General features: G+C 37.5%; 5 protein-coding genes and 2 pseudogenes across 5 annotated transcripts; 1 reads left to right on the forward strand and 6 right to left on the reverse strand.

Annotated features, from left to right (window-relative positions):
* Window positions 1–9634: 9634 nt before the first annotated feature.
* LOC113176735 (olfactory receptor 7E178-like) lies at window positions 9635–14959 on the reverse strand. The gene is made up of 2 exons (XM_026381263.1): window positions 14931–14959; window positions 9635–10577 (listed from the first exon to the last, which is right to left on the reverse strand). The coding sequence occupies exons 1-2, from the start codon at window positions 14957–14959 to the stop codon at window positions 9635–9637; spliced, it is 972 nt and encodes a 323-aa protein (XP_026237048.1).
* Window positions 14960–28723: 13764 nt separating this feature from the next.
* LOC113176730 (dnaJ homolog subfamily B member 6 pseudogene) lies at window positions 28724–29514 on the forward strand (annotated as a pseudogene).
* An 897-nt stretch (window positions 29515–30411) lies between these two features.
* Window positions 30412–31344, reverse strand: LOC113176737 (olfactory receptor 7E24-like). Its single transcript, XM_026381265.2, has one exon. The coding sequence runs from the start codon at window positions 31339–31341 to the stop codon at window positions 30412–30414; it is 930 nt and encodes a 309-aa protein (XP_026237050.1). The 5' UTR covers window positions 31342–31344.
* Window positions 31345–42424: 11080 nt separating this feature from the next.
* LOC113176729 (olfactory receptor 7D4-like) lies at window positions 42425–43493 on the reverse strand (annotated as a pseudogene).
* Window positions 43494–47375: 3882 nt separating this feature from the next.
* Window positions 47376–48371, reverse strand: LOC144253579 (olfactory receptor 7D4-like). The gene has a single exon (XM_077795810.1). The coding sequence runs from the start codon at window positions 48369–48371 to the stop codon at window positions 47376–47378; it is 996 nt and encodes a 331-aa protein (XP_077651936.1).
* A 7654-nt stretch (window positions 48372–56025) lies between these two features.
* LOC113176734 (olfactory receptor 7D4-like) lies at window positions 56026–56964 on the reverse strand. Its single transcript, XM_026381262.2, has one exon. The coding sequence runs from the start codon at window positions 56962–56964 to the stop codon at window positions 56026–56028; it is 939 nt and encodes a 312-aa protein (XP_026237047.2).
* Window positions 56965–63001: 6037 nt separating this feature from the next.
* On the reverse strand, window positions 63002–63940 carry LOC113176740 (olfactory receptor 7D11-like). The gene has a single exon (XM_026381267.2). It carries the CDS (start codon window positions 63938–63940, stop codon window positions 63002–63004), a length of 939 nt encoding a protein of 312 aa, XP_026237052.2.
* Between the last annotated feature and the right edge of the window lie 8149 nt (window positions 63941–72089).

The raw sequence follows: 72089 nt of genomic DNA on the forward strand, positions 1-72089 counted from the left end.
CTTGTGAATGACTACACACAGGAAATTAAAAAAACTACATAGACTAGAGCTCAGCATCAGGCACATAGGAAGCCCTTCATAATGGCAAATGATATTAGGGTTACTGTTGTCGTCTTCCTCCTCATTATCATTATAAATGTCTTGGAGTGCTTATGGAACACTTTACATGGTCATACTTTCTGTTCTTATGAGGCAGATGCCACTGTGGGCTGGAAAGTCAAGTATTGAAAAAGTTTGGGTTTTTTTGGCGGCGGGAGGGGGAATCACACCACAAACAAGACCACAATCTGCACATTGCACATACCTGAAGTTTGCACATTTTCTGCCCATCGGCTGCTCCAGCTGACATATTATACCTGATGGTGAGAAAATAATGCTTCTGTTAGTTTTCTCCCATCCTTGTCTCTCTCAGCACTTACCTGGTTATCTTGCAATGTCTACTTGTTCAGGACCAATGACTGAAAATATGATGAACCTTCTCTTCCTGTGGCCTAAGGAAGCCACAAACTCCTCAGATTAACATGAGCACATTGAGAGGAGCTTCTCGTCACATAAAACCATGGGAGGTACAGACAGGTATGGTGCCAACTGGACTGGAGCCATCAACTGAAGGACTGAAGGCATAAGATGGGTAATTGCTCTAACTTGATCTTGGTGGCTTGGTGCACAGAGGTCAAATTTGTCATACTGGTTCACATTATCCCAATTTCAAAGAACCTCCTACTATTAATGGGAGAAGGAAAATAAAGATAATGACCTCAATCATTTGGGGCCACTCTTCTACTCAGTATGTAGCTTATGTACTATTCACTTCTCTCTTAGTTTTTAAATCTATTTGCTTTTTATTTCTCCATTTCATTGTGTGAAAATACAAAAAATAAAAACATTAAGCATTTTGACAATTTTAATAACATAGTTCAATCGCATTAATCATATTCACATTGTTAGTTATACATCACCACCATACATCTCCAGAAATTTTAAATTTTTACAACATAAATTGTATCTACTTTGAAAACTCTCCATTTCTACCTTGCTCCAAAGCAGCAACCACCAGTATTCTGTGAAAAATGATGAGAAGTTAAATCTATTAAAGTACAAAAATAATGTGCCCAAGGAAACAGAATTTGTGGTTCTAGTTGTTTCTTTTTTCTAGTTGTCTTCTCCAACTAACATTAGGATTAGATGATAAAGGTTCTAGTTTAGATTGTTTTCTGTGTAACTTCCTCAGGGCTCTTTTTATGTCCCTATTCCTCAGGCTGTAAATAAAGGGGTTCAGCATAGGTGTGACCCACAGTATATATCACTGAGGCCACTACACCCACTCTATGGGAATGTGAGACAGATGAACTGAAGTTCACTCCAATCACTGTTCCATAAAACACACACACACAGATGAGACCCACAGGTGGAGAAGGCCTTATACTTCCCACCTAATGATGGAACTCTCTGAATGGAGGAAACAATTTTATAACAAGAGAAAAGGATCCCTGATATGGTTAAAAAAACTAAATATTGCACCAAAAAAATACATCATATTATTGGTAAAGATATTCTAACAATTAAGATTAAGGACTTGAGAAGGGTCACAGAAGAAATTACCAATTTCTACATGCTCAAGTAAGGAAACTTTTAGGCAATAAAATTGTGCAGTTGTGAGTCCAAAAGGCTAAACAAAAAAGTACAAAACCAAGAAGCCACAGAGTCAGCGGTTCATAGTGATTGGATAATGTAATGGGTGACAGATGGCCACAGAGTGGTCATAGGCCATCACAGTCAAAAGTATAGCATCCATACTCCAAAAAGGATAAAAAGAGACATCTGAGTCAGGCAGCCCACATAGGAGATGACTCTGCTGTGAGTTTGGATGTTCACAGTCATCTTTGGGACTGTGGTGGAGATGAAGCCAATGTCAGCCAAGGACAGGTCGGAGAGGAAGAAGTGCATGGGAGTGTGGAGGTGGGGGTCAGAGCTGACAGCCAGGATGATGAGCAGGTTCCGAGCACTGTAACCAGGTACATGGACCAGAACAGCCCAAAGAGGATGGGCTGTAGGTCTGAATCATCTGAGAATCCATGAGACAGAATTCTGAGACATGTGTCAGATTTTATGGTTCTCTATTGCTTGGACACCTTTTGAAAAAGGAAAGAGGGTTTGGAATAAAGAAGCATGTTGCCAGCATGTAGCAGTGTGTCTATATTTTGATTCAAGCAGTTCAATAGAAAATTTCTTGCATTTAAAGACCATACACCTTCTACCATATTTCCTAGTTAGGAAAAAACAATTTTTAGAATGTTTTCATTATAAATATTTTAAATTTTAAAATCATTTATTATTATTATTATTATTATTATTATTATTATACACCTGTTTCTAATCTTACTTATATTAGACCACAGTTCTGATGTTGCATCATCCACAAAGATGCAAGTGTTAAAGGATGAATCCTATGGTGGAGCTCTTGGGAGTTGTTGGAACAAAAAGAGATGGGTAGTAGTGGGTGCTTTGTGTGGTTGAGAGCTTGCTCTGGAATGGGATAGAGGGATCCCATCTGACTCCTTTTTCTCTCCATTTTTTCCTGACTATACAGTAAGAATTTTTCTCTATTGCTTTCTCCCAACATGATATGTTGCCTGATCACAGGCTCAAAACAATAGGGTTCAATGAATCCTGGGTTGAACCCTCTAAAGCTGTGAGCTAAAATCATGCCTTTCTTATTATAACCTGTTATTTCAGGTATTTGCTATATTAACAGGAAGCTGGTTAACCCAGAGATACTCTACTGAAGATTAAGTCCAACATCATTAGAGATATCAAATTCATATCCATTGTAATATATAGATAAGACCCTAAATACAGTATATAAAATAAGAAATATCCCTACTCCTTTAATAAGATAAAGAATTCTAATTAAGACATTAAAAAGTGATCAAAAATCAATTTATTGTATTTTTACAAATTACCTTCACTTAGAATAGTTATAAACAAGAGCCACACCTGTGTTGTTATTGTTGTTGTTATTATTATTATTACTATTATTATTATTATAATCAAGAATTACCACAAAGTCCAAGCTTCACAATCACAAAGTATGCTCTTTTTCCTGTTAAATTTATAAGTTTTCATAATTCCTTCACTTTTAGGATTTTGCTTCTTCATGAAAATAAATGTTCACTCAAACATGTGGATTGTCTTTAGAAGTCACTTAATACATAATCCTCACCCTTTGTCTTCAGTGTACTTCAAATTTTGAGAAATATGTACATAACAATGTGTACAATTATCAAGCATCCCAGACCACATAGATGGCATTAGTGTACCACATATGTTAATATTTTTTTTTTATTGTTGGTCGTTCAAAACATTACATAGTTCCTCATACATCATATTTCACAGTTTGATTCAAATGAGTTATGAACTCCCAATTTTATCCCGTATACAGATTGCTGTATCACATCAGTTACCCTTCCATTGATTGACATATTGCCTTTCTAGTGTCTGATGTATTCTGCTGTCTGTCCTATTCTCTACTATCCCCCCTCCCCTCCCCTCCCCTCCCCTCCCCTTTTCTCTCTCTACCCCTTGTACTGTAAATCACTTCTTCCATTTGAATTATCTTGTCTTACCCCTCCTTTCCTCTTATATGTCATTTTGTATAACCCTGAGGATCGCCTTCCATTTCCATGCGATTCCCCTTCTCGTTTCCTTTCCCTCCCACCTCTCAACCCTGTTAATGAAAATCTTCGTCTCAAGCTCTTCGTCCCTACCCTGTCCTTGTTTCCTCCCCTTATATCAGAGGAGTCATTTGGTATTTGTTTTTTAAAGATTGACTAGCTTCACTTAGCATAATCTGCTCTAATGCCATCCATTTCCCTCCAAATTCTATGATTTTGTCATTTTTTAATGCAGAGTAATACTCCATTGTGTATAAATGCCACATTTTTTTAATCTATTCATCTATTGAAGGGCATCTAGGCTGATTCCACAATCTTGCTATCGTGAATTGTGCTGCTATGAACATCAATGTAGCAGTGTCCCTGTAGCATGCTCTTATTAGGTCTTTAGGGAATAGACCGAGAAGGGGAATAGCTGGGTCAAATGGTGGTTCCATTCCCAGCTTTCCAAGAAATCTCCATACTGCTTTCCAAATTGGCTGCACCAATTTGCAATCCCACCAGCAATGAACAAGAGTGCCCTTTTCCCCACATCCTCTCCAGCACTTATTGTTGTTTGACTTCCTAATGGCTGCCAATCTTACTGGAGTGAGATGGTATCTTAGGGTAGTTTTGATTTGCATTTCTCTGACTGCTAGCGATGGTGAGCATTTTTTCATGTACTTATTGATTGATTGTATGTCCTCTTCTGAGAAGTGTCTGTTCAGGTCCTTTGCCCATTTATTGATTGGGTTACTTGTTGTCTTATTGTCTAATTTTTTGAGTTCTTTATATATTCTGGTTATTAGGGCTCTATCTGAAGTGTGTGGAGTAAAGATTTGTTCCCAGGATGTAGGCTCCCTGTTTATCTCTCTTATTGTTTCTTTTGCTGAGAAAAAACTTTTTAGTTTGAGTAAGTCCCATTTGTTGATTCTAGTTGTTAACTCTAGCGCTATGGGTGTCCTATTGAGGAATTTGGAGCCTGCTCCCACAGTATGTAGATCATAACCAACTTTTTCTTCTATCAGATGCCGTGTCTCTGATTTAATATCAAGCTCCTTGATCCATTTTGAGTTAACTTTTGTGCAAGGCGAGAGATAGGGATTCAGATTCATCTTGATGCAAATGGATTTCCAGTTTTCCCAGCACCATTTGTTGAAGATGCTATCCTTCCTCCATTGCATGCTTTTAGCCCCTTTATCAAATATAAGATAGTTGTAGTTTTGTGGATTGGTTACTGTGTCCTCTATTCTGTACCATTGGTCCACCCGCCTGTTTTGGTACCAGTACCATGCTGTTTTCGTTACTATTGCTCTGTAGTATAGTTTGAAGTCTGGTATCGCTATACCGCCTGATTCACACTTCCTGCTTAGTATTGTTTTTGCTATTCTGGGTCTTTTATTATTCCATATGAATTTCATGATTCTTTTATCTATTTCTACAAGAAATGTAGCTGGGATTTTGATTGGCATTGCATTGAACTTATAGAGAACTTTTGGTAATATCGCCATTTTGATGATGTTGGATCTGCCTATCCTTGAGCAGGGTATATTTTTCCATCTTCTAAGGTCTTCTTCTATGTCTTTCTTTAGGGTTTGGCATTCCCTCTAAGATCTGGTACAAGACAGGGATGCCCTCTCTCACCACTTCTGTTCAACATAGTCCTCGAAACACTGGCCAGAGCAATTAGACAGACGAAAGAAATTAAAGGGATAAAAATTGGAAAAGAAGAACTTAAATTATCACTATTTGCAGATGATATGATTCTATACCTAGCAGACCCAAAAGGGTCTACAGAGAAGCTATTAGAGCTAATAAATGAATTCAGCAAAGTGGCAGGATATAAGATCAACACGCATAAATCAAAGGCATTCCTGTATATCAGTGACAAATCCTCTGAAACGGAAATGAGGACAACTACTCCATTCACAATATCCCCCCAAAAAATAAAATACTTGGGAATCAACCTAACAAAAGAGGTGAAAGATTTATACAATGAAAATTATGTTAATAATTTGTTAAAAACTTTAGAACAGATTTTTTCATTGCGTTACATTATACAGGTTTGTTTGAATTAACTCCTTGTAATCAGAGGAATGCATCTTGTTTGGTCACTATTTGCTATTCTGTTTTTGTATTTTTTTTTAAACTCTGTAATCCACAGTGGACTGTTAAAACTGCTTCATTTTACAATCATACTTAGCATACTGGGAGCCCCCAAAACCAGATTTGAAACAGCCTTTAAAACCTAGTTCAAAGGTTTCACATAATTGCTGTCACAGGGATTAGACATTCTCTTAACTTCATCTACCTGAAGGACACTCACTTTCATCATTTTGAATGGTTACATAATTATTTAACTGGAAAAATATATAAGATTCAAAGAATAAACATACCTGAACCAATTCCTCATGTGTTAAATTAGCATGATAATTAGACCTAAATAGTTATAAATGATTGAAAGAGTATTTTTTTAATATTTAAATTTCTTAAACCAAGTGATTCTCAAGAGCAATGGATCCATGTATTTACCAAAGATAATTCAAATATACTGATACTGTGTCTCTGAATAGAATGAATATCAGATACAGCTGATATTTAAGACTCTTGGTGGGCAGAAAAAACCTGCCATAGAAAATTGTCCAACACTTAAAAAATGATCACTTAATAATAACTATTATTGTTCTCATCAATATCCACCCTGTATATTAAACACATAAACATTAATAATATTTGCCTCACCTCATATTTTGTAGAAATTTGTACTAATACCAGTAAAGCTTGTTTCACAGGGGTCTTTGCATGATCATATTTCTTTTTTTTTAATTAGCTACACATGACATTACAATGATCTTGACAATTCATACATTTGAATCAAATGGGGTATAATTTCTCATTTTTCTGATTGTACAGATTGCAGAATCACATTGGTCATACAGTCACCTATATACATACAGCAATCATAATGTCTATTTTATTCTGCTGCCCTTCCTATGCCCCCTTCCCCTACCCTCCCCTCCCATCACTTCTCTCTATCCAATCTAATGTGACACACTTTTCCTTTTTTTTTCTCCTCACAACATCATAAATGTATTCTGTATAACAATGAGGGTCTCCTTCCATCTTTTGTGCAATTCCCCTCCTCCCTCCTTTTCCCTCCCACCTCTCCCTTATTTAGTGGTAATCTTCCTCTCATGCTCTTCCTCCCTACCCCATTTTGAGTCACACCCCCCCCCTTATATCGGAGAAGACATTAGGCATTTGTTTTTTAGGGGTTGGCTAACTTCACTTAGCATAATCTGCTCTAATGCCATCCATTTCCCTGAAAATGCCATGAGCATGATCATATTTCTATCTAGACATTTCCCTCAAAACAAAGTTTTTGTAAATGTGGTGGGTAGATTTTCCTTTCATAGTTTCCATAACATTACTATGGATTTGTATACCATGAACAGTCTCCTAAATCTTAGCTGAACAGTATCCCACACAAGTTTTCACTAAAGTGATCTTAGTACCATAGCATTGTGTTTGAATCTCTCTGTAAGGAACGTATATCTACTTCAAATATTTTTAGTACACAACATTATCTGCAGGAAATGCATACGTTTTCCAGTTAATCATTTTATATTTCTATAATTTAATATACATCTAATAAATTTAGAACACTTATTAAAAGTTTTCCTACAAAGTACCCAAAGATCTTTTAAATTGTACCAATTATACCTAAAACAAAATGATTTGCATGAATATTTTAAGTCTGAGGTACAAACATGCTTTAAACACTTTTGAGGATGCATCATCTGACAGAGCAACCTCACTTTTGCGTGTCAGTGTACTATTGTAGTGCTCCATGTAGTCAGCTCACAATAGCCAAGATAATCAGCCAAAGTGTCATTGGAGAACATGTAGTATATGTACACAATTAAATATTATTCAGATATGAAAAAGAGTAATTTGTGGCAATGTGGATTTAACTAGAGGACATCAAGTAAAAAAGTCAAGCATAGAAAGACAGACATTTCTCACTTGCATGTGCAAGACAGAAATGTAAGTTTCATTTAAATGGAGAGTAGAGTTCGGGCTCCCAAGGCTAGGGAGTGTAAGGGAGTATTGGAGGGAAATAGAAAGAGGTTTTTAAGGGTACAAAAATACCCTTATGAAAAAGAAATAAGCTCTTGCTTTCTATAGCACAGTAGGATGTCTACAGCTAACAATAATTAATTGTATATTTTAAAGCAGCTAAAAGAATGGATTTTAGATATTTCCAACACAAAGAAATGCTCAATCTTTGAAGTGATGGACATGCAAATTGTCCTGATTTGATCATTCCACATTGTATACATGTATTAAAATATCACACTGTATCCTGTAAAGACTGAACAGTGGATTTCATTTGGCATATTGGTGCATGTACACAGCAAAACTTGCTCAGTATTAATCTCCAATGCCTCCCCTTACCTTCCCTCCTCCCTCTCCCTGATCCCCTTCATCTACCCAAATCAGTTTCTTGATTACTTTCATGATATGATTTTTTTTCTTTTTTAAAAAATTTTTATTCCCTCTAGCTTCACATATGAGACAAAACATATGATACTTGTCTTTCTGTCTCTGGCTTATTTCCCTGAACATGATACTGTCCACTTTCATCCATTTTACTGCAAATGACATAACTTCATTCTTCTTTAAACCTGAAAAAAATGGCATTATGTATATGTGACATATTTTCTTTATAAATCTCTTGTCAACAGGAAACTATGCTGATTCCACAACTTGGCTATTATGAATTGAGCTGTACATATTAACTTCTTTCGTGTCTTCGATTTTTAGAGAACATTCTCATTTTATTTCCATTCTTTATAGTGGTAAAAATACATGAGAAAAAATCACCATTTTTATGTTCACAGTACTATGGCATTGATTATATTCACAATGTTGTTCAATTTCACCATCATGCATTTGTACAAAATTTTCCAATTCCCAAATTGAGCATTTGTGCATACTTTTAAAAGTCCCTATTCCTCTATCTCCAGTCAGCGTCCAACAACATTCTGCTGTGAAACAAGAAGGGGAATTAAGCACACAAACTGCAAATTAACATGCTGGGACGACAGTTCTATGACCTTAGTTTGGCTGCCTTTTCCAAACTAGATTCCTAATGGATGCCTCAGGACCTGAGTGAGGTTCGATTGTTCTGCTGTGGAGCCTCCTCATGTCCCTGTTCCTCAGGTTGTAGATGAAGGAATTCAGCATAAGAGTGATCACAGTGTACATCACTGAAGCTTCTGCACTGCTTCTGGGAGAATGTGATCCGATTGAACCAATGTACACCCCAAGATTATCTCATAAAGTAAGAAAAAAATGCCAAGTGAGACCCAAAGGTGAAGAAGGCCTTATACTTCTCACCTGATGATGGAGTTCTCTGAACAATGGAATGAGAATTTTATAATAAGAGAAAAAGGATCCTTGAGATAGGATCTTGCAATAATTGCAAGATATTGCACCAAGAAAATAAACATCTATGCTATTAGTGAAAGTGTCAGAACAGGCAATATTAATAAATGGAGAAGGTTGGCAGAAGAAGTTGGAACTTCCCACCTCCTTAAAATAATAAATTGTACAGCAAACCATTTTTGCAGCCAGGAGTCCAAAAGGCTGACCAAAAATAATACTACAACTTAGAAGACTAAGTAAAGGGTGCAAAATTCAGACATTAATTATATTTAAATTAATGTTCAGTCTTCAGTGATGTCCATCCCTAGTAATTTTTCATCCTCCAAAACTAAAATTTTGTATCCATTTTAAAATCCTCCCATTCTTCCTTCTCCAAAATATTACTACCTCCATACTATGAAACATGATGATAATTAAAGCATACAAAGTACAAAACTAATGTGACCCAGGAGATATGATTCATGTGTCTATATGTTTACTTTTGCTGTATTTCCAAACTATATTCCAAATGGAAACCACAGGTCCTTAGATTACACTATGCTGCTGTGGAGCTTCCTCAGGGTTCTTCTAATGTCCCTGTTCCTCAGACTGTAGATGAAGGGATTCAGCATAGGAGTAACCACTGTGTACATCACTGAGGCCACTGCACCCTTTCTGGGAGAATTTGATACAGCTGATCCAACGTACACTCCAAAGCCTGTTCCATAAAACAAGCAAACTACTGAGAGGTGAGACCCACAGGTGGAGAAGGCTTTGTACTTCCCACCTGAGGATGGGATTCTCATAATGGAGGAAATAATTTTATAGTAAGAGTAAAAGATTCCTGAGATGGGAAAGAAACCAGAGATGGTGACAACAAAACACATTACTATATTACTGATAAAAGTATCAGAACAGGAAAGATTAAGAAGTTGAGAAGGGTCACAGAAGAAGTTAGCAACTTCCATATCCTTGAAGTAAGGAAGTTGTAAAACAATCACATTGTGCAACAGTGAGTCCAAAAGGCTAACTAAGAAAGACATCAACACTAAAGAGACACAGCGATGAGGGTTCAAGATGACTGAGTAATGCAGAGGGTGACAGATGGCCACAAACCGGTCATAGGCCATCACAGTCAGAAGCATATCATCCATACATCCAAAAATGATAAAAAGAGACATCTGTGTCAGGCAGCCCATGTAGGAGATGACTCTGCTGTGAGTCTGGATGTTCACAATCATCTTTGGAACCATAATGGAGATGAAACAGATGTCAGTCAAAGATAGGTTGGCAAGGAAGAAGTACATGGGGGTATGGAGGTGGGAGTCAGAGCTGACAGCCAGGATGATGAGCAGGTTCCCAAGCACTGTGACCAGGTACATGGACAGGAACAGTCCAAAGAGAATGGGTTGAAGTTGTGGATCTTCCGAGAGTCCTAGGAGATGGAATTCTGAGAGATGTGTTACATTTTGTGGTCCTTTATTGTTTGGACACCTTTTGAGAAAGAAAAGCCAGTGGGAAAAAGAAGAGGCACCACGAATTCTGTATATATCTTAAATTCAATTATTCAACCTTCCACACTTGTGCTCCATGACTTTTAGAAACATTTCTGACTTTTGACATATCCAGTTTTCCTAGAACTCTTTCATTATTTGTATCGGTGTTATTTACCTCTTGTTCACAAATACTTTAGAGACACTCAACTATGCAATGTTAGAAGACCAAGCACATTACACACAACAAGTTTATGATCCCAGTTAAATAACAACCAGCTGGTTTAAGATAAAATAGAGAATAAGACATATTCTTCCCTGTGTAGAAAAAAAATAATTTATATTCAATGAACTTTAGCCTGTGGAATACATCTCATTTTAATCAACAACAATGGTGTAAGTTCAATTAACTTAGAATATTTGTAAACTAAGTTCTAGAAATGAAATATCTGCACATCAAATAAAAGTTGGCTGTTTATAATTTAAAAAAAAACTTGCCATCTATCTGCTAGCAAATAAATCCACTGTTCTTTGATTTTTCCAATTTCCCTCCTTCAAGGATATACTGGATCTGTCAAATATGGTTTATCTCCTAAAAATCATTTAATATATAAATTTTATCCTCTAGGGCCTTCCAATCTGCTTAATTGTTTTGCTGATCATAAACCTTCTTACATCTTAGCACTCAACATCAGGAAGAGTCTCTAACCCTAGGTTTGAGTCCCCACTTTCTTATGTTTAGATTTTCACATCAATCCTTCCTGACATATGGATTACAAGTGTCTCACTTCAACTACCCAAAGGCAAGTCAAGTTCGTTAATTTATCAACTCTGATTTAATTGGAGAAAACTGTAAAGAAAAGAATAGGACACCTCTGGCGAGTATTCTGATTTGCATAATGGAGGTGAAAATTACATACCATATAGGGTTGTTACAAGAAAGTGTTTAAAAAATCTTTTGTATTGTATAAACTAGTATTTCTCAGTTTCATTTATCAATACGTTTATTGGCTAACTTTTGAAAATATTCAGATACAGTGACCACAAGCCAAATTAATTTCATCATACTACCTGCATGTGAAGTTCCTCATGACCCTTTCTTACGCTAGAGTTGAGAATCACTGCCTTTGTGCACTTCAAAAAAGCTCCATAGTAATAATTTTTATTAATGTCAATAATATTCACTACCCCCATTAAAATATAAATAATAATATATTATTCAAAAATAACACTTAAATGTTTTATTGGTGTATATTAATTATGCAGAATAGTGGGTTCTTTGTGGCATTTTCACACATGCACATAATTTAACCAGTTTCACTCCCCAGTCCCCCTTACCTTCTCACCTCTCTCATTTCCTTCTTTTACACTAATGGCCTCACTTCTGTTTTAGTGAGATCCCTATTACCCTTTATAACTTCCACATAGAAAACATAAAACACTTGTCTTTCAAAGTCTGTCTTACTTTGCTTAACATGATACTTTCAAGTTCCATCAGGTTTCCAGAAAATGACATAATTTCATTTTTTTGGCTTAAATTTCTATTCTGTAGTCACTTTACATTCAAAAATCATATTTGATAAAAGATTTGATGGTTATCCATGAAATTTCAGTTTTTCATATCTAACAAGATTACATTCTCCTGCTCTTCTGTCCCCCCCAAAGCAACTAATAACAGGAATTTGGTTAGTGTATTTTTTCTGTCACTCTCCCCATGTCCTATTGACTTATGTGTCCATGAACAGCATTTGAGAAAACTTCCCAAAGGAACTAAAACCCATTTCTCCTGAAATGTTTCTATAAAGTGCATATAGCTACTTCAAATGCTTTAAATGACTTACAGCATTATCTTGGGAAGGAATATCATTTAATTTTTATCATTATGACAGTCTTTTCAAAATTCTTATTCTCCCTATATCACAAGAGAGAATTTATATGTAATATGTGTGCATTAGATAATGGTTGACTTCCAATAATTGAGACATGTACAGTTTTACTATTAATCACCTATATCATTTCAATAGAATATTTGTTACTATCAATATATTCTCTTATTGTTAAGATACACCATAAAAAATATCCCTGCAGTAGGCCTAATAATAATCTTTCCATGGTGTCATGCTAATAGATTTCATCTCCTATAGGAATATTATTTCCATTGGCTACAGTAGAGGAGGGAGACAAGTAGGGAGACAAGAAATGAATATCTTTATTTCACACCATTAACCTGCTCTAATCTGTAGAATGTGTATAAATCTTTGCACTTCTCTGAACTTATACTACTTAATGGAAATGGAAAGAATAACACTTATCTATTGTACATATCTGACATATTAGGGAAGTTTAGAATTTAATAAATATTTGGCCATCGTATTTAAAGAAATAAAGAACTGAATTCTTATGAAAATTTGAATTTATGATAAATGCAATTGTCAAAGGGTACTCATTCCTGGGATCACTGGAAACTCTAAACCGTGTCTCACTCCAAGCAATAAGAATCATATAGCTCCTTCTCTATCTGCAACGTTTTGTCATTCTATACCCATAAAAACCTTTACCATAGTCAGTGAAAAACTAAATATTGCAGATGCTGATAATTGGAATTATTGAACCAATATGTCCATGACATAGACACAAAAAGAGCTATTTTATTTTATCCCCAGTTCTATGGGACACTCTTGAAAGTGATGAAAGTATGGACAGAAGAAAACCATTTGATTATGGCCATTTTCTGTGAACAAAACAATGATCTATTGAATGTATATCTGTAATTTTTTTGGTGATGCCTACTTTTTGGTGAAAAAAGAATAGGTACTAAGGAATCAGAAATGAGAGTTAGTCATTTCTCACCAGATATATAGCATATAATTACATAATGACAAAAATAAAATGTTCTACTACAGATATAGAAAAAGAGTAGCTTCAGGTCACAGGACATTTTTGTTGAATGGTATGAAGGTTAAAATCATCATTATTAATGCTATAGTCTAAATTTTATTTTGCACTTATTTCATATATTCATTTATCCATTCTATATTAATCATATAGAGAGAATGTTTTATCTGTAATCCTTACTTGGTGAAGTTATATCAACTATAATTCAACTCAGATGATCATGTTGAGTGTCAGAGATATCAAATATTTTCCCTACATAACAGAGATAATAAGTGGAGGGTTGGGGATAGAGCTCATTGGTGGAGCACTTCCCTAGCACAAATGAGGTCTTGGGTTCAATCCCCAATAGTAATCTAAAGAAATAAAGATAAAGAAGGGGATCAGGAGGAATTCAGGAGGGAAAAGGGAATAAAGGAAGGAAGGAAAGTAAATCTAACAGCATTACAAATTATATTGTCAGTCTCTAGATCTGGAACACTGAAATGTTTGTTTCTCAATCATCAATTTTAAGGAGAGGCCCAGAGACATTAACCACAGATACATCTAAAGTGAATTTTAAGGTCTCCAGATTCCTGACTAGGAGTGCCAGGAGCCAACTTTATTGAGATAGAGTGGCAGATTGTAAGAATGATGGAAGACCAAGAGAGGTGCACGCATGTCTCAAGATGAGGGGGAGAGAGGTCTGTGCTGAAATACACATCATTGCTTTGTGACCACTGCCCGTGACCCACAGTTCTCCTGCCTATAGCTCATGCAGCAGATGCAGAATACATCTCATTTTATCCAACAATAATGGTGTAAGTTCAATTAATAAAATAAAGATGACTCCACTGGGATCTACCTGGAACCTCCAGAGAAAAGAAAACAGGAAGCAAGCAGTCTCTCCTGGAGTGAGAGGGAAGTGAACAGCAGGTTGAGTGTCAATAGCACAACATGCCAGCATTCTATCGGCAAGAATGACATGGGTCCTAATCATATTTATTCAAGTAAGGCTTCCTTCATTTCTACCTACCTAGCTAGTGTTCATTACACAAAAAGGTGCTCCTTCCTTCCTGTAAGAATTAAAAATGTAGGAGTCTGTATTTGGAGAAAACTATGTTCATGAAATGAAACAGTAAGAGTAAATGATGTTATGCCTATTGTCATCCTCCTCATCATCACCACTGTCTGAATGATGAAGGTTTTGGAGTGCTTATGAAACCATTTACAGGAACCAGTTTTAGCTAATATGGGTAAGATGTCTATAGAAGGAGAACTGGTGGGGTGGAAAGCATTACTTTGGATGAGATTTTTTTTTTCACCTTCGCCACAAATAACATTGAATTTAAAGTTAACATATCTGATTTTTCATATAGTTATTCTCCCTTCTGCCAACTGTAGTTGTTGTGTATTTGAATAATAAAGAAATAACACTTCAGTTGTCAGTCCTTCCTCTATCCCTGACTCCCTCAGCACTTACTTGGTTACACTCTGTGTCTGCTGCGTCATGACCAAGTACTATGGATCCAACACTCGTCCTCTGCCTGAAGCCCAGTGAAGGTTCAGACTCTGTCCTCACAATTGATATGAATATGTGACAGGAGCTTTCTGGTGTAGAAAACCATTGGAGAGCAGACACAGATACAGAGTCCACTTGACTAGAATCAACATACTGAAGGCTGAAGACACAAGTTGAATATTTTCTATTATATGCCCTTGGAGTCTCAATGCACAATGCTCATAATTACACAAATTGGTCTATGTTATCCCAACCTCTGTGGAATTAATAGATATTAATGGAGAAAGAAGTATTAGAGAAAAAGAATGTCCACCAAAGATTTTAAACCTTCATGTACTCTGGAGGATGCTCATGTGTAATATTTACTTCACTTGTATCTTTTTTTAAAGAGTCATCTTTATTTTATTCCATTTGTACTGTGCTAAAGTACACATACAAGAATTTACCATTTTATCACTTTAAAATATACTCCTTGGTGGCATTAATCTCATTTACATTTTTGTGAAACCATCAATATTATCCATCTCCAGAAAGTTTTTATTTTCTCAAATTGAAACAGTGCCTATTTTTTAAAAATTCACATTACCCTCTTCCACCAACTGTGGAAATCATCTCTATACTAAATAAGATGGTGGAAGTTAAAAATGTTAAACTACAAAAAAAAAAAATGAAACTAAGAAACTAAGAAAGAAAGCAGGATTTATAGGTATAGATAGATTTGTTGCCTTTTCCAACCAATATTCTAAAAGGAAGCCACAGGTCCAGAGATTAGACCATTCTGCTGTGGAGCCTTCTCAGGGAACTTTTCATGTTCCTGTTTCTCAGACTGTAGATGAAGGGATTCAGCATGGGAGTGACCACAGTGTACATCACTGAGGCCACTTCAACCATTTTTGGAAAATGTGATACAGCTAAAGCAAGGTATATTCCAATTTCTGTTTCACAGTGTAAGCAAGCAACTGATAGGTGAGACCCACAGGTGGAGATTACTTTATACTTCACACCTGATGCAGGGATTCTCAAAATGGTAAAAACAATTTTATAGTAAGAGAAAATTATACCTGAGAAAGGAATAAAACCATACATGGCACCAACAAAATTTGTGATTATGATTTTTGGTAAAGGTATAAGAACAGGCAAGACTAAGTAATTGAGAAGGATCACAGAATAAATTGGAAATCTCCACATTCTTGAAATAGAATAAGATTTATAATTAATTATCATAGTAAAGTTAATCACGATACTGTTTGACCTAAATATCCTGTGACCTTGTGTTATGGTTTTCCTAGTCCTCTAATTGCAACTTTTTGTTCTTATATAAGTAAATACTGAATATTTGGATAAGAGTGACTGAATCATTCATTTTGGGATTTCCCAGAGCTAAAATAAATCTTCCTTGGCACAGAGGATGTATTATTCATTATCTGTTTAAGCTTTACTCAGTAGAGTTGTGTCAACTAGATATTAATTCAGTGACAACATAGAATCTCAAGAGATACAAAGAACTTGCTCTATGTCACACAGAAATCAGTGGAGCCAACATTGAATTTTAGTCTGAGTCCTACTCTGTTCCTCTTAATTGTTTCTTGATCTCCTGAACATTAAATCAGTGTTCTAGAAGACTTAACCACAAGTACATCTAAGGTACATTTTTAACTCTAGTTTCCTGAGTAGGAATGGAACTCAAGACCTTGACTTGAGTTTTGTGACTTGTGGAATGATTGCAAGAGTGGATGAAGAAGTGGGTGATTGAAGTGAAGTGGAGTGGGGACGAGAGAGAGACTTTCCGTGGCCTGTCATGTGTGAACACTTTCTGTGACCTATTTTTAAGTCTACTAGGTATATGCCAAGGAGCAGGAGTGAATTCTTTTATGTATTATGAGGTAAGAGGAAGAGGCCTTCCCACATTCCTTACATTCATAGGGCTTATCTCCACTGTGAATTCTGTTGTGTTCTGTGTGGTGAGAAGAACTACTGAAGGCTTTCCCACATTCCTTACATGCATAGTTTGTCTTTTCACTATGAATCTTCATGTGCTTCCTGAACAAGGAGGAGCAATGGAAGGCTTTCATACATTCCTGGTCCCCTTGTCTATATAATATGGAAGCCCAGGTGAGTACTCCCAAAAGTACTAGAAATGCTGGTCCCCTAGGACTCCAGTTATAATTTTTCCAATAATTCTGATAATTAAAGTATGTGTCAAAGATTCAATATTTCAATTTCATTTGAGGAAAAAAATTATCTTGACAAAATTTTTTGTGAGACCACAATTTTTGACCTAGGCTTATGTATACACATTTCTTAAATCAAAACATTTTAAGATTCTCCCTTGAGGCACTACCTACTATTATATGAAGGGCACTCACCTCAAATGTCTCTCATGGCTTTTGTTCTAATCACCAACACCACCAGATTCCCCATTTTCATACAAATTAGAGGAACCACTTCTTTTCAACCTCAATACTTTCTGTTCCTTGGATAATTTTTCTCTATCAGTATCTCAAAGAGCAACTAATTCATTAGCAGTATTAAGTAAAGACTCAAAACGTGAAATAAACACATGAAGGCATTTGAGAACAAAGGACTTTTAAAAATGTGGCTGTTTCAGGAATTTGGGTATTAACAAGCAAAACAGTCAAATGGCAAGCAATTCACTAAGAAATAGTTCAGTGAAGACTGATGCTGATGATAACATTACTAGAATATTATTATGAAACCAAAGAGAAAGGAACAGAATAAAAGGTACATACCAAATATTCACTTAAAAAGAGAGTATAAAGGGATCTTTGCCAAGAACAAAAAGAGTGTGAGAGCATTGATAAAAAGTCTAAAGATCAATTAGAGCTATTTGTGGAAGATCATCATCCTCACAAAACAAACTACTTCTACTTGATTATTTTCCCCTCCAAGACCAGTTTATCCCAGAGATTCTTGCTTTCCTGGTGCTGCTCAGTACAGAAGCTCTGGATATGCCCTCTTTTTGCTGTATGCAGGTCTTCCTCTTGTAATCACTGGCAGATCAGATGGAGTGTGTGTAGTGGGTACCCTGCACAGGCAGAAGGCATATCAGGAGGGAAAACAATGAAGAAATACACACATTTCCTAAGATAGGGGCAAAATTTTGGTATTCTGATACTCTGAAGTTGGTCAAGTGTAAGTTTCACTTCAGCAAAATGTCAAATATATGAAAGAAAAAAGAAAAGATAAAGGAAAAGAAAAAACAGAGATAGGGAGATAAAAGCAGCCTCTGATGTGCGTAAGTGATCTGAAATTTACACATGAGTATCAATATTACTATAAGCTTGTCTGATACAGCCAGGACATTTTATTTTTCTAGTGAACATAAATAATCTCAGAATACCAAACTTTTCCAAGACCATGATAAATAAACAAAATAAGGCCACTTCATAATTCTATCTAAGGACAGTCAAAAAAAAAGAAAGAAACAAAGAGAAAAGCAATATTCCACTCTCAAAATATTCAATTGCCTCTGTTTTCTGTCAGACACAAGCTAAAGTGACCACTTATGTACCAGGTTGAACACTGTCCACCCCCATTAATGTCCAAATACATCAATGGAACAGAGTAGAAAGGCCAGAAACAAATCCACATAAATACAGTTGGCCATCTATATCCACAGACTCAATCATGAGCAGAAAATATTAGGGGAAAAAATTGATGTCTGCACTAAAAAGGTACAGTCTCTATTTCCTTGTCATCATTCGTTGATCAATACAGTATAACAAGTATTGACAGGTTTCCATTGTATTATGTTTTGGAAGTAATCCAGAAATTATTTAAAATATATGAGAAAATGTGAATATGTTGCATACAAATACTATGTCACTTTAAATAAGAAATTAGAACACACAAATTTTATCTCTGAGAGGGATTTACTATGGATACCAAAGGATGACTGTGAATCAACTGATCTTTGAAAAGGGAACAAATGCAGTAGTTTTATAAAAATATAGTTTTTCCTGAAGTTATGCTGCTGGAATAACTGGAAACACATGTAAAAAAGTGAAATCTTCACAAGCATTAACCTAAAATTATGTAAATGTAATATAGAGTTACATAACTCCTAGAAAATACAGTGAAAAATCTAGATGACCTTGGCTTGGCATAGACATCTTAGATATAATACCAAAAGGATTGATTCTTGAAACAACAATTGATACACTAGACTCTATTAAAATTAAAAATTTATCTTCTGCGAACGATTTTCAAGAAAATAAAAAGACAAGCCACAGCCTAGAAGACACAATTCCAAGAGATTCATTTGATAAGGTACTGTTTCCAAAATACACAAACAGCTTTTAAGTTCAACAATAAGAATCAACAGTCTTATAAAAACATTGGCCAAAGACCTTCAACTGACACCTCACCAAAGAAGATATACAAATGGCACATAAGTAAATAAAAATATGTTCCACATCATACATTATCAGGAAAATGCAATTTTGAACAATGAGACACCACTGTAAATCTATTAGAATAGCCCACATCCACAATATTGACAACGCCAAATGCTGGAAAGCATGCAACTTGGCAAAAAATCCACTTTGGAAGATGGTTTTGTGGTTTCTTATAAAATTAAACATATTCTTACCATATGTTCCAGCAATTGTGCTCTTCAGTATCCACCCAAAGAAGTGGAAAACTTACATCCTCACAAAAAGTTGCACATGAATATTTATGACAGCTGTAGTCATAACTGCCCAAATGTGGAAGCAATCAAGATGTCACCAGTAGGGGAGTGGATCAATACAATAAACAGTGGCATATCCTGATGGTGAAATATTATTAAGCACTAAAATCAGCTATCAGGTCATGAGAAGACATGAAAGAAATTTAAATGCATATTATTAGGTGAAATAAGCCAATCTGAAAAGGGGTGCATGCAATATGATTCCAACTATGTGATTTCCTGCAAAAGGCAAAACTAGAGAGAATTTAAAGGTCAGTGGCTCCCAAAGGATTAAGGAACATGAAAAATAAAAAAGGTAGAGCACAGAGGATTTTTAGGGCTATGAAACTACTCTATGGGATTCCATAATGGTGGGTACATGTCATTATACATTGTCCCAAAAGCCAAAGAATGTACATCACCACAAGTGAGTGCTAACATATCCTGTGGACTCTAGGTGATGATGATATGTCATGTAGGTTCATTCATTTTAACAAATTTACCACTCTGGTGGTGGATGTTGATAGTGGAAGAGGCTGTCCCCAGGTGGCAGCAGAGATAGGGCAGATCTCTCCACCTTCCAGTAAATTTTGCTGTGAACTTGAAACTGCTCTAAAAATAAATAAAGTGAAAGGAGGAGAAAGGTAGGTAAGTAGGCTTAGTCTATAGAAATACAGTCTTTGCAAAGAAAAATCAAGTCAAAATGAGATTATTAGGATTACAATGAGCCCTAAATCCAATGAGTAGCACCCCTATGAGGAGAGAGATACAGGTACACAGGAAAAAGATGACTGAGGCAGAGACTGAGTGATACATCTATAAACCAAGAAACACCAAGCAGTGCCAGCAACCACCAGAAGCTAGAAAGAAACAGGTAGGGACATTTTCCCTAGAGCCATTAGAAAGGATTTAGCCCTGATGACACTTGGAATTAATACTCCCAGCTTCCAGAAACACAAGAATAAATTTCTGAACTTTTTATGGTACTTCATTCCAGAGGGCCTAAGGAATTAATAAAGGTACTTCCACAAAATCATCCCTGAACCATAAAAGAAAAGAAAAAATCCTATAATTGGTACTTTCTAATGTCCTCTTACTAGGATGCCCCATAAATCCCCACAGGGTATGCTCTCCCATGACACACTGCAAAATAAACCCCACTTCTTTAACTATAGATGTTCTCCTGGTGGTAAAGGGTAAAGGGCATTCACAGCAGTTAGAATCCTCAAAGGTCTCAAGGCACAACCTCTCCCTGTGCCCCAGAGTAATCCCTGAATGCCCACACTAACAATACTTAATAAGCTTCAAATCTTTCAACCACAAGAAAAATAAAAAGCAAATTTAATATACTGATATTTACTTTCTTGAAGAAGCCTCCAGATCATAAGCACCCTATAGTCAGTGACCACGTCTGTCTTATTTACCAAGCACTCCCATTCCTCAGCACAAATCCTAGAATAAGGTCAACTAATAGACAAAACTGTTTTCTAAACCACTACATTAACAACATTGCCAATCTTACCTAGGGAGGCCAGGTTCCCAGCATCACATCTCTGTAGAGGCTCCTCTGAGCAAGATCCAGCAAAGCCCATTCCTGCTGGTTAAAGTCCACAGTCACATCCTCAAAGGTCACTGAGTACTAAAAGATGCCACAAATTCTGTTCAGAAAGGTATAACTCCTCCAGTGTGTGTGAGAAGATAGGTGAGGCTGACAGCACTGGGGACCTGAGAATCAATTCAGGGGAAGCTCAGAAGATTTTATGGTCTCCCAGAGTCTATGTCAGGACTCAGTCAGCAGATCTCTTTCCCTTTCTACCCACACATAACTTAGTGACTGAACAAATCCTGTCTCACAGCCTTTATACTCCTAAAACACTAAATTTCTCTCAGCAATTTATAGTAATAAGATCACATAGTCACTCTTACACCCTTTCTCTCTATAGCACAAAACACTTCTAATACCGGACGTGTGTGGAATTTCTCACACATATGGACCAAGCCATTCTCCAGCAGATACTAACTGGGTATCTTCCAATTCAATTAAATAATCACAGTTTCTAGCTGGTGGTAGCATTATACCACAGGTTTATGATTTGGTCCCATAGAACTGCTAGTTCAAAATTCAATCACAAATAGTAGTTTGTCACTATACTTCTGATCAAGTGGCTATAAGTCAAGGTTTCCATGAGCTTTCCTTGAGTTCAATTAATCAACTGGAAGAGCTCACAAAATTCAAAAAGTTTCCTTGTGTTTAAAGTTTATTATAAATGATATTACAAAGTACATGGAAACAGCCAGATGAAGAGAGAGAAGTAGGCAGGAAGTGGTACAGAGTTTCCATGCTTATTGAGTACCATGCTCCAGGAACCTCCACATGTTCAGCTACCAAAAGCTCCATAAACCCACTCTTACTGAGATTTTATGAAGGCTCCACTAGTAGATATGACAGATTAAACTGTTGGCCACTGGTGATTAACTTAACTTCAGATCCTCTCCTGCCTCTGGAAATTAGAGAGCGGTGTTGAAAAGTCCCACCTCTTTAATCACATCTTCATCTTTCAAGAACAACCATCCCAAGGTTATTATATCAGTCACCTTATTAGCATCCAAAGTTACCTTTATCCCTTCAGCCATGCCCCAGATTTTAGGAGCTCTATGTCAAGGACATTGGTCTAAGATCAAGTATATACTGAACATCATCACAGATGTTGATCCATTCCATTTCTGTCATGGTCCAGAACAGTCCAGAGCATATGACAGAAATGAGAGAAATGCACTAAAATGAATTAATTTCCACACTGACATAATCAATTTCCTTGTTACAGAAACAACGTCACTTGCTACCTTATTTCCATCACAGTAATCAGCACAACACAAAACAGGATTAAATCTCTAGCTGGAGAGAGCATCATACCACACACAGAGTGAATGGGCACTTTTCTCATTCTGTTCCCCCTCACAAACCTGAGCAGAAACAAGTGTATCTTTCATGCTAGCTGCACAGTTGGTCATATTTTCTTGCATTCTATGCCAGGGTTCAGCAAACTACAGCACAGGAACCAATTCAGCCTGCCGCCTGCCTGTGTAAATGAAGTAGTGAAACATAATAAATCCCTTGCGTATGTACTCTCTATAGCTGATTTTGTATGAAAGTTTCCTTGCAATAGAAACTCTATGGCCCTAAAAGCCTAAAATACTTTTTCCATGTGATCCAATAAAAACCAGATTGCTAGCTTGTGCTCAAAGATAGCTAGGGAACTGGGATTGTGGCTCAGAGGTAGTGTACTTACCTAGCATGTGTGGAGCACTGGGTTCAATCCTCAGCACCACAGAAAAATAAAATTAAGATATTGTGTCCATCTATAACTAAAAAATACATATTTAAAAAAATTTAAAAACCAGGTAGGGCAGCTACTCAAATGGAAATATTCTTATAGAGAATTATTACCTTTGCCTTACCTATATCATTGTTTTCTACAATTTAGCAACTGTTCTTTCTTCTTCCATGTTCTCTTCCTGAAGGGAAGCAGGATGTTCACAAGTTCTAGAAAAAGCAATAAGCTGACAAGCGAATCTAGACCTCCCCACACCTGCCACACCCACATGCCTACACGCTGCAGTCCATCAATGTTGTAATTCCCCTCAAAACACAAGCACACACACCCAATGATGCCCAAGCAAACACATGAAGGCAAAAAACCTAATCTTCCCCTTTAGGAGCCAGAAAACAGTGTTGATGCCTTTGCTGATCATAAAGAAATTAAGAGTGACATTCTGTACGTAAGTTAACTAAAATCTAAAAAAGTTTGGCTGTCAATTTCTTCATGATAACAAAAGGCATAAAGTTTGTCAAGCAGTGCCTTCAACCCTAAAAATATATACTCCCTATTTCAAGTTCAAGAAAGCACTGATTTATACAACAGGGTTCTATGAGTTTCACACACATCTATTTCAGCAGCCCCTGCCAGGTTAACAAGCATTATAGCTCTGCCCTTGACCACTCCCCCCCATACCAGTGAACTGTGGGGTTCCCCTCAAACCTAGTTTGTGACCATCAATTCACTGAATTCTATATGAATGACACAAAGAACACTGCTTTAATGTTATTCACATGCTAATTTTCCCTGAACAGTACACAAGTAGCGGAGGAATATTTGATTTGTGTCACTCCTAATAGAGATATGTGCTGTTTCACAAATATCAGACAATGAAAATTCAACAGTTCCTTCCACTTAAGTGAACAAATAGTGTATTTGAAACTCAATAAAACGGGCTGGGGATGTGGCTCAAGGGGTAGCACGCTCGCCCGGCGTGCGTGCGGCCCAGGTTCAATCCTCAGCATCCTCAGCACCACATACAAACAAAGATGTTGTGTCTGCAGAAAACAAAAAATAAATATTAAAAAAATAAAACTCAATAAAACATTTTTAACACTCTTTACCATATTTATAATAATATAAGCCATTTCAACAATGCTGATATGTGAGTGACTCTGGAGAGATGTCTGCACCTTAAGTTAGTGATTTTTCTTTGAAACACTGCAAATCAGATGTTATGACCACCAGTTTTGAGTTGAGGAATTTTTTTGTGTTTGTATGTGTGGTGCTGGGGATTAGAACCCAGAGCCTTGTGCATGCTAGGTAAGCACTCTACCAACTGAGCTATATCCCCGGCTCTAGAATTGAGGAATATTATTACACACATTTGCACAATGTTACCCCATTATACAGTTGCTCCAGCAGGGTATAAACACAAGGCTATTTGTCTTTAAAGTCTAAATGACCAATGAATACATTTCTGAATACATGTCTTAAAATTTAGTTGCTATTGTAATGGCCATTATTCCTTAAGATTACTAGCATTTAGCCCAAAATCTCATTGGGCACTATAGAGAGAAGATTGAGAGAAAGATTCCATTCAAATATGACATCTCTTGAGCTCCTTCTCATAAGTCCTAGGTCTTGGGCCAGAATGTTTTCCTCAAAGCCCTTACCTCCTCTTCCTTCATTTCATATTTAACTTGGACATATTTACCCGGACTTCACTAAACGAAGTTATGAGAAATAAAGCACTGAATAAAATAGAAAAATAGTAAATAGAAAATTTTAACATGGATGTTAAAGTCTTTGTGGGGAAGACAGTAAATAAACAAAATATATCAAGTTGTGGTATATGCTCTACAAAAATACATCATAGTATAGAGAGTTAAGGGAACACATATTTATATTTAGTAAGTCAGGACTGGTTATGTGGCAGGAAAGAAGCATAAAATTAAAATAACTGTAAATCCACAACTGGTTTAGTGCACATATTTTTGAGCTTCAACTTCCAGGAGGAAAAAAAAAATCACATTCATGGAATAACCATTGGTTCAGGTGGAAAAAGAAAAGCATAAAAGTTCAGAAAGAAAATAGGACAAAATTAATATTTTCAAAACCTAACAGAATCAGAAGACATAAAATAAACCCTTTGAAAATTAATAACACTGACGAAGTAAGCAATTTTGAGCAACAGAGCATAGACAAAAATGGTAGCTCAAAGAATGAATCGTAATTTTAGACATTGCAAGAAGATAATAAATATTAAAGAAATAGATATGAAATGGAAAGTAGTCAATGAATTTCTTCTACAAAGCACTATAATTTTCCAGCAATGATCTAAAGAAACCCAAATTCTTGTTATATCTAGTTATTAAACAAACAAACAAACAAAACAGGTTAAAGAAACAAAGAAAAGAGAAGTTGCATACTCTTTTTATAGGTAGGTTCACCAATTAAGAAAGGAATTCATAAAGCCAATATGGGGTGAGGGTACTGTTTTCCTGAGTATTTCTAAGATCAAAAGGGTACAACTTGAAACAAGATCTCATACACAATATAAAAATAGCAGTACACTGGAGAAATGAACAATTAAGTATAAACTGTAAACCAAATTCATTTCATCCTAGGAATAAAGGATGCTTAAAAATTAAGTCACAGATTAATTAATAAACATAAACAGGAGAAGATTATTTGCCTCATTCTCTTAGTCATAAACAGTGACTATTTCAGTACCCATGATTGGTGATAATGTAGCCTACAAGAAGGACCAACAAGGGGGAAAAGGTTTATTAGGAAAAAGAAAATACCAACATCTACAGCAAATGTCCTATTTAATAGTGAAGGGGCAGATCAGTTCTCTGATGTCGGAAAGAAGGGAAGGAGGGACATAATGCTCCACTCAACTCCAAACCCCCATGAGTAAAGACATTGAAAAGGGAAGCACGAGGAACAGAGGAGGTTGAAGCTGGCAGAGGACCAAATTCTCGTGGGTCACAGCGCCCATGGACAAGTGGCTGCCATGCATCTCTTTACTCAGGATGCCATGCACTGGCCAGGAGGCGGCGGACGGTGTTTAAAACGCTGCTCACTCCCCGGTATCTGAAGGCCACGTCTCCCCCAGACCCCCAGGCTGGGACCCTCAGACCCGCTCTGCCCACCGCCAGAGGACGCGGTGAGGACGGGAAAGGCCGCGGGGCTCTCCAGCTCCCGCCTGCGGAGACGCGCCCGCCGCCCCAGCAGCCCCCCGCTGATGTCACCTGAGGAGCCAGGCGCCCGCGGAGCCAACCGGGACTCTGCGACACGAGGCCCTGGGAGGGCGGGACTAGCCGGGAACGCGTCCCGCAGCGACCCAGGCCGGCCCTCGCCTCCCGGCAGAACCAGGAGGAGACCAGGGGAGCACGCCAAGAGGAAAGAGGAGGAAAATTTACTTCCCACTAGTCAGGGAGGCCCGGGATGTGGCGGGACCTAAGCACGTGGCAAAGCTGCACTTCCGCTTCCGGTCCTCAGGGGGCAGGGCGTAAGGGGCGGGGCCTGGGGAGCTGGGTCTTGGAGTGGGGCTGCCAAGGAGGGCCCTTGCAGCTAGAGCCTCCCGCGCTAGCTGCAAGAAACACTAATGTTTCCAAGGGATAAGAGTAAAGAGAAGAACCAGGTCATTGGAGTTGCCGACCCAAATGGTGGCCAAGATCCTCCAGAGATCGCCTCCTCACAGGGACACCAAATGGAATAGCTACTAATACATGCACCAAACTAGCTTCACAAGAGCTGGAGAAACGAGCTCTTGCTTAACAGCATCAGAAAAAGAAAAGATGCATTGAAGAAGGAAGGAAGGGTGGGGTTGCTGGAGTCACTCCTTCTTCAGCTCCAGGCAGCCCAGCAGAAGGGGGCATAGCTCTTGGGAGAGAGAGAATTAAGGCCTTGCCTTAAGACTTGAAATCAGACCCATGATTGATCTCATCCTCTGCTGAGCAGAGTCACAACCCCCCCCCCATACAAACCCTGAGCTGACCTACTGTAACTACTGCTGACCTACTGAAACTATGTTAGCCCTGCCCCAGAGACTGCCTCCAAATCCCTCCCCCAAGCTCAGGCAATAGCTCTGAATAAGAACCTGCAGGGAGCACAGCACGAAAGCCAGCATAGGTCTTTGAGCTGTGAGGTGCCACACTGGGTACAAACCAATGGCTCTGTGTACAGAACAGAGCTCCAGATGGAGCCTCTAGACCTTCCCCAACATGAGGCAGAGACCTGTGTGACACTGCTGCAGACTACAGCTTTGATCTGCATCATTGTCAGCCTAACAGTGGGCCTGGGGTCCACACTACCACGTCCCCAAAACTGGGCATGGCTTTGCATGTGAGACTCAGGTGAGACCTACTTTAGTGCCACACTTGGAATGAAGGTTACCTTGTCATGATTTAATGTTAAATATCTAAATTTTATTTTCCCCTTATACAATCATCACATATTAATCACACAGGGAGTGTCACTTTCTTTTTTATTCTTACACATGCAGTTGTATCAAGTAGAAATCAACCCAGAGGACAAGACTGAACATGGAAGACTCTAACAACCTTCCCTATGTCATGCAAATAATAAATGGAACTGACAGGATTCAAAATAAAACATGTTGATCTCTGGGTCTGTGTTAGCTTTCAGCCACTAACAAAATACCCAAGATAAAGACCTCAAAAGGCTGAGAGATTTATTTTGGTTAATGGTTTCAGAGGTTTCAGTCCATTCCCACTTGGTTCCCTTGATATGGGCCAGTGGCAGCACAATACATCATGGCAGGAGTTGTGGGGTGGGGGGGAGTACTTCTCAGTTCAAAGTAGCTGGGAAGCAAAAAGAGAGACAAAGACACCACCATCACTGTGTCCTCTTCAAGAGCATGACCCCATGACATAATTTTCTTTTAATAGGCCCCACTTCCTAAAAGCTCCACCATCTCCCAATAAAGCATCACAGAACAGACAAGCCTTCACCACATGGGCCAAACTATAACAAGTTTGGTTGTTCCCCAACCATCAGAAACTTTACAGCATTTTAAAGCTCTTTCCATTTAGCAGAGGTCCAGAAGTCTAACCAGGGGTGCATGTAATGAGTTACATTTTAAAACTCTTTCAAGTATCCAAATTAACAATAAAATCAAGACTTGGTAACAACCTAAAAGGTGGAGTTTTGCAGTGCACTCTGGAATGGCTGTGGATTCCTGATCCAGGTGCAAGATCCAAACTCTGTCCTCAGGATTGATAGGAAGTGTGTCAGAAGCTTCCCAAAGTAGAAAATTATTGATGAAGAAAATACAGGTCCGGGGAGCCCACTGGAATGGACCATCAAGTGAAGGCCAGAGGCACAAGATGAATATTGATTATTTTATGATCTTGGAGGCTCACTGCACAAGGCCATAATTAATCAAAATGGTCATGTTATCACAAAATCTAAGCACTGCCTCATATTATGGAGGAAGTAGAGAATATGAAGGTTCACAAAAGTTTTCAAATTTCCCTCTACTCAAGATGAAGCTTCTATGTGCGATTGACATCATTTGGGTCAGTTTCTGTCTTGACTTTTTTTAAAAATAAAGATCAATCTGCTGTTTGTTGTTGGAGAAAGGAGAGAAAGGAAACGTGAGGAGCCACTGCCCCGGCCACCAGTGCAGCAATGCCTGACTGTTAGCACCTGGCTGCCCGCCCTGTCCATTTTGCTGTGTCCTTGGATGATTTGTTCCAAAAATCTGTTAAAACATGGTGGACTACTATGAAGTTCTAGGCATGCAGAAGAGGCACACCTCACCTGAGGATATCAAAAAGGCATATAGGAAACTGGCACTAAATTATCACCCAGATTAAAAAAGAAAACCTGAGAATAAAGAAGAAGCAGAGAGAAAAGTCAAACATCTAGCTGAGGCATGTGAGGTGTTATCAGATGCTAACTATCAAATTGATTCAAATTCATCCCCAGCCCAACAACTCATTCTTGTCATTAATGTCAAGTATGGCAAAGAAGGTGTAAATAGTGCAGGTGGAGGCAGAAGTCATTTTGACAGTCTGTTTGAGTTTAGCTTCACATTCTGGAACTCAGATGATGTCTTCAGGGAATTTTTTGGTGGAAGGGGCCCATTTTTGTTGGACTTCTTTGAAGATCCATTTGAAGACTATTTGGGAACTGAAGGCCTCCCCGAGGAAACATAAACCGAGGTACGTGCTCATTTTTCTCTGCTTTAAGTGGATTTCCATCATTTGGAGGTGAATTTTATTCATTTGATAGAGGATTTAATTCATTTGGGTCACTAGGTTACAATGGCCTTACTTCATTCTCTTCTACATCATTTGGTGGCAGTGAGATGGGTGACTTCAAATCTATATCAACTTCTACCAAAATGGTAAATAGCAGAAAAATCACTACAAAAAGAATTATTGAGAATATTCAAGAAAGAGTAGAAGTTGAAGATAACAGCCAGCTGAAGTCCTTAACAATAAATGGTAAGGAGCAGCTGCTACACTTGGATAACAAGCAATTCAACACAGGCATTTAACAGAAATGTTAAACTATAACAAGCACCATTTGAGGATTAAAAGGAACATTTTTTGAATATTTTTGATGAAATTGACTTTCAGTACATTTGTACCCAATCTAAAGTATTTATAAACAGCTCATCAGAGTCCCTGTTTGGCATAAACTGTGAGTTTATTGCTGGGACCATATAATATGACCTTTTTTTTGGTCTTTAAAATTGTTGCAATCTCTGTGAGCACTTTGCTTTTTTATTAAACATAATCCCAGGAGAGCCTTTGAATAATTCTAGGACAAGATGTTATCCTAATACCAGCATGGATCTACTTTCCCTTGTGTTTGACATGTGAGCCAAGTGGTGTGGCTATGATCTAACATTGCCAGAGTGAGGCTCCTATAGAAATAATTTGGGTTTTTCCAGTATTTAATAATGAAAGATATTAATGCATTAATCATAATACATCTATGGTTTAATATGAATTTAAGAATGTTTTCTGGTTGTGCATGAATGCTGGCAACGTAGTAAAGTTTTGACAACTGTTTAAATGTGTAATGATAAGCTTAAGTTTAAAAAACTGGTAAACTAGATCTTTGTCATTTGTTTTTTAAATAAATGTGAAAATAAAAGTGAATGTGCAAAATTCAGTGACATTAATTAAATGCATGCTGTTTTACTAGCATAACTATCATCCATCTTTAGAAACTTCAACTTTCGGCACTGAAACATTGTACCTAATTTTAAATTCCCCATTTCTCACCCAACCTGGCAATGATCATTCTGCTATAAAATCTGATGAGGAATTAAACCCATTACATTATAAAAGTAGTGTGACCACAGAGGTAGGGTGTACCAATCTGGATGTTTAGATTTGCTACCTTTTCCAGCCTACATTTCAAATGGAGACCATATGTCCTGAGATTAGACTATTCTGCTGTGGAGCCTAAGCAGAGTGCTTTTAATTTCTTGGTTCCTCAGGCTGTAGATGAAGGGGTTCAGCATTGGGGCGACCACCATGTACATCACTGAGGCCACTGCATTCTTAATGGGAGAAGATGACACTGATGTACCCAGATATGCTCCACTGCCTGTTCCAAAGTATAAGCAAACCACAGCCAGGTGAGAGCCACAGGTGGAGAAGGCTTTGTACTTCCCACCTGTTGATGGGATCCTCAGAATGGAAGAAACAATTTTATAATAAGAGAAAAGGATTCCTGAGATTGGAAAAAATCCAAATAAAGCAGCACCCAAATACATGATTATATTGTTGGCAAAGGTGTCATATAAGCTAAGGTTGAGAAGTTGAGAAGGGTCACAAAAGAAGTTAAAAATTTCTACATTCCTAAAGCAGGTAAGTTGTAATGCAATCACAGTGTGCAGGAGGGATTCCAAAAGGCTGACTAAAACAGACACGGATACTAAGAAGCTACAGAAGCGAGGGTTCATGATGACTAAGTAACGCAAAGGGTGACAGATGGCAACAAACCGATCATAGGCCATTACACTAAGAAGCATGTCATCCATACATCCAAAAAGGATAAAAAGAGACATCTGTGTCAGGCAGCCCACGTAGGAGATGGCTCTGCTGTGAGTTAGCATGTTCACAATCAATTTGGGGACTGTGGTAGAGGTGAAACCAATGTCAGCCAAGGACAGGTTGGAGAGGAAGAAGTACATGGGGGTGTGGAGGTGGGAGTCAGAGCTGACCGCCAGGATGATGAGCAGGTTCCCAAGGACAGTGACCAGGTACATGGACAGGAACAGTCCACATAAGAAAGGCTGCGGTTCTGGATCCTCTGAGAATCCCAGGAGATGGAATTCAGAGACATCTGTGAGATTTTGTGGTTCCATGTTGCTTAGACAACTTTTGCAAAAGAAAAGAGTGTTGCAGAAACAAAAACAACAACAACAACAAAAGAATAGGAATCCATCACTCTACATACATTTTGAAATCAAGTATTCACAAGTAAATTATTCACATTTGAGTATCATATATATTCATCAGTATTGCTCACTTTTACCAAAACCAAATATATTTGAATTATTTTATTTTTATGTGCTCTTCACCTCTTTATATAAATACCTACCTTAGAGGCCTTCCACTGAACAATGTTATAAGGCCAAGAATACCCGAGCCATGATCACAGTAAATTACAGTCCCTGCTTTTATATATAAATTTATATTTATTTTTATGTGCTGCTGAGGATTTGACCCAGTGCCTCGCAGTGCTAGGCAAGTGCTCTACTACTGAGCTACACCCCCAGCCCAATACCTCATTCTTCCAAGAAAAAAAGAGAGACTAAGAAATATATTTCATCCTTTAAGGAAAAACAAAGTTATTCTAATTAAAGGGAACAGAGAAGCAGCAAGCATACATTATTCTAGGAGTGCAGTACAATTTTCCTTGACTTTGAGTGTTTTCAAACATTCTAAAGAGCTTGGATTGCATCATTTAAACACTAAGTTAAAGTTTACAGTTCAGAAAATAAATGTGCTTCCATTAGTTCCCAGGAGTTTTTCATCATTATTGGGTTTTCTGAATTCCCTCCTTGTGAATGTTAGTATTCAGTGAAATATTGTTTATCTTTCAAAAATTGTTTAACATATACCTTCTAACCTTGGCTTTCATGGTCTTCAAATATGGATATGTATGGTTTATTTAAATGCATGTAATTATACAACATCGGTGACCACAAATATGATATTAGGGTACATTGTACCTACTAATGATATAAAACTATTTTTTTTAGTTGTAGTTGGACATAATACCTTTGTTTTATTCATTTTTATGTGGTGCTGAGGATTGAACCCAGAGCCCTGCACACATTAGACAAGCACTCTACTGCTGAGCCACAACCCCAGCTCAAAACAATAGAATAGAAACATTTTTGAATATTCTAAATTTTATCCAGGTTTACTTCTATCAAATCAATTCAAACTCAGTAAAATATCTGGTATGGAAGATAGGTCTTTGATTTTCAAATTGTTTTCCTTTGTATAATGTCTAGTCATGTTGTTTCATTGCTTTTCTGATTATAAAGCCTTTTATTTATAGCTGAGGACTTTGAACCCAGGGAAGTCGCAGTTTGAGTCTCAGCCTTCTTAGGTTTAGTCAAGCTTTTTTGTTGTTTTGCTTTTTTGTTGTTGTTTTGTTTTGTTTTTGGTACAGACCTTTTACCCAGGGGTACTTTAACAATAAGCCACATCCACAGCCCTTTTTTAAGTTTTTATTTTTTGACAGGATGCCACTAAGTTGCTCAGGGCCTCACTAAATGCTGAGGCTGGCTTCAAATTTGCCATCCTTCTGCCCCAATCTTCTAAGTAGTAGAATTAGAGGTGTGCACCACAGTGCCCAGCTAGTTAATAGGTTTTTAAATCAATCTTTGCTGATATATGAGTTGCATTTTGTTACATCAGATACCTGAAGGAAACTTGGGATCATTATTTTGTCAGCTCTCACTGATTAATGCTGTAATCAAGAAACAATGCAAAGGAGAAAGTTCAGAGAATCATGTGAAAAAGCACATGAAAAATTGTGGCATCTGTAATCTGGGGAAATTAATGGCCTACATGATTTTTAATTGTGAAAAATCTCTTAAATTATACATCAAATATATTCAGATACTTATCAATATGTTGACCTGTGGATATTTCAAACTATCCAGATACTCTGGCCACAGAGCCAACCCTGATTATTTACAGTCTGCATGTGAAGTTCTGCTGGATTTTTTTTAAACCAAGGTTGAGAACCAGTGGCTTAGAATCTTTCCTGGCATTTACAAATGATGCAATAATATTACCTGTCATTACTCTCAATAAAACTGATAACTAATTTGAAAATGCAAACATTTAATTATATTTGCTTCATTACCAATATTTTATTGAGATTGGAATTATTACCCAATACCTTTGAGTTCTCACTCTCACTGCCTGATTCCATTCGCCTGCACACCTGTCCCCAGTAGCAATTATTGCCATGATTTGGTGGATAAAACTTCCTTTCAGAATTCCCATGTCAGTATTGACTTAGATATCCATGAAGAGTATCTTAAAACATTTACCTAAACAGTCCCTGAAGCTAATCTAAGTATCGTACAGCACACTTATCGGCCCTGTAATGCACTGGTTGACATTGACATGTGATTTCCAGTCTCTTTCAAGTATGCACATTTACTTCAGTTGCTTTAACTGGGCACAGTATTATCTCAAGGGAGACATTTCATTAATTATTAAAACAATCCTTTCTAAATTTGTGTGCCTCAGTCCATATCATATAGGAAAGAATTTCCACATAATACGTGCATGCAGGGTTAATGTTTGACTTCAAACAACTGATGCACCATACATTTACTATTAATCACCCAGATTTGTTGTCCCAATTTTTAAAAATTCGTCATTATTTTCTGCATCCTCTTATTTTTTTATTTTTAATTTTTTGGGCAACAGGGATTTTACCACTGAGCCACTTCCTCAGCACTTTTTGTTTGTTTATTTATAGAGGGAGTCTCACTATGTTGATTAGGGTCTCACTAAGTTGCTGAGACCAACCTTGAATTTGCTATCCTCCTGTCCCAACGTCCTGAGCCACTGGGATTACAGGTGGATTGCAATACTACACCTGGCTACATCCTCTTATTCTTAAGACATATCATCAAAAACATTCCTACAGTCTATCTGGTGATAATTCTTCCATGACAAGTCATAAAGAAACTTCATCTTGCTTAGGGAATATGTTTCCATCGATATAGTGGAGGAGGGTCAGCTTGAGACAGGAGCAGGGTAATGAACATTTTATTCCCATAGCTTTTACCTGCTTCTATGAGCAGAATGTGTATAATCTCTGCACTTCTGTGCACTTATTGTACCTCATGGAAATAGGGAGCATAAAACTCAGGTAAACAACACATGTGGCACCTAATGGAAACCTAGAAATTAAAACATTGATTTTTTGTGGTTTCTTAAAGAATTCAATCGTTGTGCAAATAGTGAGTTAATAGATTATTCAGGTATTAAAGGGCACTAAGAGCTTGGAATCATGTAACACTCAAACTGCTTCAGCACAAGGTTTACCTTCTCTGTCAGCCTTGTTTTCTTTTTTTAAACCCATAAAAGTCTGCCATCATCGGAATTATTGAAGATGTTGTGGATGCTGCTGATTGGAAGTGTAGGGCTTACATGTCCATAACACAGACATGAACATGAGCTATTTTGTCCCTGGTTCTATGAGCATTCTGTAAAGGATGAAAGTGCAGACAGGGAATTGCCATGTGTATTGAAGCCATAATCAGGCCAGGTTTTGTGAACCAAGTCTAGCCTACTAAACATTTTAACAGAGCTTTTTTAATGCCTCTTCTGTGCAAAGAAAGGCATAGTCTCTGTGCAAATGGAGATGAAAGAGTTAGTCATTTGTCATTCTTCTCCACATACATATGATGTTCTTACATAAGAACAAAAACAAAATGTCCCCTTATACAAATAGGTAAACCATAAACCATAACTTTATGTCATGGGATACATTATTTCAATGGTATAAAGTTAACTTTAGTATTAATGATAAATATAAAATTCATTTTGATCTTATTTTATGCATTCGTCATGTGTTAATCACATAGGAAACACACCTTACCTGGATAATCCTTTTGCAAGGCAGTTGCACCACCCAGGGAAAAATGTGATAACAATGCTGAATCTCAGAGACACTAGCAACCTGCCCTAAGATACAGAAGCAATAAGTGCACCTAAGAACATTCACAATTAAATTGTAAGTCCCTGCATCCAATGCAGTGAACTTCTTAATTGTTTTTCATTAATCAAAAGGTTCTGGAGAGATCCAGGATTGTAATGCATCCAAGTATATTTTAAAACACTCCAATTTTCTGAGTAGGAACAAAATAAAGACCTAAATTTGTGCCTTCTATGGGGAATGAGTGGATTAATTACAAAAACAGAGGAGAATGGGCACAGCCACAGGGGTATCCAGGACTGGGGGCAAGTAAATACCTGCTGAATTACTCTATGTCTGCATTTTGTGATTCTTTGTGTATGGTCCTAGCCGTTCTTTCTATCATTGATGTAGGAGGCAAAAACTACTTCTCTGCCCTGGGGTCTACTAGAAGCCCCCAAACAGAAGAACACAGTGAACAAAAAGTCCCTTTCCAGATAGACAAAAGACAGAAATGTTTAGTTGTGTGGTCAAATGGACAACCTTTAAGGATGCTCCTAGCAAAATGCCCTGTGTCCACAGTAAGTCAGCCTCAACCAAGCTTCACTCTTAGCTTCCTAACAAGTTGGCACAGGATACAAAAAAAATGCTGTGTTCCTTCCCTTTTCTGGAGTATAATAAGAGTGTGGGCACTTATACATTGAGGAAGATCATGCAGATGAAATAAAACAAGATATATAGACCACAAAGCTCCAAGCCTGTGCACATTAAGTAATGGTTCCCGATGTTATGATTGCTGTCATTTCCTTCTCATGATCATCAATTTCATATACATTTTGGAGCTTAGTGAGATTCATTTGCTGCTCTCATGGGTGAGATGTCTCCGGGAAGTAGAACCAATGTGGAAGGAGACAAAACTTTGAATGAGATTTATGGGAAACACCCCACTAAATCAAGAACACAAATTCTATAGATCTTATCCTTGAAAATTTGAACAACAGCACCCTGTCCTCTGGCTGCACAATCCGTCATGCTTGTCCACACGATGTGAAACAATGCTTCCCACTGCCCTTCAGCCATCCACAATCTCCCTCAGCACTTACAGGGTCATGCTGCTTCTCTGCTGGGTTGTGAGGAAGAACTGCAGGTCCAGCACCCCGATCTTCCAGGTGCCCAGTGATACCTCAGTCTTTCCTCAGGTTTGAAATGAATAATACAGTATCAGATAGGAGCTTCCAAATGTGGACAGTGATTAAGATCAGACACAGGCATGGAGCCCACTGGAACTAGAAAACTCTGAATGGCTATAGTCCCTGTTCATATAATGAACTAAATTTTGTAGGCTCTGACAATTAGTCAAATTGGTCCATGCTACCACAATCTCTGGGGACTTTCCAATATTAGTAGAGAGAGAAGAAGAGAGTATGAATGTCTATAAAAGTTTTTGGCTCTTCCTGTACTCAGGAGATTGATCATGTGTACTATTTACATAGTTTATTTTCTTTTATTGCCACTTTTACTATGGTAGAATATAAAAGCCAAAAAATGGTTAACTTTTTAACCATTGTTAATTTCATAGTTTGAGGACATTAATTACATTGACATAATTACGCCACCATCACCATCAACCATCCTCATAAATTTTTCATCTTTCCAATCTAAAGCTTGGTACACATTTCAAAAACTTGCCATTCCTCCCATCCCAACCCTGGACACTACCATCAGGAGAAATTAAAATCTTTAAACTACATAAGCAGTGTCAAAAAGGGGCAGGATTATAGATCTAGATGTTCAGATTTCTACATTTTATGTCCTACATTACAAATGGAAGCCACAGAATCTGAGGTTAGAATGCTCTGTTGGGAAGCCTCTCAGGCGTGTTTTATGTCCCAGTTCCTTGGAACATAGGTGAAGGGATTCAGCATGCAGGTGACCACAGTGTACATCCCTGAAACCACCACATGTGGTGCAGCTGAACTGAGGTACATTTCAAGGTCTGTTCAATAAAATAAGGAAATAATAAACAGGTTAGTCCTACAGGTGGATAAGACTTTATTCATCTCACCTGATAGTGGGAGACTTAGATTAGCAGAAATAATTCTGTAGTAAGAGAAAAGAATCATTGAGATGAAAAGAAAAGAAAACACCAAATAACAACAAATATGGCACCAGCAAGGTACATGACTATGTGCTTGGTGACAGTGACAGAATAAGAAAACTTAACTTAAGGAAAGCTACAGATGAAACTAAACATTTCCATATCCTGGAAGGAGGTAAGTTGTAAACCATGCAAATTGTGTAGCAAGGGCTCCAAAAGGCTAACCAAACTATATATAAAAATTAAGAAACCAAAGAGTGAGGGTTCTAGTTGATTAGGTAATGCAGGGGATGACAGATGACCACAAATTGGTCATAGTTCATCCCAGTCAGAAGCAGATCACCTATATTTTTAAAAAATTATTAAAAAAAGAAACATCTATGTCATGCAGCCCGCATAGGCGATGACTCTGCTGTGAGTTTGGATGTCCACAGTCATCTTTGGGACTGTGGTGGAGATGAAACCAATGTCAGCCAAGGATAGGAGAGGAAGAGGAAGAAGTACCTGGGGGTGTGAAGGTAGGAGTCAGAGCTGACAGCCAGGATGATGAGCAGGTTCCCAATAGTGACCAGGTACGTAGACAAAAATAATCCAAGGATAACAGACTGCGTTTTGGATCCTCTGAGAATCCCAGGAGATGGAATTCTGAGACATGGGCTAGGATTTGTAGTTATATATCTCTTGGACACATTTTGCAAAAGAAAAGAGAATTGGAAAAATGAAACAAACAAAATAGGCACCCAACATTCTGAATATATTTTGAACTCAAGAATACACAGGTATCCATACTTGAAATCTATATACATTTAGTAATATTTCTTATTTGTGACCATCTTGATATTCCTTAAACTCTTTCATTATTGGTTTCTGCATGACTCATTTGCTACTATACACTTTTGATTTATAGACTCTCAACTGAGCAACGTTAGAAGACCAAGAACATTAGAGATAACAAGTGAATGTTCACAGTAAAATACAGTGTACTCATTTAAGGAAAACAAAACAATTAAAAGAATCTTTCCCACTTTGAGAAAAGAATGTTCTGATTAAAAGAAATTGAGTCAGTTATATTTAATTTTTTATATCAAGACAATGAAATATATTCCTTTGATATAAATATTTATAAACACACTGTATTATTTGAACACTAGTTAAAGTTGATGGCTCATAATCAGAAAACATTGCTATGTTTTGATGACATCCATCATTCTTTGATGTTACTTATTTCTCTCCTTCATGAATATAATGCTTAGCCAAATATTGCCTTTCTTCAGAGTCATTTAATATATAACTATTATCCTTGGGTTTGGTGGACTTCAATTTTGATAAATATGTGGTTAGTTTAAATGCACCTAACAATAACATCACTGACCACAAATTCAACATTACTGAGCACTGCACCTAACAATGCTTAAAAAAGTAATGACATGTTAGAAAATGCTTTTGAAATTTTTGTTTTATACAGGTTCATTTGTATTAATCCAATACAATTCAGATAAACATCTGTTATGGTAGACAAGTCTTCGCTTTTTTTTTTCTTTATGCAGTATTCTGTAACAGGCTACTGCTCATACTGCTTCATTGTTTTTCTGATCATAATTGCTTTATTTTTAGTTGAGAATTCTAGTACCAGGGAAGAATCCAAAGCTGAGGTTGAGTATCAGCATTTCTGGTTAATAGATTTTCATGCCCATCCTTCCTGAGACAACATCCAGCAATGTCACTCCTGGGTGTATATTGAAAGGAAATAAAACCAGTATTGTGAAGGTGCATCTTCACTCCCATGTGCATTGCAGCCACAAGAGCCAAGAAGTGGAAACAACCAAAGTGCACATCCACTGGTGAGTGGATCAAGAAAACATGGTACATGTACATCATGGAACACCATCCAGTCATAGTCAAGAATAAAACCGTGTCATTTGCAACAACATGGCTAGAACTGGAGATCATTAAGTTAAATGAAATAAGCCAGCACAGAAGGACAAGTATCACATGATCCCACTCATATGTGGGATCTAAATAATGTGATCTGATAGACACTGGGGGTAGAATGGTGGTGACCAGAGACTGGGAAAGGTAGGCAGGAGAAAGGGATGGGGAAAGGATGATCCATGGACATTAGGTAACAGCTGGGTAGGCTTGAGAATTCTGGTGTGCTATTGCACAGGAGAGTGCCTGGAGATAACAATAACCTCTTGTACATTTCTAAAAGCCAGAAAAAAAGGATTGTGAAAGTCTTGACCATTAAAAAAATGATAAATCTTTAAATAGACAGGTGTGTTTAAACTGACTTTGAAATTTCTTTTCATTTTTTCTCTTTATAATGAAAATAGAAGGGAGACTGTTAGGGTAGAGGAAATGTGTCAGGAAGATGGAACATGGAAGGGAAAAAGGAGGTCCTAAGGAATTGACTCCAACATATTATATTAGGTGCAAGTATATGTCATTGTGACATGTATGATGTACAATGTATTCTGATGTATACATTATGTACACATATGTATTCATATGTCACTATGTATAATTATTATGTACCAATAAAAATATTCAAAGCTACTCTTCATCTACTATGGATGTATATATTTATATGGATTGAAATATAACATTACCCTTTTAATATGTATAATCTTTGTGTTTTTCTGTATCACTAAAATAAATTTAATTTAAAGAGATAAATAATGCATTGAATCTTTATTGACATTTTTAAGGACAGCATACAAATGGCTACGAAGTATATGAAAACATTAATGTTCAGCATCACTAACCATCATGGAAATACAAACTTAAATCACAATGTCACTTCACACCCATTGAATGACTGTCATCAAAAAAACTAATAATAAGTGTAGGTAAAGATTTGGAGAAGGGGCCACTGAATGCTATTTGTGGGAATTTAAATAAGTGCAGCCATATGAAAAATGCATGGAGTTCCTTTTAGAACAGTCATATGCAATAGCAATTCCAGGACTGAGCATAGATTAAAAAGATATGAAATGAATTTGTCAAAAGATATCTGAACTCCCATTTTCAAGGCAAAATTTGTCACTCTTATTGAATCAACATAAGAGTCCATAGTGAGAATCATCGGTATAGTAATGTGGTCAAATACACAATAGAACACTACTTAAGCATGAAAAGAAGAAAATTCCATCATTTTCTGCTAAATAGATGAACCTGTATAAAATTCAGTTAAGACAAATGAGCCAGGCATAGAAAGACAAACACCACATGACCTCACTTCTATGAGTAATCTAAAATGTCAAACTCATTGGAATTTCATGAAAATCAAAGAGAGATCAGTGGAGGAAAGGACCAGAGGGTGAGGGGTGGGGAGGGAGGGGGAAGTGCTGGGAAGTATTATTGACCAAACTGTACTGTTATGTACGAACATATAACAATGAATCCCATTATTATGACCAATGTACCAATAAAAATGTGCAAAGAGGGGGAAAAGGCTCTGAAATATGAAAAAAAAAGTCAAACTCATGGAAACAGTAAAATGCTGACTGGCAGAGTCTCTGGGGATGGTGGAATGGAGAGATGTTTGTCAGAGGACACAAAATTTCAGTTAGGATGAACAGCTTCAAGACATGTATTATAATGAATATAGGTAAAAATGTACAAATAAAAAATGGAAAGACACCATATGGAATGGAGAAAATATTTGCAAAATGCATATCTGATAAGGGCCTCGTATCCAGAATATATAAGGGATTTTTGCAGATCACAAATAAAAATACTATCAACACAGATGACAAATAAGTTCAATTTAAAGACATTCCTCCACATATTTATATACTGCCAAAGCACATGAAAAGACGTTCTGTAAGTCATAGAGAAATGTAAAGCAAAAGCACCAGAACCAATTCATAATCCATGGGGGGCTATAACTTTTATGAAATTGAAGACAAAAAGTTACTGGCAAAGTGGTGAGGATATCAGGACCCTCATAATGTAAAGTGCACCAGCTACTATGAAGTACAATTGGGCTGTTTCCCAAACACCTTAATATGCCATTACTATATGACCAAGCAGTCTCACTCCTGTATGCCTAATCGAAATAATTGAAAACCAATATAGCCAGTGTTCAATGATGGGCATAGGTTCTAAGGAGCACATTGATAGCTGATTTCATCACTGTGTGAACATAGTAAATCACATTGGAACAAACTAGGATATGTCCCTATGTGATACATATCATAGGACCAATGTCATCTATGCTGTCCATCATTGATTGAAATGACCTTATGAGGTTCATAAATTTACTCAAGGAACACATGTGCATGAATTTCTGTAAGAGCACTCTTCATAATAGCCAAAAAAATGGAAATTGCTCAGATGACAATCGACAGATTCAGGGATAAATATCTCATGTGTATAAACAGGGTAAACTATTACTCACCCATTGAGGAAGTGGAACAAGTTAATATTTACTAATAAATCAGTCAAAAGCATGAAGAAAAGTAGAACTGGGGGAAGAAAGGGATAAAGAAAATGAAAATATTTTTCACAGAGTGAAAAACAACACATTGGAGTTTCCAAAGGCAACACATCAGTATGAATATAGGAACAAACCTGATATAAAAGGCAGATCCCAGATTTCAGGGTGAAAATAAAATACTGCTCATATAGAAACAGAATAGCAAAGTTTGGAGTGAAGGCTCAATGTCAAGTCTACAGGACTTTTCTTCCCAATCTTCCTCTTCCTTGAGGAAAGTGTGAATGATAAATAATATTCTAAGAAAAGTTTTTTTGGAAAAAAATAACACCAACAACCAGCAAAGTCATGACAAGGTGGGCATTTAAATGTGATGATTTTTATTATGTTTCCTCCAGAAAAGAACAAAAAATACAATTAAATTAATGTGGAAAACAGTAACATTTAAGCAATGATTTTTCAGGGAACCATGTCAGCATGTAATACAAATTCTTGATATCATATTGGAATTCTGAGAAATGCCATTAAAAGTTTAACAAATTTGCAATTTGTGGACAATGTACAAGGGAGAGATATAAATACAAATATTTATAAGTATCAAGTTATATCAAGTTATAGATGTTTTTAGAATAAAGAAAATCATCCACATCCATTAAGAGAGGAAAAGAACCACAATATGTAAATTCACAGCAATAGCTGAAGGATCTAGGCATTCGCATAGTTCTTAGTGAGCCCTCAAGGACTAGAGGCTGCTCTGCTGAGGAGTCCCCCCAGGGGCCCCTTCACATCCTTGCTCCCCAGGCTGTACATGGTGGGATACAGCATGAGGGTGACCACAGTGCACATCATTGAGGCAATCATGGTTCTCAGGGAAGAATGGGTCACAGCAGACCTGAGGGGAACCCCAAGACCTGTTCCATAAAAAAAGGAGACCACACAGAGGTGAGACCCACAGGTGGAAAAGGCTTTAGACTTGCCCACAGAGGAGGACACCCTCATTAAGGAGGAGACAATCCGAGAGTAGGAGAAGAGGATCCCAGTGACAGGAACCACACCCAGCAGGGCAGCCACCACACACCCAGTCAATAGAGATGTTATTGACAAGGGTGTCTGAACTGGCCACCTTGAGTAGCTGAGCCAGTTCACAGAAGAAATGTGGGATTTCAATGCCTGTAGAGAAGGTCAGTTGGTTCAACAGTAGAATTTGAATCGGGGAGACCCAGCATATGATGATCCAAGACATCAGAACCAGGCGGACACAGAGCTGGGGGTTCATGATGACTGTGTAATGCAGGAGATGGCAGACAGCCACTAAGCAGTTCTAGGCCATCATAGTCAGTAGGAAAGCATCTACTCCACCATAAATATTTTTTTAAAAAATGCCTGAGACAGGCATTCTATATAGGAGATGTCATTTTTCTGTGCCTGGATGTTCGCCAGCATCTTTGGGACCGTGATGGAGATGAAGTCAATGTCAGCCAAGGACAGGAGAGGAAGAAGTACATGGGGGTGTGGAGGTGGGAGTCTGAGCTGACAGCCAGGATCATGAGCAGGTTCTAGTTCTGTGGAAAAAAATCTTGCTGTATAGAAATAATTAGACTGAATTTCAGAATTTCATCAGTGCCTTATGAAGCCTCTTTTGTCATTTTCTTTTCAATTTATTGTTAAATATTTCTTTTTTTAATTAATTTTTTAAAATTTATATAGACGGTGGAATGCATTGCAATTATTATTACACATATAGAGCACCATTTTTCATTTCTGGTTGGATACAAAATGTATTCACACCAATTTGTGTCTTCATACTCGTACTTTGGATACTGATGACCATCACATTCCACCATCATTTCTAACCTCATGCCCCGCTCCCTTGCCCTCCCACCTCTTTGCCCTATCTAGAGTTCATCTATTCGTCCTATGCTCCCTGTCCCTACCCGACTATGAATCAGCCTCCTTATATCAGAGAAAACATTTGGCATTTGATTTTTGGGGATTGGCTAACTTTATTTAGCATTATCTTCTCTATCTCCATCCATTTACCTGCAAATGCCATGATTTTATTCTCTTTTATTGCTGAGTAATATTCCATTGTGTATATATGCCACATTTTTTAATCCATTCATCTATTGAAGGTCATCTAGGGTGGTTCCACAGTTTAGCTATTGTGAATTGTCCTGCTATAAACCTTGATGTTGCTGTGTCCCTGTAGTATGCTGTTTTTAAGTCCTTTGGGTATAGACCAAATATAGAGAGGGATAGCTATGTCAAATGGTGGTTCCATTCCCAATTTTCCAAGAAATCTCTGTACTGCTTTCCATATTGGCTGCACAAATCTGCAGTCCCACCACCAAGTATGAGTGTACCTTTTCCCCCACATCCTCTCCAACACTTGTTGTTGTTTGTATTCATAATAGCTTTCATTCTGACTCTAGTGAGATGGAATCTTAGGGTGGTTTTGATTTGCATTTCTCTAATTGCTAGAGATGTTGAACATTTTTTTGTAAGACCTATCTTAAAATAAAGAAAAATAAGAAGTATGGGAAATATAGCTCAGTGGTGTAGCACTTTCCTAGCAAGCATGAGGCCCTGGGTTCATTCCCAGGACTACAAAAACAAACTCACACTACAGTATTCAATTTAAACTCATGAACATGCCAAGGCAGTCTCCTGCAAATCAACCACTGATATTTTTGTCAATTTTTAGAGGAATAGATAATGTGATAAAAGTATATTGGAGTCGTAGCTTAGTGGTAGAGCGCTTGCCTCACATGTGTGAGGCACTGGGTTCGATTCTCAGCACCACATATAAATAAGTAAATAAAAATAAAGGTCCATCAACAACATCACTGTTCTTAGTTTTAAAAAAAGTATATTGGACTCAGTGTTGAATATCAGAAATAATTATATAAATGATTATATTGTATACCATAAGGTAAATTGATTACTATAAACATATGGAATTAATCAAAGTTATCATTAAGTCAAATATGAAGGTAAAAGTAGAGAATACAATAGAAAAATCCAGTCAGATATGGAACAAAACAGACAATAGCTTGTGTGTAATAGATCTCTAGTGGTAATAACAAATACTTAGTTACACAAAATCTGACAGGAGCCTATAATTTAGAAAGAGTGGAGAAGAGTTGCAGACTCTCAGGAAACCACAATTTGGGAGAGAAGCTCTAGATTTCAAAGACAGAAGGAAGCAAAGCAATAGAGGTGGAAGAGACAGGTTCCAACAGACACTACAGCGCCTTCAAAGTGCAGGCGCTTCACCCTCACGGCTCAAGAACTATGGAACATTCCCTTTCCCATTATCCTAGAGGTAAACCTGACACCCATGTCCTCTCCTGTTGTCCTTCTTACTGCAAAACACCGACTGTGTCTGAAGGCTGTCACTGAACTTCCTCTTCCCCCTGACCTGTCCACAGGAAGCCAGCTTAGGTTTTCAGGAGGGCTGAGAACAGAGAAGGATGAGGGAGGGTCGCCAGGAGTGTGTTGTTAAATTTTCTGCAGCCTCCAAGCTTGAATTCTCAATGTTTCTAATTAAATAAATTCACAGTCTTTCCATTGTCTAAGCAATTCAACCCCCTTGGGATACAAAGAAGTTTAACAGACATTTTCAGCCAATTTTGCACCTGTGGAGGAAGTGGCAGTGGGAGGTGGATTTATTTCCTTCAAAAAAATCTCTTTTTTTTTTCCTTTGGTTTGATTTAAAAGTCATAAGATGTCTGTCAATGGAAGTATATCTACATGGAACATTCCCAGAAATTGTCTCCTGGGACATGCCACCTTTAACAATCTAGAGATTTTAGATATCATTTCAGATACACAATGCTATTAAAAAATAAGTATTTGTAATTTTCTTTATCCTCCTAATTTTCATGTTTATTTATTTATGTATTTATTTCTTTAAATTGGCAGACAAAATTGTACATATATTATGCACATATGGTGCTTAGAAATATGTTATATGAGGCTTCTCTTTTTTGTGTTAATCTGACACTTGTCAATATGGTTCTTTAAAAAAATCTCTGTTTCATTGAATTTTCTCATTTTTCTAGTCTGTTTCATTTATTTCTACTCTGATCTTTATTATTTCCTTGATTCTAATAAATTGAGACTCAGTTTATTCTTATTTCTGTGCATCCTTACTGTACATTAATTTGTTTGCTTGATATATTTTCACTTTTCATGTAAGTGATTATTTCTTATTCATAAAAAAGATGATCTTTGGAATAGCTGTTTCTTGTCACTATCAAACTTGAGAACTTAAGTTGTGTACCAGGGTGACATTATCCTGAAACAGCTTGCTTACTTTGACCAATGAGTTTAATTAACACACTCACATATTTTTGTATTACTTTTTAAAATCCTACTCCACCTACTCCATTCAGCATTTCCTGAAGGCCAGTCTGGTGGAGATGAACTCCCCACAGCTTGTTTTGGAAAATCTTTACCTCGCCTTCATTTATGAGAAAAACAGCTTTGCTAGAGAGCAGTCACGATGGGCAGTTTTTGTATTTCAGCATACTGAGTGCATCCTCCCACTCTGACTTGGCTTGTAAGATTTATGTGGAGAAGTGTGCTGTGAGGCCTACTGCATATACCTGGAAAAACTTGGGGGTTTTGGGGATAAAGGAACTAAATAGGCACTTCACAGAAGAAGAAATATGAATGGTCAAAAAATATATAAAAGAATGTTCAACATCTCCAGAAACTGGAGAACACAAATTAAAAACTACAATGAGATTCCATCTCACTCCAGCCAGAATGGCAATTATTAAGAATACAAGTTACAATAAATGTTGGTGAGTTGTGGGGGGAAAAGGTTCACTTATGCTGGTGGGAGTCCAAAATCGGTGTAACCACTCTGGAAAGCAGTATGGAGATTCCTGAGAAGACCTGGAATGGAACCACCATTTGACCCAGTTGTCCACTCCTCAGCTTATACCCAAAGGACATAAAATCAGCATACTAGAGTGACACATCTACATCAATGTTTATAGCAGTTAATTCACAATGTCCAAGGCTATGGAATCAAACTAGGTGCCCTTGAATGGGTCAAGAAAATGTGGTATGATACACATGGAATGCTACTTAGTAATAAAGAAGAATGAAATTATGGCATTAGCAGGTAAATCAATGGAATTGTGGAATGTCATGCTAAGTGAAATAAGCCAGTCCCTCAAAATTAAAGGTTGAATATTCTCTCTGATATGTGGATGCTAACTCATAACAATGGAGGGTAAGCAGGGATAGAATAGAAGTTTGTTGTATTAGACAAAGGGGAATGAAGGGAAGGGAGAAGGGTTGGGAATAGGAAAGACATTAGAATAAATGGGTCATAATTTTCCTATGCTCATAATTGAATTCACAACCAGTTTAACTCCACAGCATGTTCAACCACAAGAATGTGATGAAAATGGTGATGGGTTGCACCCCATGTATAAATAATACGTATAATATGGGAAAATACACCCTATGGTCATGTATATATAAAAACAACAAATTTTTTAAAAAGAAAAAAACACTTGAAAAAGTTCAACAAACTTGGAACTCTGAGGACAATGTACAAGGAAGAAAGATAAATACATATATTTAAAAATAACAAGTTGCAGGAGCTTGGTGAATAAAGGAAATTAACCACATCCTTTCAGGGGGAAAAGAACCAGGTTACATAAATTCACAGCAATAGCTTAAGGTTCGGCAGAGTCAACTTAGTTCTGAGGTCAGTGATCCAAGAAGGACCAAAGACTGCTCTGCTGAGGAGTCTCCTCAAGGCCCCTTTGACATCGTTGTTCCTCAGGCTGTAGATGAAGGGGTTCAGCATGGGGGTGACCACAGTGTACATCATTGAGGCAATCATGGTTCTTGAGGAAGACTGGGTCCCAGCAGAACTGAGATAAACCCCAAAAGCTGTTCCAAAGAACAAGGAGACCACACAGAGGTGAGACCCACAGGTAGAAAATGCTTTATACTTGCCCACAGAGGAGGACATCTTCATTAAGGAGGAGACAATCTGAGAGTAGGAGAAGAGGATCCCAGTGACAGGAACGACACCCAGCAGGGCAGCCACCACATACAGAAAGATGTTATTGATGATGGTATCCGAGCCGGCCACCTTGAGTAGCTGAGCCAGTTCACAGAAGAAATGTGGGATTTCAGTGCCTACGGAGAAGGTCAGTTGATTCAGCAGTAGAACATGAATCAGGGAGACCCAGAACATGATGAGCCAAGACATCAGAACGAGGCAGACACAGAGTCGGGGGTTCATGATGACTGTGTAATGCAGGGGATGACAGATGGCCACAAAGCGGTCAAAGGCCATTATAGTCAGTAGGAAATTATCCACTCCACCATAAATAATAAAAAAATATGCTTGTGCAAGGCACTCTAGGTAGGAGATGTCTTTGCTATGTGCTTGAATGTTCACCAGCATCTTAGGGACTGTGGTGGAGATGAAGCAGATGTCAGCCAAGGACAGGTTGGAGAGGAAAAAGTACATGGGGGTGTGGAGGTGGGAGTCAGAGCTGACAGCCAGGATGATGAGCAGGTTCCCAAGCACTGTGACCAAGTACAGGCACAGGAACAGGACAAAGAGGAAAGGCTGCAGGTCTGGATCCTCTGAGAGGCCCAGGAGGAGGAAGTGGGATAGGACTGTGTGGTTCTCTGCTTCCATGTACCTGGTGTATGTTCTGGGGAAGGAGGTAAAAGAACAATTAAGGAACAGGCAAGTAAATCCTAGAGTGAGTTGTTATTTACACACTTGGATCAGCATGGCTCATCCTGTGTTGATACCTGTCTAGGAGAACAAGGGCTCAGCCAAGTGCCAGCCCGTATCTAACTTCAAGTGTATAATCCTTCAGGTTTTCTTTAAATCACCCACAACATCTCCTTTATCATCAACTTCCTAATTTTAATTCTCCTTTTAAAATCTATCCCTGAGATCTAATATTTTCATGATATAATCCATGTGCAAGATGTGAAGACATTTCACAGTTTCTTGTTAATTTCCAGACTCTCTCAGTCTAAAGCTCTTTAATAGTGATTAAATATAAATTTTTAATTTAAACAACCTTCATTCTGTGATGTGAGATTTCACAGTGTCATGAGAGTTTTCTCAGTCCCCATTTTTGTTGTTGTTGCTGTAAATGTGATGATGCTATCACCTGATTTGTGAAGTTGAAATGCTTTTGCTTTCTTAGTAGGAGTCTCAGAAAATAACTCTCATTACTATTATTCAAAATGTGTCCTTAATGACATTTTTAAATAAAATTTCCAATGTACATAATAGACCTGTGATTCAAAAATGGGATGCTTGAGCCAAATTTCATGGAGTAGAATTTGCTCCACCAACATATGCTCCACCAACATACCATCTTTTAAGTTTGAGAAAGTTCTTCAAACTCGCTTAACTAAAGCACCTCTCCCCTACAGCAGACCATGTAGTATTCACAATAGGGTAGGATCCAGGAGTGAAAATAAGTGAGCTGATAGAATTTTTCTACTATGGTTTCTGTAACTTATATGGGTATTACACAAATGTGAGCTTGTGTTGTTAACATTTTGATAAATTTGTTGTTCATGACTAGCATTTCACAATATCCCTCCTAAACTATTAAGAGAAGAATTATTATCAGTAATATCGACAGGTCTGTTACCTCTTCTAAGTGCCACAGAGCACTTCTACCCCAAGGAGTTCCCTATGGAGACTTCTTTCAGAGAACTTCTGTCCAGTGAATTTTTCCAGGAAGATGAAACACATGGGGATTCTATAGCAAATAACTAAAAAAATAAAGGTGTAAAACGGAGCCACCATTAACATTAAACACAAGTCACCTGTCCATGTGGTTGAGTGAGGATGTACTGTGTTAAAATCATTATAGTTAGTAGCCAAAATATAAGTTCAATCTAAAGAATTCAAAACTACATAAATCACTCATCCTATAAGAAGTGAAAGAATTTAAGTTTCAGAAATAAGTGTTTAGATTCTGTTATAGGAAAAGTCAGTATTTTGAATGCCTTGGCCATGAACCTAAATTCAAGACAGGCAAAAAAAAAAATCACTGAACACTGATTTAGTGTGTGGAGGTGGGTAGGAGATTTCACCCTGAAATAGAAATGCTTGAGAGAGGAAGGTTGGGTTATTGTTAATCAGGAGGAGGAAGGGAGGAAGGAACAGCCCAGGCTGAGAGAGCAGAATGTGCATTGCCCATCAGATGGTGAGCTTGGTACAGAGGGTGATGGAGATCAGGGGACGAGGATCAGGAGGGACGGGGTATATGAGCTCACTATGATGTTTCCTTAGCACCCTCTCCTATTGGCAAATTCATGTTCATTTGTGGGTCTGAAATTGTGACAGTTTTGTCTCATCATGAACTTAACAAGGTGTCTGTAACATTAGGGATGCTGAAGACCAAAATTTCTACTACGATACAAAAGATAAGTGTTCCAGTGTATCATGCCTGACTATGGGAACAATATGTAGAAGTGAAGTTGAAGGATACGCATTTATGTCTGTTTTAAAAGAACAATACAGGATTAATAAATAATACCAATTCCAGGAATGGAGCCAATTTAAGATAAATACATTTGCTTACATATTTTATCACAAAACTAGGCCAATAAAATAAAAATAATAAGCACAATATAGTAAAAGCATTTGAGGATATTTAACAGGCATTCCTGTGGAGATGCTCATGGATCCACACAATCCACTATGAATGTTGACATTTGCTCACCCAACCAAGAAGCACTGTTTAGATTACACCCAACAAGAGGCGCTACATTGTAACAATACAGCCCCAGTAACTGAAAACAAACCTTTGCTAGACATGGTACCCTGAGCAACTTAGCAAGGCCTGTCTCAAAAGAAAAAAAAATAGGGAGTGCTGGGAATGTAGTTCAGTGGTCTAGCACTTGCCTAGCAAGCATGAGGCCCTAGATTCATCTCCAGGACTAGAAAAATAGATACACACTACAGTATTTGATTTGAACTCATAAACTTGCCAGGACAATCTCCTCCAATTTCAACCATCTGATATTTTCCTGAACTTTTAAAAGAAATGATAATGCCATAAAAGTATATTGGACTGAGTGTGAACATCAGAAGCAATTATATTAGTAGAAGATATATTGTGTACTGTAAGGTGAATTGATAACTACAAATATTAAGTCAAATATGAAGGTAAAATATTAAGGTAAAAATAGAGAATATAATGGAAAAAATCCAATCAAATATAGAACAAAAAAGACAATTCCTTGTATGTAATAGATCTTTGGTGGTAGATAACAAATACTTAGGTGTGGGAAATCTGAAGCCTATAAATTAGAAAGAGTGGAGAAGAGTTGCAGACTCTCAGGAAACCACAATTTGGGAGAGAAGCTCTAGATTTCAAAGACAGAAGGAAGCAAAGCAATAGAGGTGGAAGAGACAGGTTCCAACAGACACTACGGTGCCTTCAAAGTGCAGCTGCTTCAGCCTCACGGCTCAAGAACTGTGGAACATTCCCTTTCCCATTATCCCAGAGGTAAACCCAACACCCATGTCCTCTCCTGTTGTCCTCTTACTGCAAAACACCAACTGTGTCTGAAGGCTGTCACTGAACTTCCTCTTCCCCCTGACCTGTCCACAGGAAGCCAGCTTAGGTTTTCAGGAGGGCTGAGAACAGAGAAGGATGAGGGAGGGGCGCCAGGAGTGTGTTGTTAAATTTTCTGCAGCCTCCAAGCTTGAATTCTCAAAGCTCCTAATTAAATAAATAAATTCACTGTCTTTCTATTGTCCAAACAATTCAACCCCCTTGGGATACAAAGAAGCAGAGCAGAAAAATTTCAGCCAACTTTGCATCTGTGGCAGAAGTGGCAGGGGAAAATGGATTTTTTCCTTAAAAAATATATTTCTTTTTTTTTCCTTTGGTTTAATTTAAAAGTTTAAGGTGTCTGCCAATGGAAGGTTAATTTCTATAAGGAACCTGTCCCAGGAATCATCTCCTGTGATATGCCTCATTTTAACAATCTGGATATTTTAGACCTCATTTCAGATTCATAATGCTATTTCAAAAAATAGTATTTGTAATTCTTTAACCTCTTTATTTTCCATGTGTATTTAATTATGTATTTATTTCTTTAAACTAGGAGACAAAATTGTACATATATTATGTAAATATGGTGCTTAGAAATATTTTATATGAGTCTTCTCATCTTCTTTGTTGTTAATCTGATAATTTGTCAATACTTTTTTTCAAAAATGACCTCTATTTCATTGATTTTTCTCTTGTTTTTCTATTCTGTTTCATTTATTTTTATTCTGAACTTTATTATTGCCTTCATTCTGTTAATTTGGGACTCAGTTTATTCTTATTTCTGAACATCCATAGTGTGCAACATTAGGTGGTTTACTTGACATCTTTTCATTTTAGATGTGATTATTCCTATAAAATCATTTAAAAAGATGATCATTGGAACAGCTTTTTCTTCTCACTGTCCAACTTGAGATGTTAGTTGTGCACCAGAGTGACATTATCCTGGAACTGCTTGCTTACTATGACCAATGAGTTTAATTAACACACTCTCATGTTTTTCTATTACTCTTTTAAATCCTATTCCATCAGCTTGAAGGGCTCATTCAGCATTTCCTGAAGGACAGCCTGGTAGAGATGAACTCCCCACAGCTTGTTTGGAAAAGTCTTTATCTCTCTTCATTTATGAAAAAACAGCTTTGCCAGGGAACCGTCATGGTGGGCAGTTTTTTATTTCAGCATACTGGGTGTATCCTCCCACTCTGCCCTGACTTGTAATATTTGTGCTGTGAGGCCTACTGCAGATACCTGAAAAAAAATTTTTTCTTCTTTTCCTTGTTGTTTCATTATCCTTTCTTTTTATTTGATCATTTATGGTTTCATTACAATATATCATGGGATTGTCTTATGTAGATTGAACCTGATTGGAGAATATGGACCTACTTTTCTTATATATTTATGTTTTTCGGGGTATGAATTGATTTCACCACTATATTGTTATTTTATTTTATTTTATGCTATTATATCTTTAAATACGATTTCTTTTTTTGGTGAGGGGAAGTTTGCCATGGGTTGAACTCATGTGCACTCGAACATTAATCCACATCTCCAGCCCTATTTTGTATTTTATTTAGAGACAGGGGCTCACTGAGTTGCTTAGCACCTCACTTTTGCTGAAGCTCACTTTGAATGTGATCTTCCTGTCTCAGCCTCCAGAGCTGCTGGGATTATAGGTGTGCACCACAGTACCTGGCTTTAAATACAATTTTTTTTATGATTATATTTTTTTCCATATTGAACTGCAATGACTTGAATATTTGTTCTTTTGAAACTCTCTCAAAAATCCTTTAAGATTTCCTTTTTTCCATTTTAGCATCTTCCACCCTGTCTCCAATGACTTTTCCTACCTCCCAGATCATGAGTCTCTCATCAGCGATATCAATTCTGCAATTCATACTTTTATTCCATTTTCCATGATACTGCATTTTTAGCTCTAGCACTACTTCTTTTCGAGATATATAGATACATATATTTTAAACTCCAGGACAACTTCTTCTTAGGTACATGCACCTTAATATTGTTTTCGTCTTTTGCTGAATGATTCTTCCATTTTATTAAATTTGCTGAGCCTCCTTAAGACAGTCATTTATATTTTTGCTGGGAAGTATATGAACTGTAATCTCTCCACAGTTGTTCCCAGCACTGTTTTTTCTCCCTTGTTTTGTCATGGTTCCCTGATTGTCAAGGATCTTCAAGGTCACATGTCAACGCAAATATATTTGAAGAACTGTGTAATTATACTCTACATAGACTAGCTTTGTTTGGGAAGGACTTTCAGAGTGTTATGGCGAGACTTCAATAAATCACCAAGTCAGTCTTAAAGCAGGAGGTGGAATCATCTTTATTCACCAGCTGGCGGGACAACGGCAGCCTGCAAGTCTGCAATCTTTGACCCACTCCAGGGGTTAGAGGATGCCTTTCATAACATAAGTAAAGCATGTCAGTACATTAATCATAAGTGACTATTGTTGTAATTCAAAACCATAAACAAAAATCATGAGATTTAAAATCATAAGCAGAAGGGGAAATGGGCCAAAATGACCCTAGTTTAGTACACATTAAAGAATGGTTACTAACATCTAGAAAAATGTTAGCATTCTATGCGATTAGGATACATTGCACAAATACAGTGTGTAAGAATAGAAAGATCAACTTTGTCATTTTGTGTTGCCAATATACTAGGCTAAGGAACTGTTGAGGGGTACAGAGGCAGGGTTTCCCCATGGAAGAAGCATTTCTTATATGACATGGAGTCTCAGGGTAAAATGGAGTCTGTTTGGTCATTGCCCATAATGCCTGGCCCGTAACAAGAGTAAGCCAGTTCAGAGAGTCTGAGCAGATGATATATAGTCCCTAAGTCTGGGACCATGATGGCTAAGTCAACATTGGGGTACTCTTAGCTTGGTACAACTGCTGGCAACAGGAGTCAGGTAGGAATTCCATGGCCCTTGAGGTGGCAGCGGTACTGGGGCATGCGTGAAGTTTCATAGCCAGTGAGGCTGGCATGGTTCTGGGGAAGGCCCTGTACCCACAGCCCCTGGGGCTTGTTTGTCACGGAGGTTTGTCAGGAGCCCAAAGCCAATGGAGTTATCTGGCATAGATGTGAAGTGTAGATCAAGTCTGCCTTTCAAGGTAACAGATTCATGACTGGGGCTAGGGTATATAAGGGGATGCAGTCTGTGGGCACCATCTTGTAGTCGGGGGGTGTGGCTCATTTCTGTTTAACATTATAGGGCTAGTGTGAGGGCCCACAGTACTGTGTTTATTTCCATCTGTTTTCCCAAGGTGAATGATGGCTCCTGCACTCATTGTGTCCTGAACTGCCAAGATTTATTGGATGTGGGTTAGATGAAACGTCTTTCACTTGTTATCAGCTATTACTAATATAATGATACAACCAGGTACTGTGATCTTACCTGTTTATTTAACTTTTTCCAGGTATTTTCCTGTGCAAATGGTTATTAAAAACATGAAATTTGTTCAAACTCTCCACACAGATGTTTATTCCAAGTCCATTTGCTCATGAATATTCAAGCACCTAGGCCCTGTTCTTAGAGTCTGCTTCCTAGAGAACATGAGTAGCCAAAGTGCAGAGTCCCGTGGGAGCTTGTTCTTCATGCATGGCCTCAAGAATTAGAAAGGACTTTCCTTAAGAAGGAGCTCTGAACTGAAAAATGAAAGAGAACAAGCAGGGCTCCATCAACCTCAATCACCACTTCCTGTCGTGTATCACTATAGACCTAATTGCTTTCCTTGCAGTGCTATTTACAGACAGAACAGCTCAGTAGCACGTTCCACTGCCAAGTGGATAAAATTAATGGTGCAAGTCACAGGTGCAGTTAGTGAACTTTCCAAGAATAAACTCAACACAAAGAAAGGAAGTCGAAGATTTAGCTTACACAATATATAGTTCAGAAAAGAATCAGTAGTTTAAATATAATGGGTAAAGTAATAATTCTTTTGGAAGAGAACTAAAGAATTTCTAATTAACCTTTGTTTTTGAATGACACCAAACCAATGAGCAAAAAATCACAGACAGTTATATGACTCTTCAACAAATCAAACACTTTTCCACATCATCACATTATAGAGAACCCAGAAAAAAAAATTAACAAATTCATGAACCAAATACTGGCCAGGGGATTTGTGACTATGTTATCAAGAACACCTGATGTGGGAAAGTCTCTCTTCAGTCAATGATGCCAGGAAAGCTGGACACGCACATGCAGAAGAATGAACTGAAACCTGTTTGCCACATAATGCACATAAAAATAGGTAAGAATGGATTGAGCATGTCAGTATAAATCCTGAAATTATAAGAGGGAGACAGGAGAAAGTGCGATGATATAGGTTTGGGCAAACACAGGAACCAAAAGTAAATAAGAAAATAAAAAGATTGTTTCAAGCTTGATGGCTTCTACACAGTGAAAGAGAAAACCTACAATAAGCAAAGAGACAACTGGAAAACTGAGGAATATATTTAGACACCATACATTGGATAAGATGGCAACATCCAAAATATTTGGACCTCTTTCAATCCAACAGTAAGAATACAAATAACATGACAACAAGTAAACAAAAGACCTGAACAGTCATTTCTCAAAAAGAATAGACAAATATTCAACAAGTCTATGTAAAAGAAATGTTCGATAGCTGGAATTTGGTGGTGCATGCCTGTGTTCCCAGTGACTAGGGAGGAGGAGACAGTTTACCAAGTCCAGGTCAATGTACCCTAACTCCAAGGTCAGTGATCCCTCAAGGACTAGAGGCTGCTCTACCAAGGAGTCTCCCCAGGGCCCCCTTCACATCCTTGTTCCTCAGGCTGTAGATGAAGGGGTTCAGCATGGGGGTGACCACAGTGTACATTACAGAAGCCATAGAACTTCCCTGGGAAGCCTGGGACACCGCAGAACTGAGGTAAACCCCAAGCACCGTTCCATAGAACAAGGAGACCACACAGAGGTGGGACCCACAGGTGGAGAAGGCTTTATACTTGCTAGCAATGGAGGACATCCTCAATAAGGAAGAGACAATCTGAAAGTAAGAGAAGAGGATCCCTGTCATAGGAATCATACCCAGGAGGGCAGTCAGAATATACATAACAATATTATTGATCAGGGTATCAGAGCTGGCTACATTGAGAATCTGAGCCAGTTCACAGAAGAAATGTGGGATTTTAGTGCCAGTGGAGAAGGTCAGTCGCGTCATTAGTAGAATATCAATCAGGGACACCAAGAACATGATGAGCCAAGACATCAGAACCAGCAGTCCACAGAACCGGGGGTTCATGATGACTGTGTAGTTCAGAGGGTGGCAGATGGCCACGAAGCGGTCATATGCCATCACAGTCAGTAGAAAATTATCCATTCCAAGAAAAATAATTAAAAAATACACCTGAGTGAGGCACTCTATGTAGGAGATACCTTTGCTATGTGCCTGGATATTCACCAGCATCTTTGGGACCGTGGTGGAGGTGAAACAGATGTCCACAAAGGACAGGTTGGAGAGGAAGAAGTACATGGGGGTGTGAAGGTGGGAGTCAGAGCTGACAGCCAGGATGATGAGCAGGTTCCCAAGCACTGTGACCAGGTACATGGACAGGAACAGTCCAAAGAGAAAGGGCTGTAGGTCTGGATCTTCTGAGAGTCCCAGGAGGAGGAATTGGGATGCGGCTGAATCATTCTGTGCATCCATCTACCTGTTACGATTTCTAGGAAGGGAAGAAAAGCAGCATTCAATGACCAGCAAAAGGTACTTCACTTAGTCATCACTTCAGAATACCTCGACTGGATGCAGCTTCTTCATCCTGTAGTGATTGCTGCCAAGGAGTGCCATTTACTCAGCCAAATGACATCCACTTCTCTTAAAGAGCTCAATCATGTGAACTTTCTTTAAATTAGCAAATCTCTCTCTGTGTTCTATAATCAACTCACTTTTAAATCAGTTCTTTGAACTGATTCTTACTTTTAAATCTATAAATATGATCTAATAGTTCCTTGATGTGACCTGTCCATAGAATTGAAGATATTTCACATTTTCCTTGACAGTGTCCCTATTACTTTATGCTGCAGCTGCATAATAGTGATTAATATGGATTTTTGTTCCCAACAACCTTTATTCTTTCACTGAACATGTCATACTGATATGATAGCTGTTTTTCAATGACATTCTTTTTGCTAAATATACAGTCATTGGTCTTATCTGTAAAGTTAAAAATGTCTGTGTGTGTTGTAAGATTATTAGTAAATGATAATTATTATTAATTTTATTAGTATTTTACAAATATTCACTTATGATATTTCAGATATATATCTCTCCTAGTGGACAGTAAAGATCTCTGATGTTAAAATAGGGTTACTGAGTCAGTAAAATGGACAGGAGAATGTGATACTCAGTTCCTGTAGTAGAGTTCACTCCAACAACACACCTTGAAAGATTATTTGAACTCTCTAGCCCCAGTACATTGCATCCACAGCAGAGGTAGTAAATGTTTACTACCTGAACATTTAAAGAATTAAAGAATAACATTTTATATGAGATGATGCAATTTTTCTATGGAGCTTCTTATGACATATTGTGAGCATTTCAAAATGAGAACTTGTGTTCTTAACATATCGGTAAATCTATCTTGCATGGGAATAACTTAGCACATATGCCTCTTAATCTCTGTGAGCCATCATAAATGGAATCCTGATCACGTATAATAGAAGAGTTTGTTTACCCCCTTGTCTGCCATACAACACTTCTAATTAATGAAGATCTCTACAGTTCCTTCATTCAGAGAATTCCTGCTGAGGGAGTAGTTCTAAAAGCAAAAAGTATGTGGATCACACACAGAAAAGGGGAAACATCAGACCACCATTAGGGTCAAGCAGAAGGTCTTCTGACTGCATGTGCTCCTATAGCCATACACTTCAGTGGGGCTGTCTGATATTAAAATCAGCAGTCAATGGCCAAAATGCACAATTGATAGATGTGAATAAAATATTCGAATCATGAATCCATTCATTCCTTAAAGGGGAATTCATGAGTTAAAAAATAAAAAGTAAGCTGGGTGCAGTGGCTCACACCTGTAATCCCAGTAGCTCGGGAGGCTGAGGCAGGAGGATTTTGAGTTTAAAGCCAACCTCAGCAAAAGCAAAGCCTTAAGCAACTAGTAAGAACCTGTCTCCAAATAAAATACAAAACAGGGCTGGGGAGTGCCTCAGTGTTCAAGTACCCCCGAGTTAAATTGCAGAAAAAAAAATAAAAATAAAAAGTAAAAATAGTTAAGTTTATTTTAAAATATTTATTTTACATTGTCAATAAGTATGCATTCCTAGTGAATACCCAAAAACAGCAAATAAGAGAAAAATCCCTGAGAAACAATTTAGTCTGTAAAGTTTGATAGGAGACTATTCTGAAACAGAAATGTTAGATCTGAGAAAGGAAGGTTGGGTCATTGTTCACCAGTAATGAAGGAAGGAGCCTTCTAGGCTCAGTGAGCAGAACATGCAGTGGCCCTATCAGACAGTGGAGCTTGGTATAGAAGAGAATTGAGAGGGCAGTGTGACAGAGAGCAGGGGTGGAGGTCCATGGATTAGAGCGTGTGAGGCCCACGGTGGAGCCTCTGTCACCTTCCGTTATGTTCCAATGACACTGGTAAATACAAGTACATTTGTGAGTCTAAGGTTACAAAGAGTTTTCTTCTTGTTTGCCTTTTTGTGAGAATTCCATGGAGTGTGTCACCTTGAAAGTGCTGAAGAAATTCAATGTTGGATGTATAATAAATATGATGCCACATCTAGTATAACAGAGAGGAAATCTTCCAACTGGTCATATGCTTGAGTATTGGCACAGAATTTAAAAATTAAATTAAATAACAAGCATTCATGATTATTTTAAAGGAATAATGCAGTACTAGCCAGCAATAGCAATTCTGGGAATGAAAGCCAGATTAATTGTGTTTAAAAATTTCATCAAAAACTAGATCAGTGAAGCAATATCATAACAACAACCTCAGCTTCTGTAATGTACTTGAGAATATTTATAAGCCTTACTGTGTGTAGCAAGCAAGGCTGTGATCGATGATATAGAGTGACTGTTTTCAAGCCATATAAAACATTACAATGTTTGTGCTAAATTTATGAACATTCCAAGGCAATATACTCCACATTCAACCATTTGCACTTTTCAAAGGGTTGGAAAATGAGAAGAGGGAATTGGACTGAATGTTAAACATCAGAAATAATCACATTAAAAGTAGATAGACTATGGACCCTAAAGTTAAACAATAATGACAAAAAAATTGAATTAATAGTAGCTACTGATTAGTAACACAGCAAGGTAAGATGGGAGAAAACAAGAGAAAATTCAACCAAGTGTGAAACAAAATAAACAATACTTTGTGCATAATAGGTCTTCAGAGAACTGAACATGAAGGTACATGCCTATAATCCCAGTGACCCTGGAGTATGAGGCAGGAGAATCACAAGTTCAAAGCCAGCGTAAGCAACATAACAAGGTGCTTAGCAACTTAGTGGGACCCTGCCTGAAAATTTTTAAAATTTAAAATTTAAAAAGAGCTGGAAATATGGCTCAGTAATTAAGCACCTCAGTTGCAATCCCCCCCCTCTCTTCCCCCCTATATAGATGTGTGTGTGTGTGTGTGTGTGTGTGTGTGTGTGTGTGTGTATGAGGCCTACAGTGGAGAACAATTTGCTAAATGATGAGCTTTGAGGATTCATGCCTTGAATTATATATATATATATATATATATATATATATATATATATATATAGAGAGAGAGAGAGAGAGAGAGAGAGAGAGAGAGAGAGAAAGAGAGTATGAATAGTTAATAAATAAGTAATTGGATGCAGAAAATCTGGCAGTAGCATACAATTCGTCAGAAAGATTGTAAAAGAATTAGACTGTCTACGATATCACTCTTTCCGGAGAAAGGTTCTAAATTCCAAAGAGTGAGAGGATAAACAGAGGATAGGAGGAGGCAGGTCTCAATGGAAACAAAAGTGCACTCACAGATCAGGGACTTCACCTTCTCAGCCCAAAGAAATGTGGAGCGTTCCTGTTCTCAGTGTCGGAGGGAGAGCCCAGTACCACATTCTCTCCCCTTTTCCTTCCTCCTCCATCCGCCTCACTGGGACACACCTACTGTCTCCAGTGGCTGCCACTGAAGCTTTGTCTTCTCCACAACCTTTTTTTCCCAGAAAGCCCTCTTAATTATTCATGGAGACCGAGATTACGCAGTATAGCAGTGAGGCGCCAGAGAGGCTTGTTTTAAAGTTCCTAGTCTCAAGGCATGAATCCTCAAAGCTCATCATTTAGCAAATTGTTCTTGTGTCTTTTCACTCTCCAAACTAGTCAACTCCCCTGGGATACAAAGGAGAAAGAACAGTGGAGATTTTTCATCAGCTTTGCATTTCTGGAGAAAGTGGCAGGGAAAAATGGGTGTATATCTTCTAAGAAAAAAATCTTTTTTCTTGGTTTGATTTCACAGTCATAAGGAACAGTTCATTCCTGTAAAGAACAGGTTTCAGGAGCCATCTCCTCTAATGTGCCTTCTTTGAATGATCTTTGGAGATTTTAGAAATTATTTCGAATTTATGATGTTATAGACAAATGAAGTTCTTTCTTTTGTATTTTTCCTCTTTTATTTTTATGTTCAGGTGCTTACCTATTTTTCATTTTCATGTGTTTGCCTATTTATTTAATTATTTAAACTGACAGGTAATATTATAAATATTTATTATGTACAATATGATAGCTAGAAATATTTTCCATTGTAGTGGGGCAAGGTGGTACATGCCTGTAATCCCAACAACTCTAGAGGCTGAGGCAGGTGTTTCGAAGCCAGCCTCAGCAAATTAGCAAGGCCCTATGACACTTAGTGAGACCCTGCCTCAAAAATAAAATAATATAAAAACAGGGCTGGGGATGTATCTTAGTGTTTAAGCACCCATAGGTTCAATCCATGGTACTGAAAAAAAATAAAAAATGCTCAGCATCACTGATCATTAGCATAACACGTATAAATCTGCTAGGAGACATCACCTCACATGTATTAAAATGACTATTATCAAAAGCACAAAAGTTACTGTTTTGGGCGAGGATATTGATAAAAGGGACCATTAAATTCTGTTGTCTGAAATGTAAATCAGTATAGTAATTATGGAAGAAAGTGTGCAAGGATTTAGAAAAATTAAAATAGTACTACTATCATATCCAGAAATACCATTACTGCATGTTTATCCAGAGGACACGAAATCAGTGTGTCAAAATAAATGTATATTCCCATTATCATGGCAGCATTATTCACAACAGTCAAGTGTTTACTATCAGATGAACAGATTGAAAATGTGGCTCATTATATACACAAAAGGGAACAGTAGTCAGGCTAAGAAACAGGTGATCCTAGCCAGACATGGTGGCACACCCCTGTAATTGCAGTGCCTTGGGTGTCTGAGGCAGGAGGATCCCAGGTTCAAGGCCACCTCAATAACTTAGCGAGACCCTGTTTTAAAATAAAATGAAAAGAAAAGGCTGGGAATGTGGTTCCATGATTAAGTACCTCTGCATTCAATCCCCAGGAAAGGAAGGAAGGAAGGAAGGAAGGAAGGAAGGAAGGAAGGAAAGAAAAAGAAAGAAAGAAAGAAAGAAAGAAAGAAAGAAAGAAAGAAAGAAAGAAAGAAAGAAAGAAAGAAAGAAAGAAAGAAAAAAGAAAGAAAAAAGAAAGAAAAAAGAAAGAAAGAAAGAAAGAAAGAAAGAAAGAAAGAAATCTTAGCATTTGCTGCTACATAGATGAACCTCTGTGACATTATGTCAAGTGGAATAAACCAGGCTTATGATGACAAATATCAAGGACCAATGAGCTAACTTGCTCACTTATATGTAAGTCTGAAGACGTAGAATTTGTAGACAGAGTAGAACGGTGACTATCAGAGGTGAGGGGTTGAAGGTTAGGTACATGTTGGTCAAGGGCACAAAATTCCAGTCAGAATGAAGAATGCCAAGAGATCACTTGTACATCACAATGAGTACAAGTAATCAATAACAATGAACTGCATACTTGAGAAAAAAGAAAGAATAACATACAGCTTGAAAATTATTTGCAAACACGTATGCAAGAAGCGTCAAGTAGCCAGACAAAGCAATCAATTTTTAGCACAAGAAAAGTACAATGTGTACAATTTCTAAATGAGCAAACTTCCTAAGACAACAAGCACTCCAAAAGGTTCTCAATGACTCAGGAAAATGCACTCAGAAGCAAAATGAATACTTCACAACCAAGAGAATGCTGTACTTTTTATAAAATTGAAAATCGCAAGGATGTCAAGATAACAAAAACTTCACACTTTAGAATGCAAAATTTGCCAATTACAATGAAGAGTTTAGTGATTCCTCAAAAAGTTAAACATACAATTAACATATGATCCAGCTGTTCTACTCCTATCTATATTACCTAACTAATGACAACTAATAACTATAGCCATGCATTGAATAACAATGAGAATAGTTTCTGAGTAATGAATCACAAGGCAATCCTGTCACTGTGCAAACACCATAGCGTGCACCATGTTAACTACCATGGCTGTGACATCACTAGGCAATCCAATGTTATGACCATAATCATAGACAGTCTATCCCTGTGACATGTGACTGCACTCACACATGAACAATGATATTTAAAAACATTTGTGTTTCAGCATAAGAAAGTCTCTTTATTTTTGAGGTCTCAAAGACCAGAGGATGCTCTGCTGAGGAGTCTCCCCAGAGTCCCTTTCACATCCCTGTTCCTCAGGCTGTAGATGAAGGGGTTCAGCATGGGGGTGATCACACTATACATCACTGAGGTGATCAAACGTCTCTGGGAAGCATGGGTCACGGCAGAACTGAGGTAAACCCCAAATGCTGTTCCATAGAACAAGGAGACCACACAGAGGTGAGACCCACAGGTGGAGAATGCTTTGTATTTGTTCACAATGGAGGACATCTTCAATAAGGAGGAGATAATCTGAGAGTAAGAGTAGAGGATCCCAGTCATAGGAATCACACCCAGCAAGGCAGACAACACATGCATAACAACGTAATTGACATGAGTATCAGAGCTGGTTACATCGAGAAGCTGAGTCAGCTCACAGAAGAAATGTGGGATTTCAGTGCCTAAGGAGAAGGTCAGTCGCTTCACCAGTAGAATATGAATCAGGGAGACCCAGAACATGATGAACCAACACAACAGAACCAGGAGGACACAGAGCCGGGGGTTCATGATGACTGTGTAATTCAGAGGGTGGCAGATGGCCACAAAGCGGTCAAAGGCCATCACAGATAAGAGGAAATTATCCATTCCAATAAAAATAATCAAAAAATACACTTGAGTGAAGCACTCTATGTAGGAGATGTCTTTTCTCTGCACCTGGATATTCACCAGCATCTTTGGGACAGTGGTGGAGATGAAACAGATATCAACAAAGGACAGGTTGGAGAGGAAGAAGTACATGGGGGTGTGGAGGTGGGAGTCAGAGCTGACAGCCAGGATGATGAGCAGGTTCCCAAGCACTGTGACCAGGTACATGGACAGGAGCAGTCCAAAGAGAAGAGGCTGCAGTTCAGGATCATCTGAAAGGCCCAGGAGGAAGAACTGTGATACACATGTATGGTTCACTTCTTCCATGCAGTGGGTGTAATTTCTGCAGAAGAAGGTAAAAGCAATATTCAATGATCACTCAGCTAGAAGCTCAGCTAGTCCTCACCTCACGTATCACCCTTGGGATTGTCCTTCATTCCCTGTGAGTCTGCCAAGGAGAATGACTTACTCACCCAAGTGAAAGTCCATTTCTCTTTTAGAAGTATGATCAGACTTTCTTTAAATTAGCAAAAGTGTCTTTTCTCATCTACTTGCAAGTTTTAATTCTCATTTTTAAAAATTTATACACATGAGTTCATGCCTCCTCAATGAAATCCCTCCATAAGAATTACAGAAATTTCTCATCCTTTTCTTGGAAATGTTCATAATTCTTCATACTATATCTCTATAATCATGATTAATCATGGATTTTTACTCTATCTAGACTTTATGCTATGACATGAGACTTGATAGTGATGTGGTAGTTCTCTCCTTTATTTTCTTTCTACATATGTAGTTATTTCTATGACCTATTTATGAGGATTACAAGTTCTTTTGTGCTCAGTAGGAGTCTCAGTAATGCTTGCTGTAAATAGATGCTGTAATTATTATGTTAATGTTACTTTAAAATTCCTCCTTTATGATGTTTTATGTGTGTAAGTTTACCGATATACATGATGTAACTGTGGCTTTAAAACGGTACTCTGGAGTCAGAATTCCTGGAGTAGAGTTTTGCTCCACCAGCATTCCATCGCTGTGATGTTGCGCAAGGCACACAAACTCTTTACCTACCTTTACCTCACCTCTACAGCAGAGGTAGTCAGTGTTCACTCCGTGGTATGTAATATTTCTACTTGTGATTCCTGTGGTACCCGATGGTCATTTACTACACAGGAGCTTTTCTTCTTCACATATCAGTACAACAGGATTCATTGCTATCATTTGGCATTCTCCCTCTGAAACTGAATTCACCATCATGGATGAATTCTGTTCCTTATAAAAGAGCATTTTGGGTGCTTCTTTGACTACTATCTGCATTTCTAATTAATGAAGACACCCATGGTTCCTTCGTTCAGAGAATGCCTGCTGAGTAAACTCTTCCAAGAAGAAGAAGAAGCAGCAGCATGTAGCCCACACCACTTTTAAAATCAAATATAAGGTACTTGTAATAGTGTGTGCTTCTGTGTGGGGTTCTTGGATGGGGTGTATTATATTAAAATCCATCATAGTTAATAACCAAAATATATCTAATAGATTTGACTACAAAATCAAATATGATATAAAATCATTCATTCTAGAAAAGTAAAAGGCAAATTTAAGATTTAAAAAATGAATATTTCTATTCTTCATGACAAAAAGGGTCAGCTTTGTGAATGCCCAAGGAATAAATATAAAGACTGGAAAAAATGATTGAGGACAAATTTTGTCTATGAAGGCAGACAGGAGAGTCTACTCTACATTCAACACAATGTACTTACATTAAAACACTACATATTTGTGCAAAATTCATGAACCTGCCAAGGCAGTCACTACCAACCTCAGCTTTAAATATTTTCCAAAACATACTGGGTTGGTAATTTGAGAAAAGAAAATTGTACTAAGTGTTGAGCATCAGAAACAATTAAACTAACAGTGTATATAGTGTGTACCTTGAAGTGAAATGATAACTAGAACAATAGAGAACTAATAAGAGCTATCGTTTAGGCCAGTAAAAAATAGTGAGGAAATATAATGGTAAAATACATTCAACTTTGAAACAAAATAAGTCATACCTCATCCATAAAAGATCTTCAGTGAGTAGTTAACAATAAATAATTGGATGGAGGAAATCTTAGAAGAACCTATAATACTAGTGAACAATTGGAGGTTCTTAAAAAAATCCTATCATAGAGAGAAGCTCTAGATCCCAAAGAGTGAGAAAAGGACACAGAACACCTGGAAGAGAGGTCCTAATGGAAACTGAAGTGCCTCCAAACTACACAGGTACTCCACACTCATTCCTCATAGACTCCATAAACATGGATCATTCATATTCTTACTATTCTAGAGGTAAAACCCAGTACCCACGTCATCTCCTCTTTCCTTCTTCCTCCGATAGCCTTACAGGGACACACCAGCTCTCTCAGATATTGTCATTGAGGCTTACTCTTCTCCACCATCTGTCCCTGGGAAGCTCACTTGACTCTTCACAGAAGCTGAGACCAGAGAGGTGCAGGCAAGGGGCCAGAGAGACAAGTTGAGTTTAAAGTTTCTACTGTCTCAGGTTTGAATTCTCAGATCTCCTCATTAAGTAAATTGTCCTACTGTCTTTCCAGTTTGCAAACAGTTCACCTCCCTTGAGGGACAAAGGAGATGGCAGGATGGAAATTTTTCAGTTTTGTGTTTATATAGTGGGAGGGATAGATTTGTGTACTCCAAGAAAAATCTCTTTTTTCTTTGTTTTGGTTTAAAAGTCATATTATGTGCTCAAAGGAAATGATTAATTTTCACAAGGAACTAGTCCCATGAACCAGCCAACTCCCTCAATATGTCTGCTTTTAACAATCTTTGGAAACTGTAAAAATAATTTCAGACTCACAAAATTGGGTGGGGAAGAAGTCCTTCCTTTTTAATTTTCCATTGCTCTTTTATTTTTCATGTTTACATGTGTATTTATTGAATATTTATTCAAATTGACAGATAAAATTGTAGATATATATGGGTACAATAAGAAATCTAGAATTATTTTGCATTATGCAATGGTAAAAACTAAAAATCAGCATGTGCATTACCTCATTAATATCTGTTTTAGGGTAAGAATATTTCACATCAGCTCAACATTTTTTAAGAATACAATACATCATCATTAGTTGAATTGCTAGGCCATAGGTCTCTTGAATTGTTCCTCATATTTAAAAGGAATTCTTACCCTTTGTCCAACATTTCCCCAGTATTACCTTCCCAATGCCCAGCCTGTGGCGACCACTCTTCCTCATTCTATTTCTTTTATATCACCTTCTAAAATTTTCCACAAATGAGCGGTCATGTAGTATTTATCTCAGTTAGCCTAGGTTACTTCGATTCCTATAAGGTTCTCCAGGTTTATCCATGTAGTTGTAGATGATTTCCTTTTCTAATTCAGAAATCCCATAAGAACTTTTCAGAATATAAATTTTAAAAAGGGTCAGCAACTAGGAAATAGATATAAAAAAAAGTTCTAGGTATGGAAATATATTTTAGTATGGAAATTAGAATTCATTGTGTTTACATACTACATTTTCTTTATCCACTCCCCTGTTGATGGACAGTTAGATTGATTACATACCTTGGCTATTTTGAAAATCTTGGAAAGCAGCTATCTTTTCAAGATACTCATTTTATTTACTTGGATTCTACCCAGCAATGGTGAATCAGACAGCTCCCGAACTTCCTCATGCTGGAAATAAAATGACCCCTTGCTGTGGAGGGGCACCACTGATACTTTCTCTAACACAGCCTAGCTAGATCTACATGGGTATAGACTCCGATTTTGTTTCTGTAAACTTTAACCAATTCTGTGGGAACCACAGAGAAGCAATCTAGCTGCATCTCTTCAGTTTGATCAAAACTGAAAATGAAATTCTTTTTTCCTTTTCTATTGTTCTCCTATTTCTTGAGAAGGTCATTGGCCAATTTCAGCCAGCCATCAAGCAAGGTGCTGGGCTAGAATTCCATGACCACAAAGGTTGCCACAATACTGGTATTAAAATTTATATTTCCCTCTGATAGCCATGCTTCTCTATGAGAGGGTTTGTATTGAGGGAATTCTTGTAAATAAAAAAAGGAGTTTAAGATTGCTTTGTGCTGGGCATGATAGTGCACACCTGTAATCCCAGTGGCTCAGGAAGATGAGAAAGGAAGATCATGAGTTCAAAACTAGCCTCAGCAAACGTGAGGAACTAAGCAATTCAGTGAGACCTACTGTAGGCCCGTTTTTTATCACTGGGTACCACATTGGGACCCTGTCTCTAAATAAATACAAAATAGGGCTGGAGATGTGGCTCAGTAGTTGAGTGCCCCTGAGTTCAATCCCCAGTGCCCACCCTCAAAAAAAAAAAAAGATTGCTTTGTTTCTGGGTCTTCACTAAAATCAAGGTTACTAAGAGTTAATATAATATCAAGTATAATTCTATGTGCAAAAAAGTATAAAAGTTTCTAGTTGTGTTTCAGTTAAAGTACTATAAAAAGCATAAAGTATTTAATCTTACTAAAATTGAGTAATTTGTCTAAATTCAGAAATCCCATAAGGATTTTTCAGAATATAAATTTTAAAAAAGGGTCAGCAACTAGGAAATAGATATAAAAAAGTTCTAGGTATGGAAATATATTTTAATTGGAAATTAGAAGGAAAAAGAAGGGTTTCTGGATGAGGAAGTCTTTTGTATGACTAATTAAACAAGTTGTAGTGTGTCTAAGTAAGTTACACAAGGTTTTTGGAGGAAAAAATCTCAAAAATAAGGATAAATCTCAAAAATCACAAAAAGGTTTGTGTCTAATTAAGTTGAGTATAATTAGTATTATCAATTAAGGTTATTTAAAGCTTTTTTCCTAAGGTAAAAAATAATATACTGATATAAACAAGAATTTATTTATTAAATTTATTAAAATTCTCTATGTGTTAAAGTAACAATGGTTTCTTAAAACACTAATCTGCTCTTAACTATCAAGATAATTTCTTGAATGCATTAGGTTTTATTGTTTAAGGGAACTAGTAGACTTTTCTAGTAGACTTAGAAAATAATATATGAGAAGTTTGTAAAATAATATTTAAGAAAGAGGCAAAGATCAGGTTCAGAAATAAAATACTTTACCTAAGATTTGTCAAAAGTCTACCTCACCTGAGTTAAGACTCTGCCCTCACCTTATTCCGTGGTAGAATGACTCTTAAGTTAGGCTAAACTTAAGTTCATTTAAATTTAAGTTCTAAATTATAGATTTTTGTTATAAAAATTACTGTGATCTCAAAATAAACAGGGGATATAGTATATAACTATAAACTAAGGTTTGGGATTATAAAAAATATGTTTCTTGGTTCATAGTTATTATACAAACTGATTATGTCTCTGCACTTGTTAATTCCATTTTGTATTTTCCTTGTAAAATATCGTATCTATTGTCTGTTAGTGCTTTGCAGAAGTACACATCTCATAAAACAATATGGGTTAATTTGACAAATTAAACAAGTTTAAGCCATCACCTATAAGATAGACAGACATGGCTGACTTCCAGTACTAATACTGACCCCAATTAAATGGAAGGAGGTAAGTTCTTGTAAAATTATAAACATTAAAGTTAAAACCCCAGTTCTCCTACTTCAAGATTGGTGACACTGGCCTGCTACATGTTTAAAACTAAAACTTGGAGACTAAAGTTAAGAAAATAAAAGGGCCAAGGAAAATAGCCAATATTTGGCTCTTGCTCTTTGAGGTCAGTGTGGACCCAGGGGCCTTCACTAAGGGCGTTGCAACTCTGGTCCCCCAATCAGGGGAATCAATAGGATCATAGAGACCAGGAAGCCAACCAGTGCACATTCTGCAAAAAGGAGGGTAATTAAAGGGCAAAATATCCCTGATGCTTCCATGTGGTCAGAAAGAATCTGACCCATCCTGGCAGATGGCACTAGAGAAACTAAGAGGCTTCTTTCAAGTTCCCAAGAGTGATTCTCTGAAGAATCTTAGTTGACTCTTAACAGTAGATAGAAACAAGGTCAATTTGACTAACGTGGTCTTAAACATCTAGCAAGAGAGTTATAACTAAAACACAGACATACCTGGGTATTTAAAAGGAAAGACAATAGTTTTTAATGTATTTTAAATTGTACAACTTGTGTCAGCCTGCCTAAAGTAAGTAAAGCTGGAGGTTTTAAATGAAGGGTTTTTAGACAGGAGTTGTCTGATAACTATCAAAAGAGTCTGTCAGAGTCACAAGCTATTTTGAATCACTTTGAGATTCCTAACATTCCACGTAAGCAGACTTGGTCTATGTTTACTAGTATGGCATCTAGCCCCAATATTTATCCCTCATACTCGTCTAAATAATGTAATATGGCATATAAAATTACTAATTAACTTTACCAAGAAAGTCCTAAGTGACAGAGATAAAGGGATCTCTAGTAAACATAGAGGTATTGCCAATAGAAAGATATTTTACAAAAGTAAGATGGCATTAAATATCTAAAATAGAGTTCACGAGGATATCTGTGACATTATAAAAAACTAAATGTTATGTATATGTCTCTAACAACTCTGCTAATGTTTCCAATTCCTTAACTGACCTCCACTCACAGATCAGTGGCATGTGAATCCCACTTAGAGCTTTAATGAGTTACCATCTTCATGGTGTCCAGAGACCAGCCAATAATACTGATTGCTTTCACACTGATTGTTTGCAAAAATAATGTTTTGCTGTTTATTTATTATTATGTTAGCATGATCTCACCTCATCCAGTCACCCAACAACAGTCATCATGGCCCTCTGGACTGTCCTAATAATGCTAAATACTGCCCCACCTGATAGAGAATAAAGACTTCAGGTTTCATTCTCCAAAAACCACCCACTTTCAGCAGGAAGTAGCCAAAATGAGTTGGAACCCAAATGCCCTAAGAAGATTTAAGGACCCAAAGTTCTTGAGTGAGGAATGAGACAGAGGTAAAAGTTAGGCAGTCAGTGCAGTAATCAATGATGGGGGTTGAGAGGGTGATGACAGGTTATTGAAGAGAGAACAATGTGTTGCTAATGGTTAACCCTACACTCTTGCTGTCATTCACATATGCATGGAAGAAAAAGAAGACAATGATTAAAGAGGGGGATTCCAGGGTTATAAGAAATTAAATCACACTCTCTCTCATGGGTTTTCAGCTCGAGTCCCCCTTCTCTTTGGAGAAGTCTATCTCTATCCCTTTCCTAAATAAAACATGCTTGCTACCCTTGCCTCGGCATTTCTTGAGTGTTAATTCTTTAACACTGAGGAAGAAGAACCCTTTCCTGATCACCACTTGATAGATATGACTGTGATGTCTTATCTGTTTACTTAAGCCTTTTACAGGTCTTTTCCTATAGTTACTGGAATAGTGAAATCTGTTCAAATTCTCTACACAGATATTTGTTCCAATCACATTCTCCAAGACATTTCATGAACAAGTGCCCTAATTTCCAAGTTGGCTTCCTAGAAACATAAATGCCAATAAGAACAGTGACCCATGAGAGCTTATTCATCATGAATAAGCATTAGAATTTGGGGAAGACTTGCCTTAAGTATGAGAACTGAAAAACCATGACTAGGGCTCCATCAACCATAATCATTACTTTCTCACCTATTTCTCTGGTGAAGGCGATCCCCCACTCACTGTCTTGACAGGGTCACAGTGAGAAAAAGTGTTGGCAAAGCCGCTCTCCCACTGTCTTGACAGGGTCACAGTGAGGATGAATGCTGGCAAAGCCACTCTGGTTGGTGGGTAACCGAAACCATGAGACCCTTTTTTATGTAATTGGGACTTTGCATTTTCATGCTTATGTTTCTGGCAGGAGGCATGAGTATGTTAAATGCCAAACAAATTAAATTTCAGATGGCTAGAACAGAACAGGTAGTTCATGCCTTGGAGGCTGTTCTACTACCCCTCAGCATATCAAGGACAAAGTAGAAGGCTATTCTTCTATCTTAGTACATTGTGGACAAACCTGATAACGGACAACAATCATCCTCTGAAAGGTCATGAGAATTTTAGGCACCACATTGATTATATCAACTAGAACCCAAGCCCATATTTCTGGCCTCTTAGAAAACCTAATCAGTATGCTTATTTTATAAAGTTCACCACATGTAGTCTCATTTTTACATTTAAGAAAGTTAAAACATATAAAGATATATTCTTTTCTTTTTATAAATTCTTTCTTACTTTACATAGGGATATATGATGAGCATAGTTAATATTGGTGGAAAGTGGATTGATTTTTAGAACTTATTTTCTATTGAGAAAGATTATAAAGATATGAGAACTAGTGCACCTTGACTGAGAAACAAAGAAACTCTTTGAAAACTAGTGCACCTTGACTAAGAAACAAAGAAACTCTTTGAGAAAGCAGTTCAACCAGTTTTATGAGAATAAATTTAGGAATTAATTAAAATAGCTTTGTAAGACACAGTTTTAGAATAATGTTAGAAATATTATTTTATTTAGAT

Source organism: Urocitellus parryii, chromosome 3 (assembly GCF_045843805.1).
Source record: "Urocitellus parryii isolate mUroPar1 chromosome 3, mUroPar1.hap1, whole genome shotgun sequence".
Classification (NCBI taxonomy): Eukaryota; Metazoa; Chordata; class Mammalia; order Rodentia; family Sciuridae; genus Urocitellus; species Urocitellus parryii.

Excerpts from the sequence above, each read along its gene's own strand:
- LOC113176735 (XM_026381263.1), bottom strand. The coding sequence starts at position 14,959 with ATGACGCAGCAGACACAGAGTGTAACCAA. Across the intron at positions 10,578-14,930 it reads CAGACACAGAGTGTAACCAA|GTGTCCAAACAATAAAGGAC; the intron begins GTAAGTGCTGAG and ends CTTTCTCAAAAG.
- LOC113176737 (XM_026381265.2), bottom strand. The coding sequence starts at position 31,341 with ATGGAACCACAAAATCTCACAGATGTCTCTGAATTCCATCTCCTGGGA.
- LOC144253579 (XM_077795810.1), bottom strand. The coding sequence starts at position 48,371 with ATGGAAGCAGAGAACCACACAGTCCTATCCCACTTCCTCCTCCTGGGC.
- LOC113176734 (XM_026381262.2), bottom strand. The coding sequence starts at position 56,964 with ATGGATGCACAGAATGATTCAGCCGCATCCCAATTCCTCCTCCTGGGA.
- LOC113176740 (XM_026381267.2), bottom strand. The coding sequence starts at position 63,940 with ATGGAAGAAGTGAACCATACATGTGTATCACAGTTCTTCCTCCTGGGC.